A 69,510-nucleotide genomic window follows, 5' to 3' on the forward strand; every position below is an offset into this window, starting at 1 on the left:
AAAGCCTTAAAAAGCTTTATATATGTGAGCGTGGTACCGTTGCTATAATCTGGATACAGTGCAACCACAAATCTAATTTTCAATGTGGGTATCGAGATAGTCGGCTAAGTAGGTTTGGCCACTGGTGGATTAATGGACCAGGTGGATTCAGTCAAACTATAGTAACCTTAATAACTGATAGTGCCTGCGCGAGGTAGGGCTTGTTCACGGATTTATGATCGCACAACCCACGTCATGGGGTAATGTTGCATTAGTTATGAAGTTTCAAAGTTGGACGGTGTTCTAAATATGCATATACATGATTTAAAAACTAAAATGGGCAAAGTCACAAGTTTGAGTACCAGGCGAAGGGATTGTACAACGTATGTGTCTGTATCCTACCCTAACCTCGGGAACTCTCGCTCGTTATGATGCTTAAATATCTATGTGCGGAATTATATATTTATCTCCTCTATTATAGGATTGATAATGCTTTAAATATGAAACTGCTTTTTACTGGTTTAAATACATGTTGTCACATACTGATGTAATATCTTTCACTCTATTGAGAAGTGTCTCACCCCAACAGACAACCTTTGTTTCGGGTCCTGTAGGGCACATGTCTTAGTTGCTAGAGGGACTTGGAGCATAGTTTTGTGTGTAGTTTATGTAAATGTTTTTTACATGTAATAGACTTAATTTTTGGGATTTTAATAACAGGTTATGTTTTAAGTACGATCGTATGTATGTAAGGATACAGTTAGAAACTTTGGTTTGTCTATTAGATTCAGTATGAATGTTTATGTTTTTCATTGTGCATGAGATTATAGTTCAGTATGAAACACTTGAATGTCCCTTTTAGGGTGGGTTGTATATGTATGTTTATCAGAGATAGGTGTGTTATACAGGTGTAGTAGCACTCTGGGGCCGTACAAAGGGTCGGGGCGTTACAGTTGGTATCAGAGCCTTAGTCATCCGGAAGTGTGATGTGGTTCACACTGCCTAGTTAGGGAAATATTCAGAGCTTAGGTTGCTAGATTCTGTAGACTAGACTATACCAGAGTTTAGGATGGGAATAAGATCTTGAGTTTAGCTTTGTACACTTGGGGACAGAAATCCATTGACATACTTCTGTGTTTTTTTGGATCAATCGCAAGGTTCAGAAAATCATGACAATCCATCGATGATTTGTTTCCAAGTGCAGGGGCGAACTTGAGCTAGAATGAGAATGTTAAATTATTGGAGTACGTCAGTATTAGGAATGTGGATTTAGGGAAATGAGTCTATAGTATTACAGTACTAGCTGATACTTAGGTTATCAAGCTTCTAATTTACTTTCTTAATTGCTTCTTCAGGATGGAGTCCAGGGATAATACTGCCAACATTGGAGGCAGTAGTAGCAAGGGATCTAGCCATGAGGTTGGCAATGACTTCACGGGTGTACTACTGAATTTCGCACAACAACTTACTGTTGAGGTGGTGCGAACGAATAAGGGGCAGGACCGTCCCACAACTGAGATGGGATGCTCCATTGACCAATTCACTAGATTGAAGCCTCTTTTTTTTTTTCATAGGAGATGCAGATCCGATTCGAGCTGGGAATTGGTTCCAGGAGATTGGAAAGATCTTGGATGTTCTGAACTGCACAGAGAAGTAGAAAGTAGCCTTTGCAATGTTCAAGTTGTCAGGGGAGGTGGATATATGGTGGGTGTTGGTAAAGATGATGAAGAAGCATCGACCGATGCCAGTAGCAATGATATGGGCCCGTTTCAGAGAGATATTCTTTGAACGGTACTTTCCGACCATGGTCAAAAATGCAAAAATGGAGGAATTTATGAGTCTGACACAGGGGCAGCTAACAGTTTAGCAGTACGCTGCCAGATTCTAAGAGCTATCCCGATTTGCTCCATTCATGATACTAGATGAGGCAATGAAGGCCTGGAAGTTTCAGAGGGGCTTGAAGAAGGAAATTCGAAGGCAAACAACGATCTTGCAGTTGCAAAACTTTGCTACTCTAGTAGACAAAGACATTGTAGTAGAGGAGGGCCCGTAAGAGGATGCAGAGGTCCAGGTTTCGAAGAAGAGGCCAGCGCCTCCCAGTTCTTACTTTGGCTTGAGTCAGGGCACCTGAAAGAAAGGCAGCGGTGGTACATCTCAGAGTACCTCATCCACTCTTGTTTTTCCTACGTGTGGTATTAGGCACTTTGGAGAGTGTAGGCGGAGTATAGGGACTTGCTTTTGGTGTGGTAAGATGGGACATCGGATAAGAGATTGTCGCATGCTAAGGAACGATGGAGCCTCACCACAGTTATACAGAGGAGGTACGTAGGCGCAGCGTGGTGGTCAATAGGGGGTATAGCCTAGGCAAGGGTGTATTCCCTGACTCTAGGCAACGCAGAGAACACTGGAGATGTAGTCACAGGTATCATTTACATGCTTTCCAATAAAGCTGTTATATTATTTGATTCAGGGGCAACGCATTCCTTTATCTCCCTAGGATTCTTTAAACTGTGTGAATTAGAGGTTCAACAGTTAGATTATGAACTGGTAGTGGCTACGCCATCAGGGTCGATAGTCGTATGTAGTAAAGTGATCTGTGACTTTCTAGTAGAAATTCAGGAGAGGGTACTACCAGTCAGTCTTATCATATTTGACATGTATGGCTTTGATATGATCCTTGGGATGGACTAGTTATGTAACGACCTACTTAATTTCCATATTATTTTTTTTTATACTATGACATATAACATGCTCTGATACCATTTTGGGAGTAAACCCAATCATTAGCCTAAGCAGCGAGAAGCAGAAATCACATAGACATAACCATATGAAAATATATATACAATACTAATACCAGGGTACTAACATGTTTTCCCAAAATATACATATATATATATGTTTCCCAAAATACCCTCAATCATATTGGGATATACAAAAATCCTCCACAATACTCACTTCACTGACAGGGCACTACTGAAGCCCCTCTATCTACGAGCCTGGTCTGCTCGCCTACCTGGATCACCTGAAAAATTATTCAACACTGGGATGAGCCAATGCTCAGTAAGATGAAATATGCTATTACTAGTGTGTAGCAAATGAGCTACAGTATTATGAAAATTTGCTTTCATATAATCATGTATAACTGGATACGTAAATACAGTACAAGTAATAAAATACACCACCCTTTCCATATTGCTTAACATAACAGTATTGTAGGTTACTATTCAAAATACTTCTAGTGTACATAAGTATGTTCCCTATTTCTGTAAATCTGTACATACGTAATAGTAACAGAAAACTTTCCATGTGAATAATTGTGTGTCATGATTTACCCCCTCATGACAGGGCTGTGCGACCCATAGGCGGAATCTACACTGGCTGGCCGACCAGGATAATTCACTATACTCCATCGGTCTGATCTGCCCACCTCAACCCATATCTGATGGGGAGCCTATCCACATCAAGGGCCTAGGTGATCAACCTACTACCCCGTATTATCTAAATAGGTGGTTGCACTCATAACATAACATAATATCTGTAGCAACGATACCGTGCTCTATAACTGCATAGTCCAACAGGGTCTGATATCATATAATATATCTCTATATACCACTATCTGATTTACCATGATTCTAAAATAACTGTAATAACCATGATACTGAATAAACTGTAACTATAATTCAAACGTCATTATACTGAGAACTGTATAATCGTAACACTGAAAAATGTATAATCATAGTACTGAAATTCGTATAATCATGGTACTGAGATTCGTATAATCATGGTACTAGAATTCGTATAATCATGGTACTGAAATTCGTAAAACATATCTCCGTACTATACTCATATTCTCAAGTCACACCATACTTTAATACATAATATTCATAATTTAACAAACTGTATAATATTTTAAAAATACCTAGCATAGCATATTTCCCTTACCTAACTACTGGAAAGTCCCTATGGTATACTGGCCTAACACCCGCAGGGCCTCTTACATAAAACCCTAAAAACAACATTTTCCAGAATAGAATATTAGTATTTATTTGCCTACATCATTTCTATAACTATCAGAAGGCAAAAAATGGGTTAAAAGGCTTTACCCTGAGCTTGGGATGAAATCCAACTTCGTTTCACCAACGATCCGCTCTGGTAGACTTGCAGAGAACTTCGCCAGGAGCGTCGTGGTAGCTTGGGATTGTCGATTTGGCATTTGGCGGGGCTGGAAATGAAGAGAGAAGTGAGAGAATTCGTAGGAGAGAGAGAGAGAGCGCTGTGAAAATGTGATAAAAATTTGATTTTTCACTACTTATAGGGTCAGATTTGTCGATGAGACACGTTATCTCGTCGATGAATCCTTCATTAAATTCGTCGACGAAACCCTATATTCATCGACGAAATTCAGAGCAGCCCATCCTTCGCTCGGTAGTTTCTCGTCAACGAAATCTTGCCTTCGTCGACGAGGTCCAGAAGACCTTCATCAATGAAACCCTGTATTCTTCGACGAATTTCCTTATGCACTCATCGACGATCCCCTGTATTCGTCGACGAGTCCTGGCAATTCCTTGAAATTATTATTATTATTTATTATCTCCAAAATGCGATGTCATCAACGAAGTCTACTACCTCCTTCTGTTCCTGTTTCCATTTCCTCCCTCTTTATTATTAAAATAATATTATTCTCCGGGTCACTACATTCTCCCCTCCTTATAAAATTTCGTCCTCAAAATTTACTATCTGCATCTCCATCTATACTCTTCATCATCCAATAAAAGAAAATGGTCTACTTATTTTATTACCTGCCCTCACTTATGGCGGAGGAATACCGTGGTTACATGGATAGTTCTGGGAGATTACAACCATAAAAGAAAATTTCTCCCAAAACTAAAATACTACCTAACCTATACTCTACATTACAATTACACTGGACTCAACAAAATAAAATTACCATCTAAGCATATACATCAGTACCATAATTCATCAAATAAATAGGGATATTTCCGTCTAATTTCATCTTCAAGCTTCCATGAGGCTTCTTCAACCGCGTGGTTTCTCCATAGAACTTTTACTAGTGGTATCTTTTTGTTGCGCAATTCTTGTTCTTTCCTATCTAGGATTTGTACTGGAGCTTCTTCATACGCTAAAGCCTCACTGACTTCTAGTTCTGCATGGTTGATGATATGGGAAGGATCTAGGATGTATTTTCTTAACATAGAAACATGAAATACGTCATGAACTCGAAATAAAGATGGTGGTAAAGCTAGCCAATAGGCTACTGACCTAATCTTCTTAAGTATCTCAAAAGGGCCAATAAACCTAGGGCTCAACTTACCCTTCTTCCCAAATCTCAAGATCCCCTTCAGTGGAGTTATTTTCAGAAATACATTATCAACAACTTCAAATTTTAGTTCTCGACGGCGAGTATCCGAGTAGATTTTCTGCCGACTCTGCGCTGCACTAATCCTATCACGAATAAGTCAGACTTTATCACATGTTTGCTGAATTATCTCTGGACCCAAAACTCGCATTTCACCTACTTCATCCCAGAAAAGAGGAGATTTACATCTCCTACCATATAATGCCTCGTAGGGTGCCATGTCGATGCTAGTCTGATAACTGTTATTATAAGCAAATTCAACTAGCGGCAAAAACTGAATCCAGCTACCTCCAAAGCCTAGCACACAGGCACGAAGCATATCTTCTAATACCTGGATTGTTCTCTCAGTCTGACCATCGATCTAAGGGTGGAAAGTTATGCTGAATGCTAGCTGAGTCCCTAGTGCCTCCTGCAAACTCCTCCAAAATCGCGATGTAAAACGTGGATCACAGTCCGAGACTATGGATACTGGCACTCCATTGGGTCGAACAATCTCCTGTATGTAAATCTCTGCTAACTTATTCATAGGGTAGCTAATCTTAATAGGTAGGAAGTGTGTTGTCTTCGTCAATCTATCAACCACCACCCAAATAGTGTTTTGACCATGCGACGCCGGCGGCAGCCCAGTAATAAAAGCCATGGATACATGGTCCCACTTCTACTTGGGAATGAATAATGACTGCAACTGACCAGCCGGCCTTTGGTGCTCAGCCTTAACCTGCTGGCACGTCAAACACTGCTGCACAAACACTGCTGTTTCTCTCTTCATGCCACTCCACCAGAAATAATCTCGTAGATCCCTATACATTTTCGTACTTCCAGGATGAACAGTGTATAGAGATCTGTGTGCCTTCTCTAAAATTGCCCTCTTGATACTATCATCTACAGGCACAGACAATCTGGTGTGAAATCTCAGAGCCCCATCATCAGAAATGCTGAACTCCTCTCCTTGACCATCCTATACTCTGGCAACCACCTCCACTAGCTCTGGATCATTTCTCTAAACAGCTTTAATCTTTTCATATAATGTGGGCTCTATAACCAAAATGGAAATAAGCGCCTAAGGATTATCCTCCACTAATTTCACACCGAGTCTTTCTAAGTCCATTTGAATCAGAGGCTGAACTACTGCTGCTAGCTATGCTGTGTCTCCTGATTTACGGCTCAGTGCATCGGCTACCACATTTGCTTTACCTGGGTGGTAACTGATGGTACAGTCGTAATCCTTGATAAGTTCTAACCACCTCCTCTGCCGCATATTCAACTCTTTCTATGTAAAGAAGTACTTTAGGCTCTTGTGATCTAGAAATATTTCACACCTCTCACCATATAAGTAATGCCTCCAGATCTTCAATGCATGTACAACCGCAGCCAATTCTAGATCGTGAGTAGGGTAGTTCTTTTCATACTTTTTCAACTGTCGAGACGCATATGCGACCACCCTACCATGCTGCATCAGCACACAACCCAGCCCTTTCAAAGATGTGTCACTGTAGATAACATAACCATCACCTCTTGATGGAATCGTCAGTACTGGTGTAGTGACGAGCCGCTGCTTTAATTCCTGGAAGCTCTGCTCGTATTCTTCATCCCACATAAATCTGCCATTTTTCCTAGTCAACTGCATGAGAGGCCCTAACAAAGCTGAAAACCCCTTAACGACGGTAATAACCTGCCAATACTAATAACCGACAGCGCTATATCTAATGACTGGGTCTCACTCTCAGATAATTTAACATAAGATGTAGAAATAAAAGAATGAGTAGCCCCCGAGTCAAAAAGAACAATAACTAGATATGATGAAATAGTAAATGTACCTATCACCATATCCGTAGCAGCCTTTGCATCACCCGACATTAAAGCATATACTCGCGCTGCGGCCACATTCCTCTGCTGGCCACCACGAGGCACCTGGTATCCTCCCCAAGCTGCCTGATGTCCTCCCTGATAGGGTCTGGGAGCTGGGACCTGATCCTGCTGACCTGGGCATTCACGTATCACGTGACCGAGTCTCCCACAATGATAACATATACCTCTACCTACCCGACACTTCCCTAGATGATGTCTCCTGCATGTCTGATATACCGGGTAAGTTCCCAAGAGGTCCTGCCAACTGCCTCTGGTCTCTCCTATCGCGACCTCCTCTCCATGGTCCCCTACTGGTGCCAGCCTGAAAACCCTGAGGCGCAGGCCTCTTCCTCTGACTCTGAGCCGCTACACCCCTCTAAATGCCACTCTCAATAATCACAGCTCTATCTATAACCTCTGTGAATGTTTGAGCCCTGAAGCCAATTACCTGCTCAAACAGATTCTGCCTCAGTCCTTCTTCAAACTTCCTTGCCTTTTTCTCTTCATCAAGTGCTAAATGTGGAGCAAAACGCGACAACTTGAACAACCGACTCGCGTACTGGGATACAGTCATCTGCCCCTGTACCAAATGAAGAAACTCTACTACCTTCGCACTTCGAATGATAGCCGAAAAATACCGCTCAAAGAATAGATCCTTGAATCGGTCCCACGTCACTGGAACTGGAACCGACCTCTACTCCTCTATCAGACGCGCTGCTCTCCACCAGCGCTTCGCCTCCCTTGTCAACTTGAATGCTGCAAATGCTACCTTCTGCTCATCCGTACAAGAAAGCACTGCCAACGTTTCTTCAATATCCTGGAGCCAATTCTCAACTACGATCGAGTCATCTCATCCAGCAAAGCATGGGGGCTTCATCCGTGTAAACTGCTCAATCGAACAGCCATGCTCCCTAAAGCTCCTGGCCATCTCAGCCATCACCTGCTAAGTGACGCTATGCAGTACGGCATCTGTATCTCCTCCACCTATGTTGGAAGGTCCTGGCCTATCCTCCTCAGCATTCGTGCCACTGCTTCCTGGATCCATCCTGAAAACAAGAAACATACTTAAGCACTTTATCTTCTATACGGACCTATCCTATACCAACTCAAAATTAATTACCTTCTCTAACCTTAACTCAATATCCAATTCTGTCACCTAGACACACGACCCAATAATAGTTTACTATGGTTTTCCTAAAATCGTCACCCCAGGAAAAACACAGAAACTACCACGATAATCCTATACCCAGACACAGAACAAACCTCAAATCCTTTTCCTATACTCTAGTATTGCTTCTGCTGCACTCTAAAGTCTAACGAACCTAGCAACCTAGGCTCTGATACCAAACTGTAACGACCTGCTTAATTTCTATATTATTATTTTTTATACTATGACATATAACATGCTCTGATACAATTTTGGGAGTAAACCCAATCATTAGCCTAAGCAGCGAGAAGCAAAAATCACATATACATAACCATATGAAAATATATATACAATACCAATACTAGAGTACTAACATGTTTCCCCAAAATATACACATATATCTGTTTCCCAAAATACCCTCAACTGTACTAGGATATACAAAAATCCTCCACAATACTCACTTCACTGATAGGGCACTACTGAAGCCCCTCTATCTGCGAGCTTGGTCTGCGAGCCTGGTCTGCGAGCCTACCTGGATCACCTGAAAAATTATTCAACACTGGGATAAGGCAACGCTTAGTAAGACGAAATATGCTATTACTAGTGTGTGGCAAATGAGCAATAGTATTATGAAAATTTGCTTTCATATAATCATGTATAACTGGATATGTAAGTACAGTATAAGTAATAAAATGCTCCACCCTTTCCATGTTGCTTAACATAACAGTATTGTAGGTTACTATTCAAAATACTTCTAGTGTACATAAGTATGTTCCCTGTTTCGGTAAATCTATACATACGTAATAGTAATTGAAAACCTTCCATGTGGATAACTGTGTGTCATGATTTAACCCCTCATGAGAAGGTTGTGCGGCCCGTAGGCGGGATCTACACTGGCTAGCCAACCAGGGTAAATCACTATACTCCATCGGTCTGATCTGCCCACCTCAACTCATATCTGATGGGGAGCCTTTCCACATCAAGGGCCTAAGTGATCGACCTACTACCATGTATTATCTAAATAGGTGGTTGCACTCATAACATAGCATAATATCTGTAGCAACGGTACCGTGCTCTATAACTACATAGTCCAACAGGGTCTGATATCATATAATATATCTCTATATACCACTATCTGATTTACCATGATTCTAAAATAACTGTAATAACCATGATACTAAATAAACTGTAATTGTAATTTATACGTCATTATACTGAGAACTGTATAATCGTAACACTGAAAAATGCATAATCATAGTACTGAAATTCGTATAATCATGGTACTGAGATTCGTATAATCATGGTACTAGAATTCATATAATCATTGTACTAGAATTCGTATAATCGTGGTACTGAAATTTGTAAAATCATGGTATTGAAATTCATAAAACATATCTCCGTACTATACTCATATTCTCAAGCCACACCATATTTTAATACATAATATTCATAATTTAATAAATTGTATAATATTTTAAAAATACCTAGCATAGCATATTTCCCTTACCTAACTACTGGAAAGCCCCTATGGTATACTGGCCTAAGACCCGCAGGGCCTCTTACATAACACCCTGAAAACAACATTTTTTAGAATGGAATATCAGTATTTCTTCACCTACATCATTTCCTATAACTTTCAGAAGGCCAAACACCCGCAGGGCCTTCGTTTCACCAACGATCCGCTCCAGCAGACTTGTAGAGAACTTTACCAGAAGCGTCGTGGTGGCTTCAGATCGTCAATCCGGAGTCTAGCAGGATCGAAAACGAAGAGAGAAGTGAGAGGATCCATAGGAGAGAGAGAGAGAGAGAGCGCTGTGGAAATGTGATAAAAATACGATTTTTCACTACTTATAGGGCCAGATACATCGACGAGACACGTCACCTCGTCGACGAGTCCTTTATTAAATTCGTCGACGAGACCCTGTATTTGTCGACGAAATTCAGAGCAGCCTATCCTTCGTTCGGTAGTTTCTCGTCGATGAAATCTTGCCTTCGTCGACGAGGTCCTAAAGACCTTCATTGAGGAAACCCTATATTCGTCGACAAATTTCCGTATGCACTCGTCGACAAACCCCTGTATTCGTCGACGAGTCCTGCAATTCCTTAAAATTATTATTATTATTTATTATCTCCAAAATGCAATGTTGTCGATGAAGTCTACTACCTCCTTCTGTTCCTATTTCCATTTTGCTCCCTCTTTATTATTCAAATAATATTATTCTCCAAGTCACTACAAATTATCTACCAATTATGCCAGTATCAATTGCCACATGAGAGAGGTGGTGTTTAGACCTCCAGGGGAACAGGAATTCAACTTCGTAGGATCGTGTGTGCGTTCAGCGCCACGGATCCTTTCAGCTATGCAGGCTAAGGAGTTACTCCTAGAGGGATGCCAAGGGTACCTAGTGTTTATGAAAGACACATCAGAAGAAAAATGTAAACTGGAAGAGAATCCTATAATGTGCAAGTTCCCAGACGTGTTACCAGAGGACTTTCTAGGATTACCTCTAGATCGTGAAGTGGAGTTTGTTATTGAGTTGGTTCTAGGTACGACACTAATATTGAAAACTCCATATCGTATAGCTCCAGTAGAATTGAGAGAGTTCAAGGAGCAGCTTCAAGAGCTATCTAGATAAGGGGTACATTTGACCGAGTGTTTCGCCCTGGGGAGCACCGATGCTGTTTGTAAAGAAGAAGGACGTGTCGATGAGGATGTGCATCGACTACAGAGAGCTAAACAAGGTGACGATAAAGAATAAATACTCGCTACCCAGGATTGATGATCTATTTGACCAGTTACAGGGCACGCAGATCTTCTCTAAGATCGATCTACGATATGGGTATCACCAGCTGAAGGAGAAAGCGGGGGATGTTCCGAAGATAGCTTTTCGAACCTGATAAAGCCATTACAAATTTATGGTTATGCCTTTCGGTTTGACGAATGCACCAGCGGCATTTATGGATCTGATGAACCAGGTCTTTCATGAATACTTAAACCAGTTTGTCGTGGTATTTATAGATGACATCCTAGTGTATTCCAAGAATGCTACAGAACATGACGTTCATTTGAGACTAGTACTACAAATGCTGAGGAAGAAGAGGTTATACGCTAAATTGAAGAAATGCAAGTTCTAGCTGGAACAGATTGTGTTTCTAGGGCATGTAGTGTCCAAAGAAGGAGTATCAGTGGATCCGAGTAAAATATAAGCAGTAGTGGACTGGGCGAAGCCGAAGAATGTTCAAGAGGTCAGAAGTTTTCTAGGTCTTGCAGGATACTACCGACGGTTCGTAGAAGGGTTTTCCAGTTTATTAGGTCCTTTGACACGACTCACGAGGAAGAACGTGAAGTATAATTGGACGAATGAGTGTGAGCTGAGTTTCCAGGAGCTGAAACAGCGACTAGTTACTACTCTCGTGTTGACCATTCCATCTGGGGATAATGGATTTGTTATCTTCAATGACGCCTCTAAGAAAGGCCTCGGGTGTGTTCCAATGCAGCAGAGAAGGGTGATTGCCCATGCTTCTCGTTAACTCAAAGAGTACGAGAAGAACTACCCAACACATGATATGGAATTAGCAGCGGTAGTGTTTGCATTAAAAATCTAGAGGCACTACCTGTACAATGAAAGGTGTGAGATTTTTATTGATCATAGAAGTATTAAGTACATTTTCACCCAGAAGGAGCTAAATATGAAGCAGCGTAGATGGCTTGAGTTGATAAAGGACTACGACTGTACCATTAGTTATCATTCAAGAAAAGAAAATGTGGTAGTTGATGCTCTCAGTTGTGGGAGTTCAGCATCATATCTGTATGGACCTGGAAAGGTTAGGCTTGGAGGTTGTGGAAGGAAATCACCAAGCTCTTCTTTCTAGCTTGGTGGTACAACCAACCTTACAGGAGAGGATTAGAACAGCTCAGAAGGAGGACGAAGAGCTGGTAGAGGTAGCAGAAGGGGTATAGAGTGGTTTAAAGCCGGATTTGAATATCTCAGGTAATGGGATATTGAGATTCCACAGTAGGGTTTGTGTACCAAATGACACTGAGATTAAATGGGTCATTCTGGAGGAAGCACACCGTTCGCTCTACACCATACATCTTGGAAGTACGAATATGTATAGATATCTTAGAGAATCTTTCTTGTGGTTGAACATGAAAAGAGATTACCTATTTCGTAGAGCAGTGCCTGATCAAGACAGAGCACTAGAGGCCAGCAAGACCCCTTCAACCACTTGACATTCCCAAGTGAAAATGGGTGCATATCTCGATGGATTTCATATCGGGGTTACCTACGGCGATGCAGAGGCAGAATGTTATATGGGTTGTGGTAGATTGGCTGACAAAGACTACACATTTCATTCCAATCAGAATCAGCTATTCTCTGAATAGGCTGGCAGAGCTATATGTGCAGGAGATTGTACGACTCCATGGTATCCCAATTTCTATCGTTTCAAATCAAAACCTACGTTTTACTTCTCGATTCTGGAAGAGTCTACAGGTTGTTTTGGGACCACAACTTACATTCAGTACGTCATTTCACCCGTAGAAGAACGGACAGTCTGAGAGGACTATTCAGACATTAGAGGATATGTTGCGGGCATGTGTACTAGATTTTGGAGATAGTTGGATATGTTATCTACTGCTTGTGGAATTTGCGTATAATAACAGCTACCAGGCTAGTATTGAGATAGCACCATATGAGGCAATGTATGGTCATCGGTGTTGGTCTCCATTGTACTAGGATCAAGTAGGCGAGCGGCAAATACTAGGACCAAAACTGATTCAGCAAGCCTCTGAAAAGGTCGAGTTGATTAAAGAGAGAGTCAAGGCAACTTAGAGTCGGAAAAAGAGTTATGTAGACACTTGCCAACGAGAGCTAGAGTTTGAGGCAGAGGATATGGTATTCCTGAAGATCGCTCTAATGAAAGGAGTAATAAGGTTTGGGAAGAAGGGAAAACTAAGCCCTCGGTACATTGGGCCATTTGAAATCTTGGAAAGGGTAGGTCTAGTTGCTTATCAAGTGGCATTACCCCCAGCACTATCCAGAGTTTACGACGTGTTTCACGTATCAGTACTAAGGAAGTACCTGCCCGATCCTTCGCACATATTGAGTTATGAGCCTCTAGATATTAGTGATGCTTTTGCATACAAGGAGGTTATGGCGTGGATATTAAATTAGAAGGTGCAATAGTTACGGACTAAGGAGATACCATTAGTGAAGGTATTATGGCATAATCATGCAGTGGAGGAAGCTTCATGGGAATTAGAGACAAAGATATGCCAGAAGTACCCTCAGTTATTCAGAGATAGTTAGAGTTAGACAGATAAGTAGGGTAGGTGGTTCAGGTTATTTTAAATATGGTTTTCGGGAGAGTTTTTTATGTGTATTGTAATCTCCCGAAGCATCACATTGTAACCACAATATTCCTCCGTCATATGTGAGGGTATGTAATAAACTTGGGTCGGAGCCACTATGTGGGTAGCTACCGACTCTTCTGTAGAACTAAGTCATAAGGTAAGGTTATGCTTAATAACAGTTAACAAATTTCAAGGACGAAATTTTTATAAGGAGGGGAGATTGTAGAGACCCGAACCCATAAAATAAGGAAATAAATCAGAAATGGGTAAAAAGGTAATTTTGGTAGGCTTCGTCGACGAAGCCAAGGTTCTCGTCAACAAATGCCATTATAAGGTACATCGCCAAAATTCAGAGCCTCGGCGACGAAGAGATCCTGACCGACAGGGAAAAAAATCAGACTAAGGTTTGTTGACAAACGAAGAGGTTGTTGATGAAGAGTCTCATGTGGCTTGTCGATGAAGCCGCCATCCGTTGACGAATTTGACCAAGTCAAGGGATCTATAAATATCATTTTTCATTGCTTAGGGGTTAAGAAACCCAAAACTCTCTCTCTCTCTCTCTCTCTCTCTCTCTCTCTCTCTCTCTAGAACCGACGAACGCTCTCTCTCCCTCTTCGATCCTTCGTCATTCGTCGCTCATTTCAGCGATCAAAGGTTACCACGTGGATCAGGGGGAAAACCTCTATGATTGTAGCGGATCGGATCTTCGTTTTGAGGATTTTTTATTTTTATCCCGAAATCAAGGTAAGGGTCTAAGTTCGTTTTTGGTTTAGTAGATCTGTAGTAAATAGGATTGTGTTGCTGTATTGTTCTTTGGGTTTTAGGTTTTGAGAACTCGGTTCGTTGTTTTGGAGCCATGTAGTTCGTGTTTCAGTGTTCGAGGAAAGGTAAGGGGATTTGTTTACATCAATATTTTTAGAAAACTAAACCGCTAGAAAGTTAGCTTATGTTTATATGCATGTATTGTCCACTTATTTGCAAAGTTTCACTGGGTAAAAATGTCGATTTTACGATTTTACGATTTTGGCAAAAATGAGGGTTTTGGCGTATGATCTCCAAACTTTTCAAAACTTCTTTATTTTCATTAAACTTAACATAGGAGATGCTTAAACCCCTTGTTTTTCATTTAAATGTTACTTTTCGAGTTATATACTATATATAGCAGATTTTTTACCAAATGAGTGTGACATATGATATGAAATGGAATATGTGAATTTGGTTAAATACGTATATAAACTATGGGAACTAAAGTTCCATTTTTGTTATCTGAAACTGTGGAAAATAGGTGTTGGTTATATACCAAGCTTTGTATGTGAATAGGGTTAAACCGAGAGTGTGTGTTTCGGTTTATACCATAGTACGAATGAATGAGTTTGTGAAAATACTGAAACTGTACAGGTGATTTATGAATTAGAAACAAGTTAACAACAACAACAAAACCAAGCCTTAGTCCCACTAAGTGGGGTCGGCTATATGAATCCTTTTCTGCCAATTTATGCGATCATGGACCATTTCTTTTGATAGATTCAAAAATATTAAATCCTTACTCACTATCTCCTCCCAAGTTATTTTAGGTCTACCCCTACCCCTTCTACTGCCCCCCACAGTAACTAAGTCACTCTTCCTCACAGGTGCACTATAAGGCCTACGTTGCAAGTGTCCATACCATCTGAGTCGTCTTTCCTTTATCTTATCTTCTATAGGAGCTACACCTAACTTACCACGAATATGTTCATTCCTTAATTTATCTTTCAATGTTATACCACTCATCCATCTAAGCATCCTCATCTCGGCAACTTTTACTTTTTGGATATTATGTTTCTTCGTCGCCCAACATTCTGATCTATATAGCATAGTTGGTCTTATAGCTATCCTATAAAACTTCCCTTTCAATTTTAAGGGTATTCTACGATCACATAGAACACTTGAAGAACTTCTCCATTTTACCCAACCTGCTTTAACTCTATGCATTACATCATCTTCAATTTCTCCTTCAGCTTGCATAATAGATCCAAGGTATCGAAATCTACAAGTGCTATTTATTTCTTCATCATCAAGTTTAACTTTGTCTCCAATATACTAAAATTACATTTCATATATTCTGTTTTATTTCTACTTATCTTAAAGCCTCTAGATTCCAAAGCTTCTCTCCATAATTCTAACTCAGCCTCTACTCCATCCCTAGTTTCGTCAATTAATACAATATCATCTGCAAACAACATACACCATGGAACCTCCTTTTGAATACTCTTAGTCAATTGGTCCATCACTAAAGCAAAAAGATAAGGACTCAAAGCAGATCCTTGATGTACACCTATGGTAATTGGAAATTCTCTAGTTTCTCCATCTATAGTCTTTACACTAGTCATTACTCCATCGTACATATCCTTAATGACATCGGTATACCTACAACATACACCCTTTTTTTCTAAAACCCACCATAGAACTTCCCTAGGTATCCTATCATATGCTTTCTCAAGGTCAATAAATATCATATGCAAGTCCCTCTTCTTTTCTCTAAACTTTTCCATTAATCTTCTTAAAAGATAAATAGCTTCTGTGGTAGATCTCCCAGGCATAAAACCAAATTGATTTTCTGAGATCTTCGTTTCTAACCTTAATCTTTGTTCAACTACTCTTTCCCATAGTTTCATCGTATGACTCATAAGTTTAATTCCACGATAGTTATTACAATTTTGAATATCTCCTTTATTTTTGTATATAGGTATTAAAGTACTTTTCCTCCATTCATCTGGCATTTTCTTAATTTTTACAATTGTATTAAATAAATTAGTTAACCATATAATTCCATTATCACCCAAGCATTTCCAAACTTCAATTGGGATGTTATCTGGTCCCATAGCTTTCCCATTTTTCATCTTTTTTAGTGCAAACTTAACTTCGTTAACTCTAATTTTTCGAATAAATCTTATATTTTTAGTCTTTTCCTCATTTGACAATTCTAAATTTAAGCCTTCTATTTGGTTTTCGTTAAACAACTTACTAAAGTAACTTCGCCATCTTTCTTTAATATCTTCGTCCTTAACCAAGACAGTATCATCCTCACTTTTTATACATTTTACATTTCATAAGTCCTTGTTCTTCCTTTCTCTAGCTTTAGCAAGTTTAAATATATCTCTTTCCCCTTCTTTTGTACCTAATCTATCATACAAACTATTAAATGATCTATATTTAGCTTCACTAACGGCCCTTTTTGCATCTTTTCTTGCCTCCTTATATTTTTCAAAGTTATCGCTGTTTCTACATTTTTGCCACGTTTTATACCAAATTCTTTTTGTCTTTATGATTTTTTGTACATCTTTATCCCACCACCAACTTTCTTTGCTATTTGAGAATCTTCCCCTTGATTCGCCTAAAATCTCTTTTGCTATCTTTGTAATAGAGCTAGCTAATCTATTCTAAAGAGTATTTGAATCTATCCCATCCTCTAAGGTCCAATTCCCATCTTTGATCATTTTATCTTTAAATTTTATTATATTTTCTCCTTTTAGGTTCCACCATCTAGTTCTCCTACACGGTTTATTTTATCCTTTTTCTTCCATTTTTTAATGCATATATATAACATTAAGACTGTATGTTGTGTGGTTAGACTTTCACCTGGAATAACTTTACAATCCTTGCATGATACACGATCTACCCTCCTAGTTAAAAAAAAATCTATTTGACTTCTATTTTGTCCACTTTTAAAGGTTATTAAGTGTTCTTCTCTCTTCTTAAAGCAAGTATTCATTATACTAAAATCATATGACATAGCAAAGTCTAAGATCATCTCCCCAGACTCATTTTTGTCTCCATATCCATATCCTCTATGTATCCTTTCATAATTTTTATTATCTCTTCCAACGTGTCCATTCAGATCTCCTCCTATAAATATTTTTTCAGTCCCTGGTATGCCTTGTATAATACTATTCATATCTTCCCAAAATTGTCTCTTAAGATTTTCTGCTAAGCCAACTTGAGGAGCATAAGCACTAATGATATTTATTATTTCTTGTCCTAATACCATTTTGATTTTTATAATTCTATCCCTTACTCTAATTACATCCACAACGCTATCTTTTAAGTTTTTGTCTATAATAATGCCTACTCCATTCTTATGTTTTTCTTTTCTAGTGTACCAAAGTTTAAAACCTGATTTATCGATTTCTCTAACTTTCTCCCCCACCCACTTAGTTTCTTGAAGGCAAATTATATTAATTCTTCTTCTAATCATTGTATCCACAATTTCCATGCTTTTACCCGTAAGTGTCCCTATATTCCAAGTTGCTAATCTAATCCTAGTTTCCTGAACTAACGTCTTTACCTGCCCACGTCCAGAATGATGCAGGAACCCTCGCATATTTGATACCGTACCCGGGCACCGACACGGCGCGTCGCTTCGGGGCGACGACCTAGCCCACCCTCGCCCACTTTTCGCTACACCCAGGTGGTTCAAGTGCAACGCGTCGCTAGTAGGGGACGCCCCAGCAAATATTCGGTAAGGATTCATATCATAGTGATCTGACAAATTTTACGCTGGCTGTCAGCTACCTAACGCAACCCTCCTCCTTAACCCGGGCTTGGGACCGGCTGTGTGTGAAAAAATTAGGACATTTAAGTGCATCACAGACGGAGTTAATTAGAAACAAGTTAATTTGTCTTATTATAAATTGCATATAAGATATTGGGACCGCCGCTTGTTATTATGAAAGCCTTAAAAAGCTTAAATATCATAAAGCCTTAAAAAGCTTTATATATGTAAGCGCAGTACTGTTGCTATAATCTGGATATAGTGCAATCACACATTTGATTTTCAGTGTGGGTATCGAGATAGTCAACTGGGTAGGTGTGGCCACTGGTGGATTAATGGACCAGGTGGATTCAGTCGGACTATAGTAACCATAATAACTAACAGTGCCTGTGCGAGGTAGGGCTGGTTTAGGGATTTATGATTGCACAATCCACACCAAGGGGTAATGTTGGCATTAGTTATGAAGTTTCAAATTTGAACAGTGTAGCGCCTCGACCCGACACGTGGGCCCAGGGTGCTACTTTAGTGATGTTTGAGTACCTAATACCATTATATCATACACAATATACAGACGAATAAATGAAACAATCTCAACATACTATTTCCAGAGTCTAAATCAACATATACATCAAGGTTCTTTCCATACTCATATTACATCTCAATCTAATAAGTCAAAAAACTTGCTCCACACAACCATAAATACAAGTCTGAAGGCATACTACAATAACTACACATATCTGAGTTCTTGAAGACACTCACAAAAAGTAACTAAACTAGTCTCCATCCCCTGGATCCCGCTAAACTCGATCTCTGGGATTCCCTCAAAAGATATGTTGTACAACAGGGTAAGACACCTCTCAGTAAGGAAGATTAAGTTAACGACAGTGTGTGGTAACATGCTTTTCAGTGTATACAAGAATCATACCTCTCTTTTTTACTAAACATAGTATATATACTCATTTCTCATTTCTCATTTCTCATAACATAAATCATTACTAGGAAAACATTTACATCATTACATAAATATACAAATAAAAGATACACCTTGGAACTACTCGCCATGTATAAACCCACGTGGTCAAGGTTGTGCAGCCCAAAGGCTGGACAAAAACTCGGAGGATCAACCCAAGCTAAGTCAACTCCCTACTATATACGTTAGTAGGCTTCCGCAAGCTCACTTATGGGTCTGATTGCATCTAGGTCAATCGACTAGGACCACCCAACACCACACGCTCGTAAATGTGGGCGCACATAGTCAACTAGTGAAACTCTCTCTAGCAACGGTACCGCGCTCACAACACTGGGTTCACAGGTTTCCTAAATCATATCATGCAATTTAAGTAAATAAAAATGTACTTTAAAACTTATTTCACAAAACCCGGCCATTAGCCGTTTAACACCACTTGGACCTCTGCCTTCTCATAAAGTACAATCTCGGGCCTCGGCCCCTCTGTTACAACTTGGCCATTTAATACAAACTCCAACCTCAAAATAAACTCTGTTACTTATAAAACCCAGCCTCGTTCATTTAATACAAACTCCACCTCGGCCCTCTCATAAGTTCCTGCATTTCTCAAAACAATTCTAGTATTTTTGCAAATAGTTCAGTATTAAGCAAACATATCCATATGCCACTCAATTTTCCATATTTAAAACATAGCCCGTAGGAAACCACAAAAAACACTGAATAAATGGTTTGTAGGATCAAATTGAACTTTCCACCGTTCTTTTTTACACAAAATATCATACCGTATATCCTAGGTTCAAAAAAAAACATTTCAAATAGTTGGTTTTCAAAAGAATAACTGAAAACATAAATACTACATTCCATAACTAGTTCCATCGAATCAAAAACGATAAAACACTACATAAACATAATCCCCTTACCTAATTTCGAAACAGAAACTGAAACACTCAAAAACCAAATCCTAACCTTTATCACCAAACTAAAAATCTAATCTACTAGAATTGTAGATCCTAGCTCCCTAATCCTCACAGTATCTTTCGATCGTCGAAAAGGGAGACGAACGACGAAGAATGGTAGAGAGAGAGAGTGTGTGTGTGAACTCTCCGGTGAGAGAGAGAGAGAGAGAGAGAGAGAGAGAGAGAGAGAGAGAGAGAGAGAGAGAGAGTGAGTTTTGGATTTCTTAACCCTTAAGTAATGAAAAATGATATTTATGAGCCTTTTCACCCAATCAGACTCGCCTACGAATTGGTCCCTCATCGAAAAAGACATAGAAGGCTGTTCGTCGCCAAACCTACTCCCTCGTTGACGAACCCATGCTTGATATTTTTTTCATGTCAGTCGAATCTCTTCATGGAGGAGGCTCTAAATTTCGATGACGAAGCACTGAAGGGCATTCGTCGACGAGAACATTGGCTTCATCGACGAAGCCTGCATAATCCCTTTTTTTTATATTTTTCTTATTTTTACGAGTTCGGATCTCCACAATCTCCCCTCCTTATAAGAATTTTGTCCTTGAAATTTGCTAACTAATATCAAATGTACTCTAACTTACAACTCAGTTCTACAAAAGAGTCGACAGCCACCCATATAGCGGCTCCGGCCCAAGTTTATTACATACCCTCGCTTATGGTGGAGGAATACTATGGTTACAACATAAAGTCTCATTACATCACATTCTTATACTAACCTCTCTCTCAAATACATGAAAATAACTAGTAACCACACAATCTACCTTACCTAACTGGAGCTAACCCTCTCTGAAGTGCTGTGGGTACTTCTGGTGTATCTCAGCCTCTAACTCCCAAGAAGCTTCCTCCACTGCATGGTTCTGCCATAGTACTTTCACTAAAGATATCTCCTTAGTATGCAACTGTTGTACCTTCTAGTCTAGAATCTGAACCGGTACGACCTCATATGATAAATGCGTCTCTGATCTCTAGAGGTTTATAACTAAGCACGTGCGAAGGGTCTGGCACATACTTCCTCAGCATGGATACGTGAAATACGTCATGAACTCTGGATAGTGCTGGGGACAATGCTACTCGGTAATAAAATGGACCTATCCTCTCCAGGATCTCAAATGGCCCGATGTACCAATGGCTCAACTTCCCCTTCTTCCCAAACCTCATCACCCCTTTCATCAAGGCAATCTTCAAGAATATCTTATCCCCAATCTCAAACTCTAACTCCTGTCGACGAGTATCCAAATAATTCTTCTGCCGACTCTAAGCTGCTCTAACCCTTTATCTAATAAGCTCGACCTTTACGGAGGCCTACTGGATCAGTTCCGGTCCCAACACTTGCTGCTTTCCTACCTCATTCCAATATAACGGAGATCGACACTGGCGACCATACAATGCTTCATATGGTGCCATCTTTATACTGGCCTGGTAGCTGTTATTATATGTAAACTCCACGATGAGTAGATACCTAATCCAACTATCCCCAAAGTCTAACACAAATGCCCAGAATATATCTTCTAAGGTCTGAATGGTCCTTTCTGATTGTTCATACGTCTGTGGGTGAAACGAGGTGCTAAAAGTGAGCTGCGATCCCAAGGCATCTTGCAAACCCTTCCAGAACCGAGAAGTAAATCGTGGGTCTCGATCTGAAACTATAGAAACAGGGACGCCATGAAGTCGCACTATCTCCTGCACATATAACTCTGTCATCCTATTCATGGAATAGCTGACTCTGATAGGAATGAAGTGTGTAGTCTTCGTCAACCAATCTACTATAACCCAGATGGCATTTTGCCCATGCAGCGCTGCAAGTAATCCTAATACAAAATCCATTGAGATGTGCTTCCATTTCCACTTGGGAATGTCAAGTGTCTGTAGTGGTCCTGCTGGCCTCTAGTGTTCTGCCTTAACCTGCTGACATGTTATGCATTGCTCCACAAATCTAGTAATTTCCCTCTTCATGTTACTTCACTAGAACGACTCCTATAAATCCCTATACATTTTTGTACTCCCTGGATGCACAATATAGAGAGAGTGATGAGCCTCCTCTAGAATCACCCGTTTAATGTCAGTATCATTCGGTACACAAATCCGGGTATGGAATCTCAACATCCCATTAGCAGAGACATTGAAATCCAGCTTCAATCCATTCTGTACTCCTTCCATGACCTCTACCAGCTCCGTGTCTTCCTTCTGATCTGTCTTGATTCTCTCTCGCAAGGTTGGCTGAACAACTAAACTGGCGATGAACGCCTATGGATCTTCATCCACCATATCTACCCCCAACCTTTCCAGATCCATCACGATCTGATGATGTAGGACAACTGTTGAAATCGATGCGCTCACTAACTTCTGACTCAAAGCGTCAGCCACCACATTAGCTTTTCTCGGGTGGTAACTAATTGTGCATTCGTAGTCCTTAATAAGCTCAAGCCATCTAAGTTGCCTCATATCCAGCTCCTTCTAGGTGAAAAAGTATTTTAGGCTCTTATGGTTAGTAAAGATCTCACACTTTTCACCATAAAGGTAGTGCCACTAGATCTTCAGTGCAAACACCACTGCTGCCAATTCTAAATCATGCGTAGGGTAGTTCTTCTCGTACTCCTGGATTTTGCGAGAAGCATAAGCGATAACTTTACCCTGCTGCATCAAAACACACCTGAGTCTTTTCTGGGATGCTTCATTATAAATCATGTAACTACCATCCCCTGATGGAATGGTCAACACTGGATTTGTAACCAAATGTTGCTTCAACTCCTGAAAGTTCTACTCACAATCACAAGTCCAATCAAACTTACTATTCTTTTTCTTAAGTTGTGCCAACAGACCTGACAGCCTAGAAAAACTCTCAATAAACTGGCAGTAGTACCCTACCAGACCTAAGAAACTTCTGACCTCGTGAACGTTCTTCGGTCTTGCCCAGTTTACTACTACCTCCACTTTGTCCGAGTCTACTGATACTCCTTCTTTGGACACTGCATGTCCCAAAAATGCAACCTACTCAAACCAGAATTCTCATTTCCTGAATTTAGCAAACAACTTCTTCTCTCTAAGTACCTGAAGTACTAGCCTCAAATGAGTCTTATGCTTTGCAGGACTCCTTGAATAGATCAGGATGTCATCTATAAATACTACCACAAACCAATCCAAGTACTCGTGGAATACCCAGTTCATCAGGTCCATGAATGCTGTAAATGCATTCGTCAAACAGAATAGCATAACCAAAAATTCATAATGGTCATACCGAGTTCGAAAGGCTATCTTCGATACGTTATCTAACTTCACCTTCAGTTGGTGATACCCGGATCGCAAATCAATCTTAGAGAAAACCTAAGTTCCCTTCAGTTGGTCAAACAGGTCTTTAATGCATGGTAACATGTATTTGTACTTTACAGTTACCTTGTTTATCTCTCTTTAGTTGATGCACATCCTCATCGACCCATCATTCTTCTTCATGAACAACACCGGTGCTCCCCAGGGTGATAGCTTGGTCTAATGAAGTCGTTATCTAGAAGTTCCTGCAGTTGCTTCTTTAACTCCTTTAGCTCTACTGTAGCCATTCTATATGGCACCTTGGAGATTGGTGTCATCCCTAGTGCTAACTCAATAGCAAACTCCACGTCTTGATTTGGAGGCAACCCTGGTAAGTCCTTGGGAAAGACATTGGGAAACTCCTTGTATCACTGAAATATCTGCCAACTTTAGTACTTCCTTTGGTACTGCTTTCACACATGCCAGATACCCCTGGCAGCTGTCCAGAAGCAACTTCCTTGCCTGCACCGCTGAGAGGATCTGTGGTGTAGGGTGCACACACAACCCTACAAATTTAAACTCTTCCTCCCCTGGAGGTCTAAACACTACCCCTTTCTTTCGGCACTCTATGCTTGCATAGCCGGATGCTAACCAGTCCATCCCTAAGATAATATCAAATCCCTGCATCTCCAGAACAATGAGACTAACAGACAACTTCCTCCCCTGAATCTCTATCAGATGGTATTTAACCACCTTATTGCACACAATAACCGACCCCGTCGGCATAGCTAACACGGCCCCTAACAACTGGGTCTCAACTCCACATACTCTAGAAAATCTCTAAGATACAAATGAGTGGGTAGCACCTAAGTCAAACAGTACAATAGCATTATGTGACATAAATGAAATCGTACCTGTCACCACATTACCGGCGTTCTCTACATCACTCGGCGTCAATGAGTACACTCGCGCCTACGCGGTGCCCCCTTGGTGACCTCCTCTAGTCACCTGACTACTTCCTATATACTACTGCTGCGAAGGCGCGTAGTTTAGTACCACGCAACAATACCGTATCTGGTGTCTTGTACTACTACACCAGTAGCAACCAAAAAAACCAGCTCTGCACTCGCCTGTATGCATCTTATTGCATTTAAGACAGGTAGGGCACTGAGAATTTCCTTGAGTGGTTCATGGTCCTAAGGCCTGTCACTAGCTTGACAAACTACCAGGCTGCTTCTCGGAGTTCTGACCAGTACTGGACTGATAACCATGAGATGGAGACCTTTTCTTCTGACTTGCCTCTTTTTTCCCTTCCTGTATACTGGCTTCAACCGCCATGGCTCTATCCACTAGCTCTGTAAAGTGCTGAACCATCAATACCACCACTTGCGCGTGTATGGCGTGTCTTAGTCCTCTCTTGAACATTCGAGCCTTCCTCGGCTCATCCGAGACCATATGTGGAGCAAATCGGGATAGCTCCACAAATTTGGTTGCATACTGCTGCACAACCATGGATCCCTGTGTCATACGTAGGAACTTCTCCATTTTACCTCTCTAGTAGCAACGAGGAAGTATCTGCTGAAGAAGACCTACCTGAACCGGCTCCAAATAACCGATATGTACCATGGACGTTGTTCCTCTACCAGCTTTGCCGATCGCCACCATCCCTTTACCTCCCCCACCAGTTTGAACGCGAAAAAACGTACCTTCTGTTCCTCTGTACACTCCAGCACTTCTAACATCTCCCCCATCTCCTAGACCCAGTCCTACGCCGCAATCGGGTTAGGTCCTCTTAATAATGCCGGAAGATTCGTCCGCAAGAACTACTGGAACATACAACCTCTATCAACCACTGATTGACTCCATTCCCTGGAATCCCTCTGAGACTCCTTTTTGGCCTTTTGTGCTCTACTACGCAGTACGGACAAAGCCTCAACATCATCATTGCTGGAAGTATCCACGTGATTGTCCCCTCCCATGACTCCCTTTCCTATAGAATTCATCCTGAAGATAGGATATGACCTGATTTAGAAGTTCCACATTTATCATGGTTAAGACAAATATGGAATGGCTAACAGATAGAATACATAAGTCTTCAGTTTAAAGGACCCACATGTACATTTCTACTGCAAGACTTCCAAAATATTCGACCCTAGACATATGATAACATGACGCACATACTTTTCAAGTCCAATCCTTCAACCTAGAACCAAAACCATCAATGGATTTATCATGATTTTCCTGAAATCGTCATTCCAAGAAAAGCACAGAAGATCATCGAAAAAATTTCTTTTCCAAGCCTCTAGACTAAAACCCGACCTATCCTACCCTTTTCATTCTTAACTTATCTCAACCTATACTCTGGTAATTAACACTGACTGTCAAAGTCTGCAGAACCTAACAAACCTAGGCTTTGATACCACCTGTAGCACCCCGACCCAACACGTGGGTCCAGGGTGCTACTTTAGAGACGTATGAATACCTGATACCATCATATCATACACAATATGCAGCAGAATAAATGAAACAATCTCAACATACTATTACCAGAGTCTAAATCAACATATACATCAAGGTTCTTTCCATACTCATATTACATCTCTATCTAATAAGTCCACAAACTCGGTCCACACGACCATAAATACAAGCCTGAAGGCATACTACAATAACTACACATATCTGAGTTCTTGAAGACACTCACAAAAAGTAACTAAACTAGTCTCCACTCCCTAGATCCTACTAAACTCGATCTCCGGGATTCCCTGAAAAGATATGTTGTACAACGGGATGAGACACCTCTCAGTAAGGAAGATTAAGTTAATGATAGTGTGTGGCAACATTTTTTTTAGTGTATACTAGAATCATACCTCTCTCTTTTACTAAACATAGTATATATACTCATTTCTTATTTCTCATAACATAAATCAATACTGGGAAAACATTTACATCATTACATAAATATACAGATATGCATAAAAGATACACCCTGGAACTACTCGCTATGTATAAACCCACGTGGTCAGGGTTGTGCAGCCCAAAGGCTAGACAAAAACCTGGGAGATCAACCCAAGCCAAGTCAACTCCTTGCTATATACGTCAGTACGCTTCCGCAAGCTCGCTTACAGGTTCGATTGCGTCTAGGTCAATCGATTAGGACTACCCAACACCACACGCTCATAAATGTGGGCGCATGCGGTCAACTGGTGAAACTCTCTCTAGAAACAGTAATGTGCTCGCAACACTGGGTTCATAGGTTTCCTAAAGCATATCGTGCAATTTAGGTAAATAAAACTGTACTTTAAAACTCATTTCACAAAACCCGACCATTAGCCGTTTAACACCACTTGGACCTCTGCCCTCTCATAAAGTACAATCTCAAACCTCCGCCCCTTTGTTAGAACTTGACCATTTAATACAAACTCCAACCTCAAAATAAAATCTGTTACTTATAAAACCAAGTCTCAGTCATTTCATACAAACTCCATCTCGGCCCTCTCATAAGTTCCTGCATTTCTCAAAACAATTCCAGTATTTTCACAAACATTTCAGTATTACGCAAATATATTCATATGCCACACAATTTTCTATATTTAAAACATAGCCCGTAGGCAACTACGGAAAACACTGAATAAATGGTTTGTAGGATCAAACCAAACTTTCCACCATTCATTTCTATACAAAATATCATACCGTATATCCTAGGTTCAAAAACAAGCATTTCGAATGATTGGTTTTCAAAAGAATAACTAAAAACATAAATACTACATTCCATAACTAGTTCCATCGGATCAAAAATGATAAAACACTGCATTAAACATAATCCCTTTACCTGATTTTGAAATAGAAACCGAAACACTCGAAAACCAAATCCCCACCTTTATCACCAAACTAAAAATCTAATCCTCTAGAACTGTAGATCCTAACTCCCTAATCCTCGCAGTATCTTTCGATTGTCGAAACAGATGACAAATGGCGAAGAACGGTAGAGAGAGAGAAAGAGAAAGAGAGTGATATAGAGAGAGAGAGAGAGAGAGAGAGAGAGAGAGAGAGAGAGAGAGAGAGAAAGTGTGTGTGTGTTTTGGGTTTCTTAACCCTTAAGCAATGAAAAATGATATTTATGGGTCTTTTGACTCGGTCAGACTCATCAACGAATTGGTCCCTCATCGATGAGACATAGAAGGTTGTTCATCGCTGAACCTACTACCTCATCAATGAACCTATGCCTGATATTTTTTTCATGTTGATAGGGATCTCTTTGTCGACGAGACTCTGAATTTCGGTGATAAAGCACTAAAGGGCATTCGTCGACGAGAATATTGGCTTCATCGACGAAGCTTGCAAAATCCCCTTTTATATATATATTTTTTATTTTTACGAGTTTAGGTCTCTACAGACGGTGTTCTAAATATGCGTATACATGATTTAAAAACTAAAATGGGCAAAGTCACAGGTTTGAGTACTGGGCGAAGGGATTGTACAGTGTATGGGCCTGTACCCTACCCTAACCTCAGGAACTCTCGCTCGTTATGATGCTAAACTATCTATTGCCGGAATTATATATTTATCTTATATATTACAGGATTGATAATGCTTTAAATATGTAACTACTTTTTACTGGTTTAAATACATGTTGTCACACACTGATGTAATATCTTCCACCTTACTGAGAAGTGTCTCACCCCAACATACAACCTTTGTTTCAGGTCCATTAGGGCACAGGTCTTAGTTGCTAGAGGGACTTGGAGCATAGTCTTGTGTGTAGTTTATGTAAGTATTTTGTACATGTAATAGACTTAATTCAAAATTTTATTATTTTTTTTTTTTTTTGGATTTTAAGAACGGATTATGATTTAAGTATGATTGTATGTATGTAAGGATATAGTTAGAAACTCTTATTTGTCTATTAGATTCAATATGAATGTTTATGTTTTCCACTATGCATGAGATTACAGTTCAGTATGAAACACTCGTATATCCCTTTAAGGGCGGGTTGTATATGCATGTTTATCAGAGATAGGTGTACTATACAAGTGTAGTAGCACTCTGGGGTCATACAAAGGGCTAGGGCGTTACACATTCACCCACATCAAATTATTCACCACACAGTAATCACAAGTAACCAGTAGTCGCAACCAATCTATGTTCACAAATAAATTGTATCCACAAGTAGCCAATAATCACAAACAGTTAGAATTTATTACCAATCAATATTCACAATAGTCAGTATTTGCAACGAGTTAAATTATGAAAGTTATATTCATGCCACACGATTTTTCCCATATATAATATATATCAAAAATCATTATTTTTCAAATGGCTAATTGTTCAGATAAATCATACCTAAATATATATAAATTTGTATAATCAAATTTATCTGGTTCAAACTTAGTAAATCTTACTATAATTAATTCCCCTTACCTAATTCCTAAAAGCCTGCTAAAATCCTAACCACACCTGAGGTGTTCAAAACTCCGAACCATGAAATTACATTATCCCTAATAAAATCAACTCAAACCTAGTATAAAAATCATTTACTACCTTTCCTAGGCTAGCATACTCCAAATACACACATAAACCCTAAAATATCTCACTTATCTTGATTTTGGAATGGTGCCCCGGAACCCCAAACTGAGAATCTGCTCCTCCTAAGTTATAGAGAATCTTCTCAAGAACCTCGTGGTGGTTCCTGATCATCAATCGGGGCTTAAATGGGTCAGAAATCAAAGAGAGAGGGTGAGGGAGCTTTAGGTAGAGAGAGAGTGGCGTGAGGAGAGAGAAATTATCGCTTAAAATGAAAGCAACCCTTTTTATAGGCAAGGCTTTGTCGATGAGACATGTGGATTCATCAACATACCCAAGAAAACCATTCATCAACAAAGCTGTGAGTTTGTCGACGAATCTCAGAAATATCTGAAACCTCTCTTGGTAAATCTTCATTGACGAGACACGTATACTCGTCGAAAAAATCCAGAAGGACGTTCATTAACGAGGAGAACTACTTCGTCAACGAGTCCCTGCTTGATGTCCTTTTCAAATTTTCTTTTCCCTTTATTTTATTCTCCCCTTTTCCTTTATTCATTTTTATTTTATTTCCGAGTTCGAGTTACTACATTCTTCTCCCCTTGCAAAATTTTGTCCTCAAAATTCGTTAATCCATCATTTTCCACAACTTTAAAGCTAACTAACCACATTCACATAGTTCACTCAATTTTAACATATGAACCATCAAATTACTTAAAATCAAACAAAACTATCGCTCATCCAAATGTAAACATTTTACCGGCACCTCTACCATTGTCCCCCTCAGTCTAGGTAAGCATATAGACACACGTCGGGCCACTGTCGTCGCGAGGTACCGAGTTGTTTCTCCTATTCTGATCAGGAGCGGGTGCATTACTCGGTGGAGTATGACAATCACAACCTATGTGGCCATGTCTGCCACACCTATAGCTGACGGTATTCCCACCCCTACATTCCCCACAATGCCTCTGATTACATCTAGCACAAAGGGGGCGGAATGAATTCTCTCGATAGTATCGATCAGCCCTATCTGACCTCTGACCCCCAACATCTCAATCTTCTCTTTAGGAATCTTGTCAAACATCGGTATGTGAGCTTGAAGGTATGGATCTCTTCTTCTGTTTCACTTCTGCCTCACTTTCCTGTATACTAGCCTCAACTTCCATAGCCCTATCCACCAGCTTAGAAAAACTTTGAGCCAACAATGCCACCACCTGAGCGCGTATCCCCTGCCTCAATCCTCTCTCAAACATCTGGGCTTTCAATGGCTCATCCGGGACCATGTGTGGAGCGAAGTGTGATAACTTCACAAACTTGGCCGCATATTGTTACACAGTCATGGACACCTGGGTCAAATGTAGAAACTCCTCTGCTTTAGCCTCTCGGGTAACAACAGGGAAGTATCTGCCAAAGAAGACCTCCCTGAAACGGCTCTAGGTAATAGATGCATACCCTGGACATTATTCCTCCACCACCTATTTTCTTCCCCCACAAGCTTAAAGGTGACGTATTGTACCCTCTACTCCTCAGTACAGCGCAGAACAGTCAGAAGCTCTTCCATCTCTTGAATGTAGTCCTCAGCTACGATAGGGTCTGCATCTCCTACAAAAGCCAGCGAACTCGTCCAAGTGAACTGCTGAAAAGTGCAACCCCTTATCAGCCAGTGGCTAATTATGCTCTCTCTGAGCTTCCTTTTTAGCCTGACGTGCTATGCTACATAGCATCGTCGAGGCATCAACGTCATCCTCACTGGAGCTATCCACGTGATGATCTCCTCCGGTGTCAACATCCTTCCCGCTAGGATCTATCCTAAAGATAAGATAAAAACAAACTTAGAATCTCCTCATTTATCATGACTGAAACAAGTTTGAAATGAAAAGCTACTATAGCATAGAAGTTCTAATCTACAATTCATTCATACCGTATTACCAAAAAATCATAACACCGACACGACAACATGCTCAACCGACCTAACGTTCTAACTTACATGCCCAAATTCTAGCCTCTTAGAGAATCTTCCCAAGGACCTCATGGTGGTTCTTGATCATCAATTCGAGCTTAAATGGGTTTGAAATCGAAGAGAGAGGTTTAAGGAGCCGTAGGTAGAGAGGGAGTGGTGTGAAGAGAGAGAAATTCTCGCTTAAAATGAAAGCCACTATTTTTATAAGCAAGGATTCGTCGACGAGACACGTGGATTTGTCGATGAGCCTAAGAAGACCGTTCATCGGCGAAGTTGTGATTTCGTCGACGAATCTCAGAAATATCTAAAACCTCTCTCATTAAATCTTCGTCGACTAGACACGTATACTCGTCGACGAAATCCAAAAGGACATTTGTCGATGAAGTAGGACGAGGAGAACTACTTCGTCGACGAGTCTCTACTTGATGTCCTTTTCAAATTTTCTTTTCCCTTTCTTTTATTCTCCCTTTTCCCTTTTTTCATTTTTTATTTTATTTTTCGGGTTCACGTTACTACAAAATCTCTCAATGCTCACCAAGTGCTATAAGATTCACCAAAAAACCTTGCAATTCAGGTCACCAAGAACCTTGACAACTTGGTTGACAAAGAACCCTTTTACAATCATAACGAATGTAAATAATACAAAAGTATACTCCTTCTTGAGTTGGTATTACAATATAAAACCTCACACTACTCTCTCAAGAAAATGATACTTCACAAGAATAAGGAGCAGCTTAGTTTTGAGCAAATGATACCCTTGAATGCTTGCAACAATGAATAAATCACTAATAATGGTTCCAAGGGTTGTATAATTGATGCAAGTTGCTTGTATTTATAGGCAAATGCTCCAACTAGTTGTTGGGTGTGAAGAACCTTTGTTTGGCTCGAGCACTAGCCATTTTTCTGCCCATTGGATTCAGGTCTCGATGCAAATCATTGATGATTATACCCAATTCATCGACGAGTAGCCCCAAGTCATCAACGAGTTACCCCAATTCGTCAACAATTAGCTGGGCCGAAAAGCACATTAAGCTACTGGATTAATTCATTGATGACACACTCCAATTCGTCAAAGATTTCCCTCAATTCGTCAATGACTTACCCTAATTTGTCGACAACTTCGCTGGGTAGAAAATCACATTTAGCTACTGATTTAATTTGTCGACGACAAGGGTCAATTAGTCGATTAATTGCCCTGTTTTTCACAATAAGATGCTTTTTAATGAATTAAATCAATCTTGGACAAAAGTATATGAAAGATATTAAAATCAATGATGATTAATACTTGTCCTTATGAAATTTCATTTAAACATAAGATTCTTGTTTATGAAAACGCATTTGAAAGCTCATTTTGTTATCTTATATACTTAGTATGTCCTATGTAAAAGTTATACTAGATTTTCTTGAATCTCTAGGACATAAAAATTGCTTTAACTCAACTGGGACCAAGTATTTAAAAGTTTGCAATACTAAGATGTTGAAAACTTGTCCTTTATGAAATCATATTTGAGTATAGGACATTTTTGTCAAACTCTTTTGTTTAACTTTGAAAGCCATGAGTGTTGAACTTATTGTTAACCTTGGTGGCTACACTATCATGTTTTATGTGTTTTTATGATATTAACCTATATATGGTTTCTAGTATTTTTCCATCTTTGCATATCATGCTTAGTACAGGTACAAATGTCGAATACATGAAGTATTGGTCAAAAGGCAAAGATCGGACTGAGTTGATGTTCGAATATGAAGATAAAATGGACACATACTCGGAAGAACCCAAGCACAAACAAAGGGAGCTTAATGTTGTATTTTATGTAATGGGTGTGTGTTTAAAGTAGTATATCTTGTAACTCTTGCATTTTTGTTTCATACATAATATCTGAGCAAGAGTTGAGCCAATGCATGCATACTAGGACACTTGAATTTATAGGATTGCACTAAAAGTCACAAACCCAATTAATAGTTTTCAAAGTTAAAATCAAAGAGTTTGTTAAAAGATTCCTAAACTCAAATATATTTTTCAAAGGGACAAGTTTTCAACATCTTGGTATTTTGAACATCTTCATACTTAGTCCCGATTTTATCAAAATGAGACTTATGTCTAAAAGCTTCAAGAAGTCAAGCATAGCTTCATTAAAGGACATATTGACATATAAGATATCAAAACGAGCTTTCAAATGTGTTTTATCAAATAAGATATCTTATATTCAAGGGAAAACTCATTTGGACAAGTATTAAACTTTATTAGACTTAATATATTTTATATACTTGTCCAAGAATTTTTTAAGTGATTAAAAGGCTTTTTGGTTGGGTTTAAAACCTTAGTTATGCACCTATCAAATTTCCTAAACATCTTTCAGTATTTAGGGCATAACTTTTGCTAGAAATATCCAAAAAGGGTGATCTTGGTGTCTATGGAAAGTTAAGAAAAAACGCCCACAACTTTCATGTTGATGACTTTGATGGTTTCAGGAAAACCATCGACGGTTTTGGGAAAATCGTCGACAGTTTGCGTCGGGATTTCCGCCCCAACAGCTATAAACGGCTAGTTTGCATAGTTTTTTATTATTTTAAAAGCCCAACAGCCATAAAACGGCTAGTAGCCCACTTTACCTCTAAATAAAAGTCTTTAGACTGGTTTAACAATGGTTTTGATGATTTATACAAACATTTAGTGAAATATTTCTTTGAATCCAAAACCGAGGCACTCTTGCATTCTAGTTATTCATTTCATAGTGCTCAATTTCTCTTGCTCTCTAAATTGTGTTTGATTCAATCCTTGAGAGATTAAGTGTGAGGTTAGTTTTGTATTTATTATCAGCTTAAATTAAAGGAGCATCATTTGTACTTAATCATCTTCTTGTAAAGGTTCTTTGTGAACCAAGTTGTAACGTTCTTAGTCAACCGTTTGGTGAAGGCTCTTGGTGAAGGCTCTTAGTGAGTGCAGTAGAGATTTGTTCCCAAGTTGTAAGGCTTGCTCCGGCGGTGAAGGAGTATTCATAGTGGATTGGAAAATCTTTGGCTTGGTGCCAAACCACGTAAAAATACCGGTGTTGATTTTCTCTCCCTATACTCTTTATTATTTGCTTTGTGCATGGTTTAAATTTCATATTTTGTAATATAATTGCTTGCATCTTGCCAAGAATTTTTTTTTTGTAGAGAAAATCGTTTATACGTGAAAAGAGTCTATTCACCCCCCCCCCCCCCTTTAAACTATATGCTCCCGATTGGGACATCCAACAAGTTGTATCAGAGCGAGGCGCTTGCATTTTTTGGAGTGAGATCCAGAGCATAAATGATCAATGGAGTATTTGGTGAGCACCTCTTCACATGGACGATCTGATTCAAATCATAGCACAACTTCAAATGAACTAGTTCAAGTCCCAATTGGGCCGGTTACGAGAGCACGAGCAAGGAAGTTTAAAGTTGTACTCAACGAACTGATTCAAGAGGCATGGACTCAAGAAAATTCGTGGAGGCCCATTGAGCATGACCCACGTGAGCAACAAAGATTCTTAAACATGATTCAAGTTCTAGAAGAATATAGCCAAGGCTAAGCTTAAATTGACATGTTTAAGTATACTCCTTTTTTTTTTTTTGGATCTAATTGTAAGGCTTACATGTCATTTACTTTCCTTTTATTTGTTTTGACTTTTATGGGCATGTATGGCTGATAACACAGTCAATTAAGTTCCCCACTTTCCTATTCTATTTTAGACATTTGATCAGCCAATTAAAGGGTTGATTGTCTTTTTTTTTCTTTTAGGCAAGTAAGAATTATATCTTTTCCAAATTTTAGCCTTAATTTGGATAACAACTTTAGGAATTTTCCTTGTAATGACCAAGCTTTTAAATAGGCGTCTAATGCAATGAAAGGAGGTAGAACTTTATTCAGTAAATTGTGAGAGTATTTTCTCTGCGGTTCTTTGAAGAACTATTCGAACTTTTCAGGATTTCCCGTGACGTTCACCAACGACTTATCAAACGGTTTTCCACCACCGTTTGTGGCGTATTCCTTACACCAAGGTTCTTGTTTCGCAATAAACAACAGGTTGAGGTCATATATACCAAGGTTCTTATTTGTTGTAAACAATGGGTCAAGGTCTATTATTCAATTCTGAACGTAGAACGATCGTGGGTTCCCTTTCGTTGACGAATCTCGTTATTTTGGCGGGATTCACATCACTTGGTATCAAAGCCAAGTTCTAGTTCAGGTGTGCCTATCTCTTAAAACCTTTCTTTTGTTTCTTTATTCTGAGTTCTTGTAATTTCCAAATTCGGTTCACATACCCTAGTTTAGCCGAATTTCCTTTACCCTATTCCGCTCGTATTTTGTTTGTTCTAGTTTATTTCGAAATCTTACTCTGTTATTATTAAAAGCCAGTTGCTAATCATTAAAAAAGGAAAAAAGATTTGCTTGTTTTCATTCATTTTGGTTCCAATAAGCTCGAAAGTCACCTCACCCCAAAATCAAATTTATTTTTTTTTCATGGAAGTTTTGCTATTTTGTGCTTTCAAAAATCTAATCAGCCGTATTTCTTGTGATAAATAGTGTGGAGAGGGGTTGGATAAAAACTATGTTTTTTGTGGCATGTATCTAGAGTCTATTGATCATCTATTTTTTAGTTGCAAGGTGTCTGCTACTGTCTGGAACCAGATTAAGGAGTGGCTGGGTATGTCTCGTAGAATGTCAACAATGAAGGCTAGCTTAAAAATGGCTTTATGAAGAGGCCAAAGGCATGGGGGTACAAGCGACAGCAAAGAGAGTCCGCTTAGCCACTACGGTGTATTGCATATGTAATTATTATGTAATTATTAAAATCACGAACACACAACTGCGTATAGTTACATATAATTACATAATTATGTAATTAAAATAATTAATTGTATAATTAAGCACATACAATCTATATACTTACATACATAATAATTATTTTGTGGTCCTATCAAAGTGTTGCTCTGGGTAGATAAATATTTACTTCTAAACCAAATTGTTAAGATTTATCACTGCAATTTAATGGGTGGCATTCTCAAAATGTTCAGATTTTTTTTATAGATATGTATAAAATTTAAAATCATATATATATATATATATATATATATATATATATATATATATGATTTTAATTTTTAACTGTGATTGTTTCTCACATAACGTTATTCTGATATGATTTCTCATTTTAATTAATTAAGAGAGACATTTTAGTATTCCCACACATTTAAGTTAACATAAGTTAGGATATTATAATTTTTCATATTTTTTAGAATTATAAAAGACTTTAGTAATTATAATAAAATCAACAATATAAAATTATTGATATTGTTAAAAGAAGTTAAAAGTAATGCTATTGTTAATTAGAAAATAATAATCACATATTTTTTTTATTTAATATAAAATCCTCAAAATATTAATCAACATAATATTAATTAAATAGTTAATTAGAATTATTATTTAAAATTTTATTTTATTTTTATAATGTAATTACCAACATAATTTAATAATTATATATTATGTAATGTATTAATGTATTATAGTATATTTATTATGAATTCAATAATTTAATTTACATGATAAAAAACATTAATAGAGCACTTGCAATCAAAAGTGAATGTCTAAAACACAACTTATTTAATCAGCACTTCTAATTACCACTTATTAAATTTATCTCTTTTTCATAAGAACCTTTTGCATAAACACTTATGAATAATGTCTGATTTGCACTTTTTAAATAAATACTTACTTCTAAAATTATTTTTTAAACCTTCTTTTTAGGAAAATAAGTATTTTCTAAAAAAGTTTTTTTTGAAAAAAATATATATCTATAATAAGTAATTTAGATTTACTTTTAGAAAAATACTTTTTTCTCAAAAAAATAAAATACTTTTTAAATAGTTCCAAATGATCCTTAGTAAAAGCATGTATTAGAACACGGACACAGAAAACAAAAGTCAATTATCAATTAAAGAAGAAAAAAAAATGCCTCCATGAAATCTATAAGGCGCTTATTTCTTTTTTCTTTCCATAATTTATTTACCTTCTACCTCTCTCCACCTTGGGGGAGAAAAAAGTGGCTCCATTATTATCTCTTTTTCTCCCAATTTCTCTCTACTTTCTTTCCAACCAAACTGATTACTGGTTAGGATGGATTTGAATAGGAAAAAGAAAAGGAATGTAGACTAGGAAGGGAAGGGAAGGGAAGCTTAAATGGCATGCACAAGATGGTAAGCTACATAGCTCAAAACTAACTGGACTACCGCAGGTACATAAAGGAATGAAAAGAACACAGTAGGCATTAGCACAAAATAATGAAAAGGCACTAGGCATTTTTTTTTTTTTTTTTTTTTTCCTCTCTTCTTTGGGTCTATTGTAAGCCAGTTGAGCCGTGTTTCATGAATCTCTATCTCAAGTATATTACAATTTAATTTGTACACCAGACAAAAAATCCTACAGAAGAGGGAGTTCTAAAATGTTTGAAGCAGAGGTCAACACATGCAGTTGACACATGGGAAAGTACAGAGTCTGGATTCAACTCTCCTGTCCCATTCCAAAGAATGAACTTTGAAACTCCAATACACAATTGCATTAACCAAGAACACAATAGGAGCAGAACATTACTTCTGTAGCCCACCCCAAGACAACACTGATGCTTATTGCAACAAGACAGACGTTATAAATTCACAGAGCATAGCATCACCTGCTAAAATTATTATAGCAGTGAAAATAGTAAGGCATATGAAACCTTGACAACTGAAGGTATTTTTTTTGTTTGCACTAATCATGGAGAATAACTTGTCCCTTTGTTGAATGATAATACAAATCAATGGCAACTTCTAGATAAGTTGCTATGTAAAATGCTGATCATTAGAAGAAGAACTGCCACAATACCTCAAAAGAAAGAGGATATACCAATTTCTTGGGTCAGGCATGAACAGACTCCACAGTTGCTTTAATCAATAAACTTCAACATGCCATTGCTTGTTCTTCTTAAGTTGCGCATGCTTTGCTTCCCAGTTCTCCCCTCTCTGCATGGCAACCTTTTTCAATGTTTCTTGGATCCCAGGCATCATCCCCTTGAGCCCACAAAAATAGATGTGAGCCCCACCATCCAGGAGTTTGAAAATCTCATCGCTGTACTCTTCAATCTTATCTTGAACATACATCTTGCCTCCACTCTTGTTCTTCTGCTCTCTGCTAAGGGCACGATCATATCGGAAGTTGTCTGGATAGTCCCTAAGATACTTGGTGAATTCATCATCATAGAGGAGACTGTCAGTGTTGGCAACCCCCAGAAACAACCATGCAAGGCCACCAAACTTAAATGTTGGGACGGACTCCATGAACATTCGGCGGAGGTAGCCTCTAAAAGGAGCCACACCAGTGCCAGTAGCAATCATTATGTAGGTGGCATTTGGGTCGTCTTCAGGCAAAAGCATTACTTTGCCAGAGGGTCCTGCCAGAGTTTCTGGAGTCTATTAATCTCAGAAAAAAATTTGATTCTAATTAAAAGTTTGAACTGGTTACTGATCACCCTCTATATAAAATTAATTATGGCCAAATAATCAAACTCAACACAGAAGCCTAACAACCATTGAAGGTCATTATTATGTATAACTGGATAATTTTAAAAACTTATTTTAACGAACAAAAGCATTAAAATTCATGACAAAGGCCCCAAAAGAAATGAGCATAAGACAAGCAATTCAAAAACAATTGAACAATTAATCCATACAATAAAGAAATGGAAGACAAGTTCCTGATTTATAGCAGATAATATGAGACCCCTAGGCCTTCCTGAAAATTTTGACAGTATGCATAAACTAAAACGAAGGATGCTTGCTTACAATATGGACAGAAAATAAAATGGAGAATTGTTGACATCTGGGACTGGAATCAGCAATATTTTATGTGCAGAGCATTATATTATCAAAGTGAAAGTCTATCAATTATCAGAGAGAGGCAATTGCCTTATTTCAATTTGTAGACACCCTAGTAACAAGGGGAAGTCAACTGTTGATTGAGCTGTGCAACAAGCCACAGAAACCAACTCAACAGACCCAAACTAACCTGGAAATTGGTCAACTTGTAGCCTGAATTTGTTTGGCACAGGCTCAAATTGTGTGCAATCTGATGACTTCAGTTCAGTTGGCAGGTTGATTGGGTACAAAAAAAAATGAGCCAAACCCCACACTATAGATAATCTACATATAAGCATTATTCTGTTAAAACCAAACTCTAAGCACATGCTTTCAAATATAAAGAAGACAGCAAACAACACCAACTTCCTGCATCCACGTGGATTAATTCAGTAATGAATGACTTGATGATCCCAAAGTCATTTCCCGTTTCATTCGGTCCCCACTCCAAAATTGGCAAACCCTAACCTATTGAATCCACACCACCCCTTGGCTGTCAAGAACATCTGTGCCGCTGTCACGTTGGCAACTTCATTGTAATTCACCCAGTACTTGCCCTCTTGATTTTCTCTCAAATTCTCAATCTCATGAAGTTCTCTTCTTCCCTCTATCCAACACCCTGACTAATTCTCATCTTGCTATCATGCTGAATTGCCAGCAAATGGCAAATGCCTTTAGTTTTCTTTCAGTTGCTCCACTCCTTCGCCTCTTCCAGTGTGCCAATGAATAAGAAATTATAAGAGTCCTCCCTAAATTGGGCATGCTGATAAATAGTTCCCTTTTTTGGGCCAATAAAATCCAACAGCTTTACAGCAAAATTTGAACCAGGATGTGAGAAGCCCAACTCAACAAAACCACCCAACCCGACAAGAAAGTTCATTCATCCCAAATGGTGATCGCTTAGCTGGAGTTTCAACCTCAACCTGAACAGGCCCAACCATACAGATCTCTACTTCTTGGACCCACCCCCAAATCTGTCTCACTTAGAAAATATTATATTCATACACAATTTCTGAAATAGCCTAACATTAACCCCCATATTATGTCAACATACTAGATCTACACATGCCTAGCACATAATAATTAATTCAACTCCTGAGTTTCTTTTAATCTTTTAATGTCAATAGGAGATGTCTCGCTTGACTTGAATTTTTTCCATTGATGTTACCATACATTGAGAATTTATTTTCAAGAAAAAAAAAATGGCATTTACAAGCACATTATCCATTACCATATAAAAAGTAATAATAACAAAATAATTTCAAATTTAAAACTATTATAAAAAAAAATCAGTTAATATTGTTGTTTGTTATAAAGAATATCCCTATCATAAATCTAGTCATGGTAAAGTGATTTGTTTATAAACATAAAGAATATACTAGACAATTATATATCCAGTAACAATGTTTTAAAAGGCTCAACCGAGACTTGTCTTGAGGCTTACCTCAAGGAAAGTCATGCCTAAAACGCCTTGAGGCTTAATATATAATATCAAATCTCAAAAAAGCTAATGCATTACATTTTGAGGCTTATGCATATGTACAAAAACCATGTCTTCTGCCACTTTTTAGTGGAGACTTACACATTTTAGGTGTGTGATTCTCAAGTTAAAGTTGGCTAGAAAATTTTAACTCCATGTTTATATAACAGGAATGTCATAATATGAGTTGATTTCTAAAACTCTTGAACCTCGACCTTTCTAAAATAATAAAAAGGTTGTACCTTAGACCTTCAAAAGAATTTGGACTTTGTAAAGTTATAGCTTGTCCCTCGTCAATAATTACGTAATGAATTCAAGTTAGCAATGTTTGAATGGCCAACAAGTAGTTGGCAAATTACATCTTTCTTTTTTTTTTTACATTATATTTATGATTTTATTTATTTTTCTAGTTATTTTTAATACATATGTAACTTATTTACTTATTTTTATCTAAAAAAATTCTCAAAAGGCTTACGCACCAATGCCTTAAGGCTTATAACTCGCCTTCTAAGGGTCAAAACACCTCGCCTTATGCATTTCCATTTTAAAACATTGTTCAATAATGATAATTCAGTCATGTGATGAAATTAAAAACTTCTCTTTTGAAATTAGGTACCTATATTATAACTATTATAAAATTCAAATTTAAAAAAAAAAAAAAAATCTATTGATGCTATAATAAAATTAATATAAGGATCATATTAATCAACAGTGAAAATAATATTGTATACACAAGTCATATAATTAAATAGGTAAGTAATAAATAGTATAATATTAAATAATTCAATAATCAATCTGCCAATACTTTATAGGCTTAGTATAAATTATATTCTAATTACTTAAAATTTATTCAATACTGTCTTTTATGTTGTACTTAAGTATGACCTTCAGTTCTACTATACAATAAATATATATATACATACATACATACATATATATATATATATATATATAAAAGTGAAATTAAATACTTTATATAGATCAAACATATTTAACCTATATTATTCACTAACAAAATCCCATGTGCAACAATGTGATTTGTTTCTCTGATAGAAAAGAAGTTCATTGTATAAAGATGGAATTTACAAGCAGGAGAGAGGACATCTCCTTAACAAAGTCTGATAATCCTTAGGAAAACTAAAAAGGAAAATTGCAAAAAAAATAAAAAAATGGCAAAAGAAGCTCAAGATGCCCTAAGAAGAGACTTCCAATTGCGCTGAACTTCTGAAACACACATTCCCTTGAAATTTCCATAGCCCATACACCATAAAGAAGCCATAAAAAGAATCTTTTGCCACACCAACCAATATGGTAACTTCTTCCCGACAAATATAGGTGCATTACGTTCCTCCCGCTTGCTCCAAAACAATGTAAATATAGCAAAATTCCATAATGCAATTCCTTCCTTCTTCCTCCCTAAACCCGCAAAAGAAATTGCCAAGAACCCATCCACTGTTCTAGCACAAACCCAGCTTTCTTCAAAGTAATTAAATAACTTGTTCCAAACCTTCCATGCAAAATCGCAGCGCAAGAAAAGGTGTGAAACAGACTCTGAACAATTAAAGCAAAGCAAACAAAGGAAGGAGAGCCTTTAAAGGTCTCCTCATCTGCAACAATTCATTAGTATTTATCCTATTAAGCACAACCAACCAAAGAAAAGCTTGGATTTTAGGACGAATTTTGACCTTCCATAGAACCTTGTCAAGAGGAAAAGAGAAATTTGTCCCAACCAAGAATTCAAAGAAAGATTTACAAGAATAGACTCCCAAAGAATCCAACAACCAATATCGGCAATCATTTTTGGAAGATACCCTACAATTATTCAACATAATCAATAGAGAATATAACTCAATAGTTTCCCTTTCATTCAAGGCTCTCCTGAAATGGAAATCCCAAGAGGGTTAAGGACCGTCCGAGTCTACTCTAAACAAAGAAATGGGATCATTTTGCCCTGAGCTTAATCGAAAAAGGCAAGGAAAAGAGGTGGGAAAAACAACATTCCCCATCCATAGGTCTTTTCAAAAGCAGATATTGCAACCCTTACCCAATATGGGGAACAAAAAAGGGTAAATCTGAGATATAGCTTTCCACAAACTTCCCAAAGAGCATCTAAAACCCAAATTAGTATCCCATCCATTACCATCAAGTCTAAAATTTACTTTTGATAATTTTATGCCACAACAAAGAAACCCCTAGCGGGAACCACCAGAGCCACTTAGCCAGAAGAGTTGTGTTCCTAGACACCAAATTTCCAAGACCCATACCACCCTCCCTCTTAGTCCTACAAGACACCTCCCAACTCACCAAATGATCCCTACAACCTGCTACCCCTGACCACAGAAAATCTCTCATAATTTTCTCAATCCTACTAGCTACTCCCATTGGAATTTTAAAAATAGAAAGAAAATTATTAAGAGAAAGAGACAAATACTTTATGATAAATAAAAGTTGGCAACTAGATCAAAAGCCACCTTCTAAAATATTAGCAGAAGTAATAAAGTCAGTAAAATGGTTTGGTGTCACCCCTTCTAAAATATTAGTAAAATCTCACCTGTGATCTTAACTTTATCTCCAGGCTTTGAGTTGCATAGGTAATTGCTGCAAATTCCATTCTTTGACGGGTCTTCTTTTCCTGTCTCAGGGTCATAATAGACAGCACGACGAACGCACAAACTGGCTGTCTTGCCATCAAAAGAGTCCCCATACCTGGTGGAAGCGATTGAGTAAAGACGAACATTATGGGGACTCCCTGGTTTCTTAGGGTTTTCACCCTGAAATGCAAGGAAACAAGATTTCTGTGAATTTAGGCTAAAATTTAGTTCAGAAAATCATCAGTAGCCTGTCAAAATCCAGTAAAAATGTATGTAGTTCAGAGGATTGAAGTGAAGATATCCCACTTAATAAGACCAATGTCATTTTCATAATGCTAACTATTAACATGCCATTTTGACAACATCCTTAAAATGTCCTCTGTTGCAGTGATTTAGCGAAGCAAATGACTAGAATGCTAATTGGAACAGCAAAGGAAAAATCCAAATTTCGGTCTTGGCTCCCATTGGCACAGGAAGAATATTGAAGAGATTGAGGATGCTAATCCCCATATAATGTACATGGCATCATAGTAAGATGAGGTACTCAAGAAACTGCCAGTAAACATTCCACAAGTCACTGCAAAACAATGCAAATAAGCACAACATATATGAAATAAGATTCAGTATATACTTTGACTTACGGGAGGAATTACACCATAACTCTGTCCTTCCCAATAAGGGACTTTGCCACCATGATCAATCACAATATGGCAAGTCTCTCCCGGAGATTTTGGGCCTACAAGTCTCTCAACAGAAACAATGGTTGCAGTATAAGGTTCCTTGGGCTTGTATAAATTTAATGGGGGCTCTTTGGCATCTTCGAGTCCTAGAGGTGAAACTGCAAGTTTAGGTATGCCGACTTGCTGCACTGACAAGCATACTATGTGCCGATTTCTCAACTTCGAACTCTTGGTTTTCAAGTCCAAAGCTATGCTAGGTGCCCGTGATCCATCAACAAAGCTTATGGCGTGCCTCTGAAACAAAATGAGAGCAACTTCCTTGAGCTAACTCACTATAAATGACACAAACAGGTTAACCATCTACTATTATCACATAAAACCTGTAATGTATATTAAGAGAAAAAATAAACTTTCAGTTAGTCAATTGAACCAAATATATAAAAGAAAGCAGCAATGACCAATTACTAAAAGATGAAGGCTCAGAAAATAACTGCACTAATGCAGCACTTAAATAAAACATACATAACTTCAGAGGATGATTGTCAACCAAAGCAGCCAAATCAGATGAATATAACTTCACATTCATAGTCAACATTGACCTAATTGCGTCAATTTTTGGTACAAACATCTCTTAGTCAGGATACATCTCATGCTATTATGTAGCGCCTCCAGCTATAATTGTATTCAAGCATAATCAGCAATTTGTTTCTATTAACATCAAACAACCAAAAGGAATGCATGGAATTTAGTGAAAAAGGAGGGGAAAATGACAGCATAAGAATTTACACAACCAAAAGGAATGCATGAAAGTGTAGGAAATGAGAATGAATCAATTGTATATTCTTTACATACTCGGGTCCCTATTTAACATGTACACAAAGAATAAAATATGGAAATATAAAAGTCAACCCATACAATCAGCCTAAATATCGGATCTAATTAGAGCCTTAATCTTCTACCACAATCTCCTCCAAATCCCTTCCAAATCATTCGGGATTTCCACACTCCCTCTCAAGTAGGATCATAGATATTGATCATGTCCAACTTGCAAATAAACTCTTCAATGCTAGATCTTTGCAATCCCTTAGTGAAAATATCTGCTAATTGTTCTCTTGTGGGGATATAAGTCATGCAAATTGTCCCCTTCTCAATTTTCTCCTTTAAAAAATGCCTATCCACTTCTATATGTTTAGCCTTGTCGTGCTAAACAAGATTATGAGAAATACTAATGGCGGCTTTGTTGTCGCAATAGAATTCGATGGGGAGCTCTACTGTGATGTGTAGTTCTTCCAAAAGTTTTTGTAACCATGGCCCTTCACACATCCCTTGTGCAATAGCTCCGAATTCAGCCTTGGCACTACTTCTCGCTACCACACTCTGCTTCTTATTCCTCCATGTTACTAGATTTCCCCAAACATAGGTACAGTATCCGATAGTAGACCTTCTGTCTTCTGCTAATCCTGCCCAATCCACATCTGTGTAGATCACCTTCTTATTGTCACCTTTCTTAAAGAACAGTCCTCGCCCTGGAGAGCCTTTTAGATAGCTGAAAATCTTATATATTGCTTCTAGGTGACTCTCCTTGGAGAGTGCATGTGCTGACTCACCGCATTTACAACAAAAGCAATGTCAGGTCTAGTGTGAGAGAGGTAGATCAATCTACCTACTAGTCTTTGATATCTCTCTCTATCCACAAGCTTTCCTACGTCTTTCGTTCTTTTTCCTGCCTCGATAGAGCCTGGTTTACAACCAAGCATGCCAGTCTCAGTCACAAGGTCAAGTACATACTTTCTCTAGGAGACACTAATTCCCTTTCTTGATATGGCGAACTCCATTCCCAGAAAATATCGCATTTGACCCAGGTATTTTACCTCAAACTCTGTGGCTAAGACCTTCTTTAATCTCTCCACCTCTCCCGTGTCATCTCCAATGAGAATGATGTCATCAACGTAGACAATCAGGATGGTCCGTCTTCCCTCATTGGACTGTTTGAAGAACATAGTGTGATCTGACTGCCCCTATCGGTATCCTTGATTTTTTATTACCTTTGCAAATCTATCAAACCACGCCCTCGGTGATTGCTTGAGTCCATACAGGGATTTCTTCAATTTACACACTCTGGTTTCTTCTCCCTCCTTGCAAAATCCTGGTGGTAGCATCATGAACACTTCTTCTTCTAGCTCACCATTCAGAAAAGCATTCTTGATGTCAAACTGATGAAGTGGCCAATCCAGGTTTGCTGCCAGGGACAAGAGAACCAGTATAGTGTTCAGCTTTGCTACTGGTGCAAATGTCTCGATGTAATCAATATCATATGTTTGAGTGAACCCCTTTGCCACAAGGCAGGCTTTGTATCGTTCTATTGTGCCATCAGCCTTGTACTTTACTGTGAACACCCACTTACAGCCCACTGGTTTCTTCCCCCTTGGCAAAGTCATAACCTCCCACGTTCCATTCTTTTCTAGTGCCCTCATCTCTTCCATCACAACCTCTCTCCACTCTGGAATCTCCAAGGCTTCTTGAATGTTTTTAAGAATCTGAATTCTATCAAGATTAGAAGTAAAAGCACGACACTTGGCAAAAAGAGCATTGTAAGATACAAATTTTGAGATAAGGTGGAGAGTACATGAACGAGGTTGTTTTCTAAGAGCAATGGGTAAGTCATCTTTAACTGGTCGGGATTGGAGTTGGACTCATGAGGAGTTGGAACTATCACCGGTTCTAACTCTTTTGGTGCTTCGGAAGTGAGTGTCTCATTGGACTTCGATTTTGGCCTCCTTGAGTATACAAGTGTTTCCTTATTTGATTGTATTTCCGCATCTCCCCCTGTGTTCAAGTTTTCTTTTGTACTAAGCGAAGGAGCGGATATAGGGTATGGAGAGGTCTCAAAAACAGCAATATTGAAGTAGTCTAAGTTCAAGGATCAAGCTTTACTCAAGGACTCCCCCTAAAGCAAGTAGTAGGGGGTATGTTTGAAGAAGGTGACATCCAGGCTAACATAGAGTTTCTGGGAGATCAGGTCATAGCATTTGTAACCCTACTGTGTGGGAGAGTAACCAAGAAAGATACATTTAAGTGCTCTGAGATCCAATTTGTTTCGCTTGGGTGCGTGAATGTGGACAAATACAATGGACCCAAAGACACGAAGCGGAAGATGTGAGCCGAGCCTAGAATTGAGAAAAGTATCTTGGAGTTTTTGGAGCAGAGTTGCAAAGGATAGGACTCTACTAGGCATTCGGTTAATGAGGAACGTGGCTGTCAAAATTGAGTCACCCCAGAATTTTGTTGGCATGTGAGAGGGGAACAACAGGGCACGAGCAACTTCAAGGATATGTCGATTTTTCTGTTCAACAACCCCATTTTGTTGAGGGGTGTCAACATAAGAGCTTTGATAGATGATACCATCCTTTTGAAGATACGTGCCCAAGGAGTGATTGAAATACTCAGTACCATTGTCAGTACGAATGATTTGGATTTTTGTGTGAAACTAGGTTTGTATCATAGCGTGAAAATTCATGAAGATTGATCGGAATTCTGTTTTATCAGTCAATAAATATACCCAACATAGACGAGTGTGATCATCAATAAAAGTAATAAACCATTTTGTATGGGTCCTATTAGGAGTACAAGGACCCCATAGATCACTGTGAATCAGACTAAATGGCATGGATGGTTTACACTAAGATCTAGGAAAAGTAGTACGATGGTGTTTGGCAAGTTCACACACTTCACATTGAAAATCCAAGGCAGTTTTATTCAAACATATTGAAGGAAATAAGTGCTGCAAATACTGAAGACTAGGATGTCCCATCCTTTTGTGCCATAACAAAAGTTCACTTTCCCTAGGACTAGACGCAAAATTACAGACAAAAGGAGGACACGGTCCATTAACATTAGCTTTGATGAAGTAGTAGAGCCCATCACATTCCTTAGCATTGCCAATCGTCTTCCCCGATGATAGGTCCTGAAAGACACAATGAAAGGGTGGGAATTTAGCTTAGCAATTAGACTGTTTGGTTAACTGACTAATAGACAGCAAATTGCACGATAAATTAGGAACGCAGAGGGCAGATTCAAGAGTAATAGATTCAGAAATGCGAATACTCCCTTTACTAGCGATAGGGGATAGAGTCCCATCTACAATTTTGACTTTTAAAATTACCGGGCACAAGGTGAGTATGTTGAAAATAAATAATGAGCATCGGTCATATGGTTAGACGCACCAGAGTCAATAATCCAAGGGATAAAATGAGAAGTGGAACTAAGGGCTGTCAAAAAAGTACTTTTGTGGGCTAAAGAACCAGATGACATAGTATTAGAGGACAGACCCGAGGCTTGGAAATTGGAAAATAGCTCATATATTTTCGCAAGTTGGTCGGAATTAAATCCCCCACTCGAAGTAGTCGAACCATGTGCTTCTGTGGGTATGTTTTTTGCCTGGATTTCGGTGGAGGTCTAATGACCATGGGCTTTATTTGGGTTGTCTGGGCTTCCAATCCGCAGGCTTGCCATGTGAGGTCCAGCAAGTGTCTTTAGTATGACCTGTTTTTTTTGCAATGCTCAACATAGGACCTTCTGGACTGTTTAGGGCTGGATCAAGTATGAGGCCCACAGGTTACAAGAGCTGATGCCTCGGGCCTAGACTACTTTTGCTCCTTCACATCACGTTCCTCCTACTTTCCTCTCGCTGAACCTCACAGAAGACTTCTCGAATGGAGGGCAGCGGCCGGCAACCTAAAATCCTGCTCCTCACGTTGTCAAGCTCTCAGTTCAACCCTGCCAGAAACTCGAATACTCTCTCGTTCTCCATCTTCTTCTTGAAATGTACACTGTCACCCGTGCATTCCCATTCCTCTTCGTAGCTGAGATCGAGTTTTTGCCAAAGTCCGAGCATCTCGGTGTAGTATTTCGTGATTTCCCAATCTCCTTGCTTCGTTTGCCATAGCCGCGCCTTCAACTCGAAAATCTAGGAAGCATTTTCAGCATCGAAGTATGTCTCACGCACTGCATCCCACACGTCCTTTGCCGTCGGGAGAAACAGGTACGTTTTTCCAATGGCTGGCGTCATAGAGTTTATCAAGCATGACGTTATCAAGGAGTTCTCGGAACGCCATTTCTGGGATGCCACTGCATCGGTAGGAGGTGGTTGCCGAGTATCGCCAGTAGGAAAGTCGAGCTTTCCTTTACCGTCGATAATGAGCTTGATTGACTATGTCCATTCTCTGTAATCCTTACCACTGAATTTATCAACCATAAGTGGAGTGGGGAATTCTTGAATACGCTGGCCAAGCCCATGGAGAAGGTTATCTCCGACTCTCTTTCCTGGGTTGCCGACTGGCTAGACTCATGGTTGTGTCCTTTTTGGGTAGTCATGGATTGCTTAGGGTTTTAGAGTAACCCAAGCTTTGATACCATATAGAAAATGAGAATGAATCAATTGTATATTCTTTACATACTCAAGTCCCTATTTAACATGTACACGGAGAATAAATTATCGAAATATAAAAGTCAACCCATACAATCAGCCTAAATATCATATCTAATTAGAGCCTTAATCTTCTATCACAATCTCCTCCAAATCCCTTTCAAATCATTTGGGATTTCCACAGAAAGTTAGTGAAAAAAAGGCAAAAATTGATAGCATAAGTATTTATTAAGATAAAAGGAAAATATACAATCTAAAGGTGGAAGAGAAGACCTAAAAGTTAAAGAGACAAGAAAAACAAAAAGGATTTTGAAAACCAACACATAAAACCCTTCTTCAAACCCCTTCCATCACAATTAAGAACATTTCAAGTTTTGCAACAGTTCTGCAACTTTGTTTGGCCCTTCTTTTTACTCTGGCTGGATTCAAACGATATTTCTTGACCTCCTAAGCCCATCAATCTCATTTCATTCCATCAATAACCTTTGAATTTCCCTGTCTTTATCTATAACCTCCGCCTCAAGGGGGAAATGGATGATGGAAAAATAACAGCCCCTTTGAAATCGCTGTTTTGATTTGTTGTCAGTTGATCAACCCAACAAGTGTCAACATAAAAAATGTTAAAAAATGGAACCCCTTCAAAATCCACTATAGGGATTCCTGAAACATGTTGCTCAACATGCCCAGAAGAATTACAATGGCACTCAATTTAAAATTCATCCATCAATAAGCCTCCGTCACATTCAAACACAATATCATAAACACTATCTTCATCCATTTGTCTCTTGAGTTCCCCCATTCTTGGCATGATAGGAAATGAAAGTGATAAAAGAAAAAATGAGGAAAAGCAATTCTAGCATGCTCCACATAACAGCTAAGATAACCATGCTTTTCCAATTCATTCAACATATTCCAAAATGCACGGACACTGTAATAATTAACAATAAAAAATCCAGTTGGTGACCCTTGCAATTTCGCAGTATTAAATGCTTTGGCTATAAAATAGCCCTCAGACTGGGGATATTCAATAAACAAGCCACCCAATGCAAATAGCAAATCCAAGTATCCAACTGGTTAATATAATCCAATAAATTAATTCCAGTGACAAATCTCTTGATGAGACTCTTAAAATTGTCCCAAATTTAACACTTACAATTTTAAATCACACTGGCCAAGAATACGGGAGGAAAATAAAAGCAATACGTATATTGCACATTCAGTCTCAACTATCGTAAAAGACATTTTGGAGGAATACAACAAAACATATGCCCGAGGCACTCAAAACAAGAAACAAGAATTGAAAAATATCAAGCAGCCAATGATCAGAACCAAAACCTTCAAATTAAGTCTCCCTACCTAAGAATTTATGATAAAAGATTAAAATGGCAGAAAAATAATACTTCTCAATTAGTAATCAAATCACGCAGAGGAAATTATATTAATTACCTTGAAAACAGATTTCTTGAGGGACACATCACTTCCAACAGGAGCAGCTACAGGCACCTGCAAATACCCAATTCCAACAAATAAAATTGCAATTTGAAGCTTGTAAATTAAGACGGAAAAAAAAAAAGGAACAAGAAGAAGAAGAAGAAATGAAGAACGACAAAAGATTGAGTCTACTAATCTGTGCAATACCAAAAAAACAAAAAAAGGGGGCCGGGGGGGGGGGGGGGGGGGAGGGAGAGAGAAAATTATATTATCGGGCTAGAGCTGTGCACTGATGGGTGTTGGTTTATGGGTCCCAAACAGCAATGATCTAAAAACTTCCAAATTTTAGTTCATCTTCTCTTCACAGATTTCTGGGCGGCTAGAAAGACATTAACGCAAAAGAAGAACAAAGAAGAAGGAGGAGGCGAGTAAATAAAGGTGGTTTGTGAGAAATGAACTAACCTGAGATAGAGCCAAATGGGCCATGATCAGATCAAAGCTTGAGGATTCGAAAGGAAAGAAGGTGAAGGAAAGACAGAGAAAGGACTGGGTTTTATATATGTTTGATGCTCTTGCGAATGATGATCCTTCGGAGAGTGGGAAGGGACGCACAGGGTTGTTAGCCTGCCTCTTAGAACTTCTGCACTCCCCGTGGCCCTCCGTTGAGTGTTGACAGAGTACTTTCCAGCACAACTCTCTCTTGAACTAATGTTTCTTTTCTTTGAATCCTCGAATAGGTATTTTTTACTTTGATAAAAAATAAATAAAATGCGAGAATATTAAATTTTATTGTTAATATATGTTCATCCAAATAATATAATTTTACATAGTTATTTACCTAAAGTGGTCATTTTCTACATTTATTTATTTTTCTATTTTATAAACTATTGCATCTCTGTTATAAAATATACAGGAAAATAAATAGAAAATTAAATAAGATGAGAAAAAAATTTTACGTGATTCGAATATACGTATTCCACAGGCGGATGAGATCAGAACTTCACTATTTTGAGAAAGCATTACAAACTAATACTAATGTGGGACTGCCTTGTACAAAATATCTCTCCTACTTCCTTTATATATCTCTTCTTTTCTTCTACTTCTTTCTCTTTTTTTTTCCTTTTTCTACTCTTCTTTTTTCTCTACTCCACTGGCTATGTGGAAGGAGGTATTTATAGTGAAACGCCCCAAAAACACATACATAAAATGTAACGTCCTCAAATTCCTTAATAGAAAATGAAATATAATAAATAGAAAAGTCGACCCGAACCCGTGGGTAACGGGAACATACCTGACATAAACAACAGAAACCTAAACAGCATTACAAATAATCATATTCATCACACCATATATTACATAATACCAGAGTTATCTACATTCCCCAAATTACCTGTATTTATTTACATTCTTCCAAAATATTTCAAAATACATCTAGGATCACATAACCAAAACAATTCTGATCCTAGTACATTGCTTACCCTCCTAATGGGGTAATATCACTGACTCAATGGCGGCCTCGACCCGCTGGTCTCTCTAGGTCTCATGAAAAATTAATTGATGTTGGAGGTGAAACACATCTCAGTAAGGGAAAATAAACTAAATACAGTTGTGTGGCAACATGAACATTTAATGATAATATAGATATACAGTACATTTCACATATCTGTAATCATTCATCATAATATACTAAATCATCATATGCTTTCATATTTGCTAATAAATCATATTGTTCATAAAACATCTATTATAACTGATAGTACTGAAAACATACGCAGGATGAATAGCTAGCTAATGTCATGTATTACCCCCCATGACGGATTATGCAGCCCGAAGGTAAGACCCGACAATGGTTGGCCGACCACTGCCGAGTTAAAAATGTTTGTAAGTACGATGGGCCCACCACACCCTGGTCCGGACTGCTAGGTAGACGTCCACACTCTACTGAAAGCCACATCGACTATCCATCTCCCACCCCCTCGTGGGGTGGTTAGCACCAATCTGATCATAGATATCTGATCTATAAGTTAAGGTATCGTGCTCCTGAACTGAACTAAACTAACATCCGGGTTCTGATAACATATAGTACATGATAATATAGCATATTTCATAATTTCATAAATATGGTCTCGCGCCAAACATTTCATAAATACGGCCTCGTGCCGATCATTTCATAAATACGGTCTCCTACCGAAATTATACATAAATACGGCCTCGCGCCGAAATCATACATTAATATGGCATCGCGCCGAAATCATACATAAATACAGCCTTGCACCGAAATCATTTCATAAATACAGCCTCGCACCGAAATCATTTCATATATATATATCATTCTGAAAATAATCAATTTATTATGTATTTTCAACATCATAAGGTACTGTATTCTTTCATAATTTCTCAAAACATATTCCATTCGTATCATTGTCATATCATGATATTCTTCCATGTAAAATAATATTCATGCCACACATTTGCTGTATAAAACCATACATTGCATTCTAAAAATCATAATTTTTGGCATCTCATACATATATATACATTTCAACATAGTAGCAGTATTTTTCTCAAACGTACATTTCCTTCGTAATCTACAAATATAATACATGCTTTTCAGAAAATAACTTTTCTCATAAATAATAATAATTTGCATGAAAATAACTGCTTTAGTTTATTCTCTTACCTGGCTACTGAGAAAACCCCTAAAATATTCTAGTCTAACCCTCGTAAGATTTTCTGACCAATACCCTGAAAATGAAAACTCCTAATATTAAACTTCAGTATTTTCACATGTATATCATTTCCTATAACTACCGTAAGACCAAATTTGGCTTAAAAAGTCTTACCTCAACTCAAGGATGAATTCCAACTTGCTTCCACCAACGATTCATTCCGACAGATTTGGAGAGAACTTCCCCAGGAGCGTCGTGGTGGCTTCAGATTGTCGATCCGACGTAAATTTGGCCTGAAATCGACGAAAGAGAGAGAGAGAGAGAGGAGAGAGAGAGAGAGAGAGAGAGAGAGAGAGAGAAAGAGAGAGAGAGAAAGAGAGAACCAAAGGGGAGAGAGAAAGAGAGGAAAGAGATTTCTCAACTGTGAAGTAAAAATTCGGATTTTAGATATTTATAGGACTAGATTCATCAACGAGCCACGTCATTCGTCGACGAGTCCTTCAATAATTTCGTCGACGAAATCCACTCCTCGTCGATGAATCCTGTCTTCGTCGACGAATTCTCTTATACCCTCGTCGACGAATCCCCTGTATTCGTCGACGAAGCGCTCTGGTAATTTCTCTTCCTCTTTATTATTTAAATTCCATTTTTATTCAGGTTGTCACATAAAATATATAAAATCTCATATTATATCCACATCATTTACAAATGCATGCCCTTAAAACTCATTTGTAAAATTATCAAGGACCCAGTGGGATCCAAAATATTACTATCCATAATTTAATTAATAAACAACGAAAGAAAAGTATTTTTCTACAACCATAACTACCAGAGAGCTAACCTAACCTTGGCATCAACAAGTCCCAAAATAAACATGTGTCCACCCCTGAATGTCCAAAAACATCTAACATAAACAAAATAGTGTTCTGCCCACACTCACCCTCGGTGAGATCGTCTAAGTCCTGTCTTGGAGCTCCTAGGCTCGACTCTCTGAAGGCCCTGAAAAAGTTGATATTTCAATGGGGTGAGGCACCTCTCAGTAAGATGGAATACATTATAATCAGTGTGTGGCAGATGAGATTTATTGTACAATCATTTATATACATTTCTTATATTGTCTCTAAATAAATATGTCATTGGTATAAATAATATGATGCAGTTCAGATAAATCTACTAACGAAGGTTTTATGGCATATCTTAGATAATATAAAGTAGTTCATAATAAATCTACTAACATAGGTTTTGCAACATATCACAGATAATTTAATTCACAGTTCTATAGCACTTCTATATGCACATAAATTTTATGTACTGAGCATACCTCCCCATCAGCATCAGTACAAACGTCACACATGCCTCTACCCTGATTTATATGTCACATAGGCCTTCTACTCCAATTTATATGCCACACAGACCTTCTACTCCGATTTATATGTCACACAGGTCTTCTACTTTGATTTATACGTCACACAGGTCTTCTACACATATTTATATTTAGTCACTTCATATTTCCCAATTCAATGCAAAGTCTAACTTACCATAAAATGAAATTAAACTGTCATATTCACGTATTCATATCAAACATGTCATTTCATAATTAACGGAGTTAAACCATCATATTCACATATTCATATCAAATTTGTCATTCTAGAATTAACAGAATTAAACTGTCATATTCACATACCCATATCGAATCGGTCATTTCATAATTTCACAGTAATCTCGTTATATATATATATATATCCATAAATCAGCATAGTAACACATACTCGCATTATGATACCGTAACAGTTCAACAAATCCATTTTATTAAAAAAAAAAAAAACGTATTATTAATTTATCTCATGCCACACGTTTTACATTAAATCATAATTAAATAATATGGTCGAGAAAAGTACATTTTTCTAAAAATTTGGTCTGATTATCTCTAAAATTTTGTTTAATTTAAAATATGCAATTTTCGAAAAGTGAAGACACCCAACCTACTTTCTTGGTTTTTCCCAAATACGTTTAATATTCAAAAACTACCATTTCTTACACTTGAATCATTCAGAAAAATCAAATACGGCATATATGCATCATATACTCAAGTTTAATCGGTTCAAAATCTAGAAAAATGTTGATATAATCTATTCCCCTTACCTTATCCCAGGAGTGGTGCTTACGACGCCCAAACCATGAAATCTTGTCGATTAAAACGTTGGTGACCGAAATTGGAACCTAGCGATATTTTCTATTCTTCAATCGGCGCAAGTTTTGCCGAGAAAATTGAGGAGAGAGAGAGAGAGAGAGCAGAGACGTGAGAGAGGGGGGGTTCTCTGCAATTTCAAAGAATCAATCCTTGAGGATGTTACATATATATATTATAATATTATTATATTATATTATATTATATTAATATATTATTATATTATATTAATATATTTAATAATTTATTATTTTTTTTTGAATCACTACATTCTTCCCTCCTTATAAAAATTTCATCCTTGAAATTTGCTAGCCAACACTTATCACAACTCCTGGAATTCCTGAAATGATCACCCGACTCTCGAAAGAGCCAGCAACCACCCACATAGAGGTCCCGTCCCAAATTTATTACCAATCCTCACCTATGGCGAAGGAATATCGTGGTTACAATATCGATCTTTGGGAGATTACAAATAGCCAAATAAAATTTTCCCTCAAAGTCAGTCAAAACACATAAACCATTACACATAGTATTACACACATTCAAACATAACTATACAACCTACACAAAACACATTTACATTCGAGACTAACCATTTACCTATCCTGTTACCCTTACCTGTCTACTGTTAGGCCCCGTCAAACAACTGCGGATACTTTCGATGTATTTCCTTTTCTAGTTCCCAAAAAACTTCCTCAACTGCATAATTTCGTCACAGCACTTTCACTAATGGTATTTTCTTAGTATACAGTTCTTGTTCCTTCCATTCTAGGATCTGAAATGGCACTTCATCATATGATAAGGTGTCACTCACCTCCAATGACTCGTAACTTATCACATGCGAAAGATTTGGGACGTATTTTCTCAGCATAGATACGTGAAATACATCATGGATCTTAGATAACACTGGAGGTAAAGCTACCCTGTAGGCAACTGGACCAATCGTCTCTAGAATCTCAAATGGTCCAATATACCTAGGGCTCAGTTTACCTTTATTCCCAAATCTTATAACTCCTTTCATCGGAGCAATCCTCAAGAAAATTATAGCCCCCACATCAAACTTTAGTTCCCATCAGCAAGTATCAGCATAACTCTTCTGCCGACTCTGAGCTGCCTTGATTCCATCTCGAATCAGCTTGATTTTCTCAAATGTTTGTTGAATCAATTCTGGCCTCAAAATCAATCATTCGCCAACCTCGTCCCAATACAATGAAGATCAGCATCTTTGCCCATACAACGCTTCATATGGTGTCATCCCAATGCTGGTCTGGTAGCTATTGTTATAAGCGAACTCGACTAACTACAAATAATGAATCCAACTACCGCCAAGATCCAATACACACCCCCACAACATGTCCTCCAATATCTAGATCATTTTTTCTAATTGTCCGTCAGTCTAAGAGTGAAATGTCGTACTAAATGTCAGCTGAGATCCCAACGCTCTCTGTAAGCTTTTCCAAAACTGGGAGGTAAACCGTGGGTCTCGATCTGACATAATGGACACTAGTACGCCATGGAGTCTAACTATCTCCTACACACACAACTCTACCAACCTATTCATAGAATAGCTGAATCTAATTAGAATGAAATGTGCAATATTCATCAAATGATCGACAACTACCCAAATGGCATTTTTCTCATACAGTACTGAGGGTAACCTTGTAACAAAATCTATGGAGATATGCTCCCACTTCCACTTACGAATGTGGAGTGGCTGCAATGGCCCTGCTGGTCTCTAGTGTTCAGCATTCACCTACTGACACATAAGGCGTTCCTCCATGAATTGTACAATCTCCTTCTTCATATTATTCCACCAAAAAGACTCTCGCAAATCTCGATACATCTTAGTGCTTCTTGGATGCACTGTATAGAGAGAGCGATGAGCCTCTTGCAGAGTTACCCTTTTTATTCCGACGTTATTTGGTACACAAAGCCTGGCGTGAAATTTGAGAACTCCATCATCTGAGATATTAAAATCTATTTCCAATCCTATCTATAACTTACCCTTAATTTTTACTAGTTCCCCATCTACCATATGTGCCACTTTAATCTGCTCTAATAGGGTCGGTTGGATTACCAAACTAGTAATGATCGCCTAGTGATTCCTTCCACTATCTCCACACCAAATCTTTCTAGATCCATTCTGATTTGATGTTGAGCTACTATCGCCAAGACTGACGTGTTCCTTAACTTTCGACTCAAAGCATCAGCTACCACATTAGCTTTCCCTAGGTGGTAATTGATGGTGCAGTCATAGTCTTTAATTAATTCAAGTCATCTCCTTTGTCTCATATTCAATTCCTTTTGGGTGAAGAAGTATTTCAGGCTTTTTGTGGTATGTGAATATTTCACGTCTTTCCCCATATAAATAATGCCTCCAAATTTTTAATGCAAAAACCACCGTTGCTAACTCCAAATCGTGTGTCGAGTAGTTCTGCTCATACTCCTTGAGTTGCCAAGAAGTATACGCAATTACTTTCCCTAGTTGCATTAGCACGCACCCAAGCCCTTTCTTGGACACATCATTGTAAATAACAAAACCCCCTTCTCCTAAAGGAATGGTCAATACCGACTCAGTAATGAGTGGTTGCTTTAATTCCTAAAAACTTTGCTCGCATTCATCTGTCCACTCATATCTTATATTCTTCCTGATCAACTTTGTCATAGGGCCTGACAACTTGGAAAAACTCTTTACGAATCAGCGGTAATATCCAGCCAATCACAAGAAACTCCTAACCTCGTGGACATTCTTCGGTCTTACCCAATCCACCATTGCCTCTATCTTACTCGAATCCACAAAAATATCACCCCTAGATATCATGTGCCTGAGGAATGCAACTTGCTCTAACCAAAACTCACACTTCTTGAATTTAGCATACAACCTCCTTTCTCTTAACACCTAGAGTACCATCCTCAAATGATCCTCATACTCCTCATGACTCTTTGAATATACCATAATATCGTCAATAAACACCACTACAAACTGATCCAAATGTTCATGAAATACATTGTTCATAAGGTCCATAAATGCAATAAGGGCATTAGTCAATCCAAAGGGCATAATTGAAAATTCATAATGGTCATACTGATTTTGGAACGCAGTTTTAGGTACATCCTCTTCCTTAACTCTCACTTGATGGTACCCGGATCAAAAATCAATCTTAGAGAACACATGTGTTCCCTCAAGTTGGTCAAACAGATCGTCTATACGAGGAAGTGGATACTTGTTCTTAACCGTTACTTTATTTATTTCCCGGTAGTCAATGCACATCCTTATCGACCCATTTTCTTTTTAACGAACAACACCGGTGCACCCCACGGTGATACACTCGGCTTGATAAACCTCTTCTCCAACAACTCCTGTAATTGTTATTTTTAATTTTTTCAACTCTATTAGAGTCATTCTGTACAGAGCCTTAGAAATCTGCGTCGTCCCTGGAGATCGGTCAATAGCAAACTCCACCTCACATTCAGGAGGTAACCTCGGCAAATCCTCCGAAAATACATCAGGAAATTCCCTTACTATCAGGATATCCTCAAATATTAATTCCCTTTCTGGTGTTTCCTTTACACAAACTAGGTACCCCTGATATCCATCTAGGAGTAGCCTTTTAGCCTATATGGCTGATCAAATTGGCGGCGAAGCACGCACATACATCCCCACGAATCTGTACTCCGGCTCCCCGGGAGGTCTAAACACTACTTCTTTCTTATAACAATCAATACTGGCATAGCTGGATGCTAGCCAGTCCATCCCTAGAATTATATCAAAATTGTGCATGTCAAAAACCTCTAGATCGACTAGTAGTGTTCTCCCCTGTATACTGATTGGATAACCTTTAAGAATCCTTCTACACACTACCACGGTTGTAACAACCCGAATTTTTAAATGAAAATTTAACTAATAAAGACAGGGGAATGGAAACAAAGAAAATAAAGAAGGAAGCTGCCAAGCTTCGTCGACGAACACAGGGATTCGTCGACGAAGGCTTAAGAGAATTTCATCGACGAATACAGGGTCTCGTCGACGAAATTTATGAAGAACTCATCGACGAAGATCGGGCTCGTCGATGAGTTTCGCCGCCTATAAATATGAAAAATCCGATTTTAAATTCATTTTTAAGTTTCCTCTCTCTCTCCTCTTCAGCCCTCTTACTCTCTCTCTTCGATTTTGGGCTAGTTTTATGCCGGATCGAAGATCTGAGGCTACCACGACGCTCCTCGCGAAGTTTCCTACAAGTTTGCTAGAGTGGATCGTTGGGGAAACAAAGTTGGAAATCATCCCAGAGTTGAGGTAAGGATTTTTAAGCCAAATTAGACTTTGAGGTAGTTATAGAAATTGACGTACGCATGAAAATACTGATGATTAATACTGGGAGTTTTGAGTTTCAGGGTATTGAGTAGGAAATCATACGGGGGTCAGGCTAGGATTTTAGGGGGCTTTTTCAGTAGTCAGGTAAGGGAGTAAACTAAAGCAGTTATTTTCCATGCAAATTATTATTGATTATGAGTAAATTTATTTTCAAAAAAGCATATGATATACCTGTATATTATAGATGAAATGTACGTTTGGGAAATACTGTTATTATGATAAAACATATATGTATGTATGAGATGATAGAAAAGTACGATTTTAGAATATGAAGTATGACTTTTAACAGAGCATGTGTGGCATGAATATTATTTTACATGAAATTAGATATGATATGTATGCTTTTACGTGTAAAACACATTTTCAGGTATTTTGGAAAGATGAGTTATACTATATTGAATTTGACGAATATATGATAAAAGAGTTATTTTCAAATGAAAATACTTGAAATGTATTTGGTGCGAGGCCATATTTATGTTATCGGCACGAGGCCGTATTTATATTTTGGCACGAGGCCACACTTATATTATTGGCACGAGGCCGTATTTATTATGTTATCGGCGCGAGGCCGTATCTACTATGATTTTGGCACGAGGCCATATGCATGATTTCGGCGCGAGGCCGTATCTATGTTTTCGACACAAGACCATGATGATGATGTTATGTATGATCATGTACTATATGTTATTACGACTAAGATGTTAGTTTAGTTCAGACCAGGAGCTCGGTACCGTAGCTATGGGTTGATTTTGGCACGAGGTCTTATTAGTGCTACTGTACCACGAGGGGATGGGAGATAGATAGTCGATGAGGCTTTCAATAGAGCGTAGACGTCCACCTGGCAGTCCGGACCAGGGTGCGGTGGGCCCATCGTACTTATAGACATAGTTGATTCGGCAGTGGTCGGCCAACCATTGTTGGGTCCCGCCTTCGGGCTGCACAACCTGTCATGGGGAGTAATACATGACATTAGCTAGCTATTCATCTTGGGCATATTTTCAGTATTACAAGTTATAACAGATGTTATGATTTATTAACGAATATGAAAATACATGATTATCCAGCATGATATTATGATTATTTCCAGAGTTATGAAATGTACTGTATGTGTATAAGCACTTTAAATATTCATGTTGCCACACAACTGTATTTAGTTTACTTTCCCTTACTGAGAAGTGTCTCACCCCCAACATTTATATATTTTTCAGGAAACCCAGAGAGACCGGCGGGTTAAGGCTGCCGTTGAGTGATTGGTGCTTCCCTACTAGAAGGGTAAGCCCTGAGCTAGGACTAGGAGATTTTTGTTACATAGTCCAAGTGTTATTTTGACTTTTTGGAGATTGTACATATGAATAGTATATTGATGTTAATAAAAGCTCTGGTATTATGTTTTAAGGATGGATGTATGGATTTTTATGTTTACTGCTGCTAGGTTTTTCCGCTGCGTATGACAGGTGTCCCCGTTACCCACGGGTTCAGGTCGACCATTTAATGTATTTTGTTGTATTTTATGAAGGATCGCTACATTTGGTATCAGAGCCTAGGATACTAGGTTCTATAGACTCTAGAATGTAGCAGTAATAATACCAGAGTATAGGATAAGAGGATTTGAGGTCTGATTTTGTAGTCTAGATGCAGGACTTCCGTGGTGGTTTGTATGATTTTCCTGGGGTGACGATTTCAGGAAATTCATTGTAAACTATTGTCGGGTTGGGTATCTAGGTTGCAAGATTGAACCTTGAATTGAGATTAAGAGAGATGAGTTAATTAGGAGGATATATTATATGAGTTGAGTGATACATGTAGAGAAAGAGGTTTTGAGTTAAGTTACCTGTTTTTTAGGATGGACCCTGGCGATAGTAGTGCCCACGCCAGTGGGAGTGAGGGTGCTAGACCCTCAGGCGCTGCGGGTAGTGATTCAGATGCACTATTAAGCAGCGTAGTACAGCAGGTTATGGCAGAAATTGCCAAGAGTTCGAGAGAACATGGTGGTCCATCGGCAGGTCATGGTAGTTCTATAGAGAAGTTCATTAAGATGAGTCCTCCAGCTTTTTTAGGAGGGACAGATCCTGTAGTTATGGAGAACTGGGTGTAGGAGATGGAGAAGATATTTGCAGTATTGCATTGTTCGGAGGAGTAGAAAGTGTTGTTTGCCACCTACAGACTGACTGGAGAGGCCGAAAGATGGTGGTCGGTAGTGAGACTTTTAGAGCAGCAGAGGACTATACCTGTGGAGATGTCATAGGAACAGTTCAAGGAGATTTTCTTTGACAGATATTTTCCAACCTCGTCCAGGGAGGCTAAGATTTCAGAGTTCCTAAATTTGAAGTAGGGACAGCTGTCAGTACAGCAGTACGCAGCGAGGTTCATCGAGCTATCTCGCTTCGCCCGTACAATATTCCAAATGAGACGAAGAAAGTACGGCAGTTTGAGAGAGGTTTGAGAAGGGAGATATATAAGCAGGTATTGATTTTAAAGTTGCAGGACTTCGCTGAGTTAGTGGATAGAACCACTATAGCTGAGATTAGTGATCGGTTGGAGGCTGAGGAACAGAGACAGAAGAAGAGGTCTACACCTTCTGGTTCCCAGCAGGGGGGTGGATGTGGTACATGGAAGAGAGGTGGCTATTATAGAGGCCAGAGGCAGTAGATTGGGAATTGCGGTTTCCAAGGTGCGCAGCCATCTCTAGCTTGCCCATCTTGTGGGAAGAGACACCTGGGGGAGTGTCGTGCCGGGCAAGGTGTTTGCTATAAGTGCGAGGAGCCAGGACATATGATGAGAGAGTGTCCAACACAGACTGGTACGGCTCATGCTCCTAGACCTGCACGAGGAGGTTACCAGCCACCACGAGGAGGCCAGTAGAGGAATACGGCCCCAGCCAGAGTTTTCGCTTTGACGCCAGGTGACGCTGAGGCGGCCAGCGATGTGGTGACAAGTACTATTAGTATGTTTTCATTTAAAGTTATTGCACTTTTTTATTCTGGTGCCACACATTCTTTTGTGTCCTTGGAGTGTGTAAAATTATGTGGAGCAGAAACTTAACCATTAGATGTCGAGTTATTATTGGCTACACCGACCGGGTCAGTGGTGAGATGTAGTAGGGTACTTTGTGGTTGCCCAGTTGATGTTCAAGGGAAGATTTTATCTGCTGATTTGGTGGTGTTAGATATGCACAGGTTTGGCATTATCTTAGGCATGGATTGGCTAGCGGCTAATTCTGCTATTATAGACTGTCGTGCTATAGAAGTGATATTCAGACCTCCAGGAAACCAGAATTTAGATTTACAGGGTCACGAGTGCAGTCCTTACCTTAGATGGTCTCTGCAGTTCAGGCGAGGAGACTACTCCGGAGTGGCTGTTTGGGATTTGTTGCTTTTGTAAAGGAAATGTCAGAGAATGAATTGAAACTTATAAATACGCCTGTAGTGAGAGAATTTACAGACGTGTTTCCAGATAAGTTACCAGGTTTACCGCCTGATCGTGAAGTAGATTTTTCTATTGATCTATTTCCAGGTACAGCGCCTATCTCCAAAGCACCGTACCATATTGCGCCAGTAGAGTTGGCGGAGTTGAAGGACCAGTTGCAGGATTTGCTAGATAAAGGCTTCATACAACCTAGTGTATCACCATGGGGAGCTCCAATGTTGTTTGTAAAGAAGAAAGATGGGTCCCTGAGGATGTGCATTGATTACAGGGAGATAAACAAAGTTACTATCAAGAATAAATATCCTCTACCCCGTATAGATGATTTTTTTGATCAGCTCCAGGGTATGTAGGTATATTCCAAGATTGACCTCAGATCCGGGTATCATCAAATGAGAGTAAAAGCGGAGGACGTCGAGATACGAGTTCCTCGTTATGCCGTTTGGTTTGACGAATGCTCCTGTAGTATTTATGGAATTGATGAATAGAGTCTTCCACCAATACCTAAACCAGTTCGTGGTCGTTTTTATTGATGATGTACTGGTCTATTCGAGGAGCTATGAGGAGCACGAGATGCACTTGAGGCAAGTTTTACAGATGCTCAAGGAGAAGAAGTTATATGCCAAGTTCAGCAAATGTGATTTCTGGCTCGAGAAAGTTGTGTTTTTGGGGCATGTCATCTCAGGAGACGGAATTTCTGTAGATCCTAGTAAGATTGAGGCGGTGGTGAACTGGGCTAGACCGAGGAACGTTCAGGAGATCAGGAGTTTCTTGGGGTTAGCCGGTTACTATCGTCGTTTTGTGGAGGGATTTTCAGCCTTATCAGGGCCTTTGACACGACTTACCAGGAAGAATGCCCTATTTGAGTGGGACGACAGTTGTGAGCAGAGCTTTCAAGAGCTAAAGCAGAGATTAGTCACAGCGCCGATACTGATCATCCCATTTGGGGGTGAGGGGTATACTATTTACAGTGATGCGTCCTTGAAGGGACTTGGCTGTGTGTTGATGCAGCATGGCAGGGTAGTAGCGTATGCGTTTAGACAGTTGAAAGAGTACGAAAAGAACTACCCTACTCACGATCTTGAGTTGGCTGTAGTTGTACACGCACTGAAAATTTGGAGGCATTATTTGTATGGCGAGCAATGCGAGATTTTCTCTGACCACAAGAGTTTGAAGTATTTCTTCACGTAGAAGGAGTTGAATATGAGACAGAGAAGGTGGTTAGAGCTAATTAAAGATTTTGACTGTACTATCAGTTACCACCCAGGGAAAGCAAATGTGATAGGCTACTGAGAAAGCCCCCAAAATATCTTAGGCTAACCCCTGTAAGATTTCCTGACCAATACCCTGAAACTCAAAACTCCCAGTATTAAACATTAGTATTTTGATGCGTACATCAATTTCTATAACTACCATAAAGTATAATTTGGCTTAAAAAGCCTTACCTCAACCTAGGAATGATTTCTAACTTTGTTTTCCCAACGATCTGCTCCGACAAACTTATAGAGAACTTTACCAGGAGCGTCGTGGTAGCCTCAAATCTTCGATCCGGTGACTGGTGGGGCCAAAATCGAAGAGAGAGAGAGTGAGAAAGCCGAAGAGGAGAGAGACAGAGAGTGGAGAGGAAGCTTACAAATGAAGTTAAAATCGGATTTGTTGATATATATAGGGTCAGATTCGTCGACGAGACACGTCATCTCGTCGACGAGTCCTTCATTAAATTCGTTGACGAGACCCTGTATTCGTCGACGAAATTCAGGCTACCTCAGAACCCCTCTCGGTATTTTCTCGTCGAAGAAGCCCTGTGTTCGTCGATGAAATCTTTAAAGCCTTCATGGACGAAACCTTGTGTTCGTTGACGAAGTTTGGCAGCTTCCCTTCTATTCCTGTTTCCATTTTTATTCGGGTTGTTACACTAAACCTGGAATGCCATTATTTGCTCGTAGATCCCTTATCTTAGGCCTTTCTCGAACCTCCGCGCTTTCTTCGGCTCATCTAGGACCATGTAGGGGGCAAAGAGAGACAACTCAACAAACTTGGACGCGTACTGTTATACGGTCAAGTGTCCTTGAGTTAGACTCATGATCTCTTCCTGTCACGCCTCGAACCCATAGATGGGCCCCAGGTGTGAATTTAGTAACCTAACCTGTCTCTGTATCAATTAAAACATACATGATACTATGCTGAGTGAGGGTCCAACCCCGTGGGGTACACGTAAACCCTATACATAATCACATACATATCCATACACATCAAATATATAGCGGAAATATTCTGTCTAATGCATACAATGCACCATACCTGAGTGTATACATGACTAGAGCCTATGCTCCAAAATACAGTACATATCTCGGGTGTCTACAAAACCCAATAATAACAACCCGATTACAAAATTCGTACTTACATAAGTACTCTACGTAGCTAATCGACACCTACACTCTCGAACGCTAGGATGCTAGTTTTAGATGCCTGAAGGACCTGAAAAACATTTGTATATTCGAGGTGAGACACCTCCCAGTGAGGAAGAAAGCAGGTTATATCAATGTGTGGCATACAAGTGCTATTTCGACATAAAACATAACACAATACAGTTCCAATATTATCACAATCCAGTTCCAGTACATATGATACCAAACATACAGTCAGTGTCGTCACACTCAAGCACCCGATATATTGCAATAACTGAAGCCTCACAACGATATCATGCTAATACAGTGTCCACTCACACCCATTGGTGACCAGCTATAAGAAAAATAGGTGATCTTTCACACTCTCGGATATAGAGTCGGACACTCTCACCCATGGTATTTAGCCGAGACATGACATTTTCCCACGGTAATTAGCAGAGACGTGGCAAATTTCACAAAACCTGGAACAATTTTGGAACTCGTGTTCCTATACCCATCAACATACGGTAATTAGCCACCACTAGTTGCTTTACAAAACTTGAAACATTTTAAATACAACAGTTTATTCCACACTTATTTGAGTATACAACAATCATATCGTTTTCAATTCGAGAATACAATTTAATACAAATACAGGTACGGTCATCTCATTACTATAGTTTTATACAACATATGATTTTCTAACAGAAATAGAGATGATACTCAAAACCCCCAATTTTCTCCAAAACTGTAACCCGAAAATCCCACATTTTCACTTGATAAATTTTTACTAATAAGTAACCAAAACATATATACAATCATAAACTACATGTTTACTAATCCCAATTTCAAAAATAACTGATATAAACAGAATCTCCTTACCCTTTCCCGAATACCAAAATATGAACTCTACGGCTCCAAAACTATGAACTGAGTTCCCAAAACCTAAATATCCAAGAACTATGCTTCACTATAATTCTTACTACTACATATATACCGAAATGAAACTGAAATTAGACCCTTACCTCGATTTTGGGTCAAAACTCAAAAATCCTTGAAACGAAATTTCGATTCGCTAAAAACGTAGAGATTCCTCCTCTGATCCACGTAGTAACGTCAAATCGTTGAATCAAGCAACAAATAGCGAAGAATCGAAGAGAGAAGGAGAGATTCTGCTAGTTCTAGAGAGAAAGAGAGAGAGAGAGTTTTAGCTTTCTTAGCAACTAAGCAATGAAGGAGGATATTTATAGCCCCTTTGACCCGGCCAACCTCATCGACGAAATGGCGCCTTTATCGACAAATTATCTACACATTTCGTCAATGAACCGATTCCTTCGACGACGAATCCTATTCTGATATTTTAAAACTCGTTCGGTATCTCTTCGTCGACGAGGCTCTGAATTTCGGCGACGAAGATTATGAGGGCCTTTGTCGACGAGAACAATGGCTTCGTCGACGAAGCCTGCTAATTTACCCTTTTTTACCCTTTCTCATTTATTCAATCTACATATCTCGATTGGGTTCTTAAAACTTCCCCTCACAAAATTTCGTCCTCGAATTTTGTAATCTCTCTTTTACCAACTCAACTACATACCCAACCACATACCTGACTCTAGGAAGAGTCGGTGACCACCCACATAGTAGCCCCGTCCCAAATACATACATACCCTCACTTATGGCAGAGGAATACCGTGGTTACATAGATACACTGTCTCGAGAGCTCACAATATTACCAAACTCTCCCAGAGACTAACCACACGACATTACTACAATAGTAGAATATTACATACATACATACTCATACCAATCCTGCTATCAAAACTACCACTCAAAACAACTGTGGATACTTCCGACATATTTTTGTCTCTACTCCCAAGAAACTTCCTCAACCGCATGATTCTGCCACAGTACCTTCACTAACGGTATCTCCTTGGTATGCAGCTTCTGAACTTTACGGTATAGAATCTGAACGGGTATCTCCTCATACACCAAAACATCCCCAATCTCTAAAGATTCGTAACTAATCACATGCAACGGATCCGACACATACCTCCTTAACATGGATACGTGGAACACATTATGGATCCTCAAGAGCATTGGGGGTAGTGCAATCATGTAGACCACCGGACCCACTCGTTCCACTACCTCGAATGGTCTGATATACCTCGGGCTCATCGTGCCCTTCTTCCCAAATCTCGTCACTCCTTTCATTGGAGCGATTCTTAGGAATATCTTAACCCCAACCTCGAATTCCAACTCACGACGGTGAACATCCGCATAACTCTTCTGCCGACTCTAAGCCGATTTAATCCTATCCCTGATCAATCTGACCTTCTTAGAAGCCTAATGTACGAGTTCGGGCCCCAATATCTTCCATTCACCAAACTCATCCCAATACGAGAGGAGATCGACACCTCTAACCATACAATGCCTCGAACGGTGCCATCCCGATACTAGCCTAGAAGTTATTATTATAGGTAAATTTCACTAACGATAGAAACTGAATCCAACTACCGCCGAAATCTAATACACAAGCCCATAACATATCCTCCAAGATTTGTATCGTCCTCTCTGACTTTCCATTAGTCTAGGGGTGGAACGTTGTACTAAAAGTAAACTCCATCCCAGTGCTTCCTATAAGCTCTTCCAGAATCAAGAAGTGAACCTCGGGTCTCGATCTGAAACAATGTATACCGGGACCCTGTGCATTCTAACTATCTCCTACATGTACAAATATGCTAACCTACTCAAAGAGTAGCCAACCTTCGTCAGTATAAAATGAGCAGATTTAGTTAGCCTGTCCATGATTACCATGATAACATTCTGCTCGTGTAGTGCTGATGGTAACCCGATGACAAAGTCCATGGAGATGTGCTCCCATTTCCACTCCAGAATACTCAATGGCTGCAACGGTCCTGCCGACCTCTGATGTTCAGCCTTTACCTGCTGACATGTCAAACATTGTTCCACAAATCGAGCAATCTCCCTTTTCATTCTCCACCAGAAGGACTTGCACAAATCCCGATACATCTTCGTACTACTCGGATGTATCGTATATAAAGAATGATGAGCCTCCTCCAGGATCGTCCTATTTATCCCCTCGTCATTTGGAACACACAGTCTAGTCCCAAACCTCAGTATACCTCCCTCAGAGATGTTAAAATCTGCAGCCAAACCTTGTTGCACTTTCTCTACAATCTCGACTAACTCGGCATCATTAGCCTGCGCAACCTTAATTCTCTCAAATCATGTCGGCTAAATCACCAAGCTAGCAATGAAAGCCTGATGATTACCATCCACCAACTCCACACCAAGACTTTCCAGATCCCGTCTAATATGATGCTAACCTACTACTACAAATACTAACGTGTGCTCTGACTTCTGACTCAACGCATTAGCTACCACATTAACTTTCCCTAGGTGATAGCTAATTGTGCAATCGTAGTCCTTGATCATTTCTAACCACCTTCTCTACCTCATGTTCAACTCCTTTTGTGTGAAAAAGAATTTGAGGCTCTTATGGTCCATGAAGATCTCACATTGTTCACCATATAAGTAGTGTCTCCAGATCTTCAATGCATATACTAGGGCCGCTGACTCCAGATCATGCGTGGGGTAATTCTTCTCATACTCCTTGAGTTGCCAAGAAGCATAAGCAATTACTTTTCCCTATTGCATCAGCACACATCCCAAACCCTTCAACGATACGTCACTGTAATCACAAAACCACTGTACCAAGATGGGATGGTTAAAATCGGAGCAATGACCAGTCGGTGTTTTAACTCCTGGAAACTTTGCTCACACTCCTCAGTCCAATCAAATCTCACACCCTTCCTCATCAATCGTGTCAAAGGACCAGAAAACTTAGAGAATCCCTCCACAAACTGACGATAATATCTCGCCAGTCCTAGGAAACTCCGAACATCCTACACACTCTTTGATTTCACCTAGTCAACTACCGCTTCGATCTTACTTGGATCAACTGAGATACCACCCTTCGACACGACATGGCCTAGAAACGCAACTTGATTCAACCAGAACTCACATTTCT

At 38.9% G+C, this 69,510-nt stretch overlaps 1 protein-coding gene across 1 annotated transcript; it reads right to left on the bottom strand.

Annotated features, from left to right (window-relative positions):
• Positions 1-37,640: 37,640 nt before the first annotated feature.
• On the bottom strand, positions 37,641-51,185 carry LOC131159504 (ferredoxin--NADP reductase, root isozyme, chloroplastic). The gene is made up of 5 exons (XM_058114465.1): positions 50,883-51,185; positions 50,436-50,492; positions 43,526-43,858; positions 42,845-43,064; positions 37,641-38,350 (listed from the first exon to the last, which is right to left on the bottom strand). The coding sequence occupies exons 1-5, from the start codon at positions 50,904-50,906 to the stop codon at positions 37,851-37,853; spliced, it is 1,134 nt and encodes a 377-aa protein (XP_057970448.1). The 5' UTR covers positions 50,907-51,185; the 3' UTR covers positions 37,641-37,850.
• Between the last annotated feature and the right edge of the window lie 18,325 nt (positions 51,186-69,510).

This window comes from Malania oleifera, chromosome 7 (genome assembly GCF_029873635.1).
Source record: "Malania oleifera isolate guangnan ecotype guangnan chromosome 7, ASM2987363v1, whole genome shotgun sequence".
Lineage (NCBI taxonomy): Eukaryota > Viridiplantae > Streptophyta > Magnoliopsida > Santalales > Ximeniaceae > Malania > Malania oleifera.

Coding starts and splice junctions, on each gene's coding strand:
- LOC131159504 (XM_058114465.1), bottom strand. CDS start 50,906: ATGGCCCATTTGGCTCTATCTCAG. Junction 50,493..50,882: donor CCCATTTGGCTCTATCTCAG/GTTAGTTCATTT, acceptor GGGTATTTGCAG/GTGCCTGTAGCTGCTCCTGT. Junction 43,065..43,525: donor GTTATGGTGTAATTCCTCCC/GTAAGTCAAAGT, acceptor CTTGCATTTCAG/GGTGAAAACCCTAAGAAACC.